This window comes from Lactuca serriola, chromosome 2 (genome assembly GCF_051521515.1).
Source record: "Lactuca serriola cultivar US96UC23 chromosome 2, Lser_US96UC23_V15, whole genome shotgun sequence".
Taxonomy (NCBI): domain Eukaryota; kingdom Viridiplantae; phylum Streptophyta; class Magnoliopsida; order Asterales; family Asteraceae; genus Lactuca; species Lactuca serriola.
This window is the reverse complement of record NC_136409.1, coordinates 57108942-57181030: the sequence shown is the minus strand read 5'-3', so window position 1 is coordinate 57181030 and position 72089 is coordinate 57108942. Positions and strand designations below refer to the sequence as shown.

General features: G+C 35.7%; 3 protein-coding genes, 1 long non-coding RNA gene and 1 pseudogene across 12 annotated transcripts; 2 read left to right on the top strand and 3 right to left on the bottom strand.

Annotated features, from left to right (window-relative positions):
• LOC145089252 (protein FAR1-RELATED SEQUENCE 5-like) overlaps window positions 1-2147 on the top strand; it is a 2909-nt pseudogene extending 762 nt beyond the window's left edge.
• A 22239-nt stretch (window positions 2148-24386) lies between these two features.
• LOC145086266 (disease resistance protein At4g27190-like) lies at window positions 24387-35109 on the top strand. The gene is made up of 7 exons (XM_079024019.1): window positions 24387-24469; window positions 25844-28569; window positions 28740-29279; window positions 29780-30373; window positions 31255-31941; window positions 34110-34868; window positions 34968-35109. Exons 2-7 carry the CDS (start codon window positions 25873-25875, stop codon window positions 34980-34982), a joined length of 5292 nt encoding a protein of 1763 aa, XP_078880145.1. The 5' UTR covers window positions 24387-24469; window positions 25844-25872; the 3' UTR covers window positions 34983-35109.
• A 5066-nt stretch (window positions 35110-40175) lies between these two features.
• LOC145089251 (putative disease resistance protein At1g62630) lies at window positions 40176-41529 on the bottom strand. Its single transcript, XM_079027713.1, has 2 exons — window positions 40890-41529; window positions 40176-40750 (listed from the first exon to the last, which is right to left on the bottom strand). The coding sequence occupies exons 1-2, from the start codon at window positions 41527-41529 to the stop codon at window positions 40176-40178; spliced, it is 1215 nt and encodes a 404-aa protein (XP_078883839.1).
• Window positions 41530-45834: 4305 nt separating this feature from the next.
• LOC145086270 (uncharacterized) lies at window positions 45835-57209 on the bottom strand. 9 transcript variants are annotated; one of them, XR_013700360.1, is made up of 12 exons: window positions 57095-57209; window positions 53419-55678; window positions 52681-53252; window positions 51954-52372; window positions 47559-48648; window positions 47294-47472; window positions 47144-47206; window positions 46855-46951; window positions 46645-46769; window positions 46476-46572; window positions 46097-46179; window positions 45835-46008 (listed from the first exon to the last, which is right to left on the bottom strand). It is a non-coding gene; the product is annotated as an uncharacterized LOC145086270 (long non-coding RNA). The 9 variants fall into 9 exon arrangements; XR_013700364.1 differs by having other exon boundaries at window positions 47559-47811; XR_013700362.1 differs by lacking the exon at window positions 51954-52372 and having other exon boundaries at window positions 47559-47811; window positions 48058-48648.
• Window positions 57210-59488: 2279 nt separating this feature from the next.
• LOC145089250 (uncharacterized) lies at window positions 59489-60043 on the bottom strand. Its single transcript, XM_079027712.1, has one exon. The coding sequence runs from the start codon at window positions 60041-60043 to the stop codon at window positions 59489-59491; it is 555 nt and encodes a 184-aa protein (XP_078883838.1).
• Between the last annotated feature and the right edge of the window lie 12046 nt (window positions 60044-72089).

The following is a 72089-nucleotide window of genomic DNA, read 5'->3' as shown; positions in this document are numbered from 1 at the left end:
CTTATGTCTCAAGATAACATGTTGTTTTCCCGACACCACAGACAGCTTAATTCATGGCAGAAATCGTTCATTATCAGTCTTTCTAATCAGAACGTTGGTGCCACCCAAGCTCACAGGCTATCTACTGCTATTAATGGTGGATACAATATTATTGGAGGCACTGTTGATGATTTTAAAATTTTGATGAGGGATCTTAATTGCTTTATAGGTGGAACTGATGCTCAGATGTTGGTCGATAAGATGACAAACAGAACAAAAAATGTTCCTAATTTTTCATTCGATTTTAGAGTTGAAAATAAGCAACTCAACGCTATGTTTTGGGCTGACGAGACCTCAAAGATAAATTATAAAGAATTTGGTGATGTTGTCTCCTTTGATGCCACATTCCGAACCAACAGGTTATGTATTTTTTATGTTTATGTTTTTTGTTTTAATTTTAAGTCTTTTAAAAATTTCAATGTAAATTTTACCACTCTTTAGGTATGACATGGTATTTGTTCCTTTCACTGGAATCGACAATCACAAAAAGTGTGTTACTTTTGGTGTTGGATTGCTTAGCAAAGAGGATATCGACTCATACACATGGTTGTTGAAATCTTTTCTTAAAGCCTTTGGTAAACAACCAATATTGGTGTTATCTAATGAAGACCCCGCGATGAAAAACGCTATAGCCAATGTTTTCCCATAATCAATTCATAGGTTGTGTATGTGGCACATCACTTCCAAATTACCATTGAAGGTTACAACCTTTTATTTAATAATATCTTGGTCAACATTTTATTCATTTTGAATCACTGTTATTTTAATTTTACATTCTGAAAATAATCAATGATAGTACTTTTGTATCTCTAACATATAGTCTACATTGACTAATGTTCTATAACATTATTGTCGTTTCCTTTTATACATTTTGGATTGATTCAATGATATTGATTTTTAACACCTTCCACATTTTCTTATTGTAAGCTATCGTTGGATATTGTCAATGACGAGGAATTTAAGTTACTGTTCAACTCCTTGATATGGAATTCTAAGCTTGAAGAGAAAGATTTTGAACAGGGATGGCAAGCACTATTGGATGAATATGATCTTAACGATAATACTTGGTTAAGTAGAATGTACAACTTGAGACATTCATGGATTCCTGCATTTTTCAAAAGAGTCCCTATGTCAGGTCTCATGAGAACAACATCTCGTTCTGAGAGTCAGAACTCAGCCTTTCATCAAAACACTCATTATGGATCAACTTTAGTAAACTTTATGAATTCGTTTGAATCTGCCATGGAGAAGCAACGTTATACTCAATCCTCTTTGGACTTCAAAACAAAAGACAAATTCCCTAAAATGAGAACACCATTTCCAATAGAGGAAAACGCTTCTCTATTCTACACACGTAAAGTGTTTAGACAGGTTCAGAACGAAATGTACAGGTCAATGACAACATGTTTTTCCTTAAATCACAACATTGTTGACCATGTTCATGAGTTTCAGATAAAAGAATTTAGGCCACATGGATATTCCATCTCGAATCGACCTGACTCCGATATTTTCAGTGATGATGACAATGATAATTGGGATAAGTTGCTTAAAGACTCTATATATACGGTATTATTTCAAACTCTGGTATCATCTTATTTTTTCCCACACCAAATTTTGCATATATATCTGATTATTTTTCTATACAGGTTAAATGTGACCAGAAAGAAGACACATTCATTTGTAGTTGTATGAAGTTTGAACAATTTGGGGTTCTTTGTTGCCACATTTTTACTGCAATGAAAGCCTTCAACACACAATTCATACCAGCAAAGTATCTTCTAAGGTGGTGGCAGAAGGATATTATTCCACCTGAATTGTTACGAAGATGTTTCCGGTATTCAGATTCTGATGAGAATATACAAAAAATAGCAATTGACATATTTTCAACGGTTGACAACTGTCTCTCTTCTTTGAGCACCAACAAAAAAAGATTGGAAGAGTATTATCAAGCACTTAAGGAATTGGAGAGCAAGTTCATGGATGACGTTACTTTTGAAAATAGACTTGGTGTGTCGATACCCGCAGATGTTCAAATTCAAAACCCCACTGGAATTAGGAACAAAGGGTCTGCGACTAAAAAAAGATTAAAGGTGCTCAAGAAATTGTAGTTGAAAAATCACGTTGTAAATATTGTCGTAAGGGTAACGATCATGACAAGCGGAACTGTCCTACACGAAAGGAAGATGAGAAGAACAACAAATTTAAACATCCTGACAAAAAGCACTAATTTTATTATCGATCTTTTTTATTTCATATTATTTTGTTTGGTTTGTTTACTTTATGGTAAAACACTTTTAACATTATCAGTCAATTGTCATCTTTCAGTATTATGTTTTTATAATTTGTGTACCCTATCCATAATTTATTTTTAAATTTTGTTTATTATTTGTCATTGAAATTGTTTTCAAAGCTTATCCACATATTCCTTGTTTTTTTAACCATCCCAATCCTTACAACATTATTACACGTATACAACAACCAATATATTATAAATCTCGTTATCTTATTAATAAAGTCACAAAACATTACAGTCTTATGTTTTTTTTATATAATTATTCATTCCAGAATTTATAAAACCAAAATTGATTACATGATACTAAATAGACATATAATTAAGTACTACATACAAATTCAATAACGTAAAAACACTATGTTTACGTTATTATTCTGTAATGAACGTCGTATATGTTTATTGTTGAATTAATTTTAATATGAATATTAACGTTCGATTATTCATAGATTCATTAACATGTTATTAATCTATTATACATTTATGCATATGCATTTTCATAGTAAATTATAAAATTAGTCTTGCCTTGTAAATATTCATATATTCATTGTTGAATAATCAAAATAAAGTTGTTGATACAAAATTCATTCCAGAATTATAACATAAAAATAATATTTTTACCTTTTCACACTATTTAATATTTTTATTTGAACTATCCCCATCTACATTATACGTATTTATAAATTTAGTTAACAAAAAAACTTTATTTTCATACATAAAATAATCATCAGATGCACTTAAAAAAAATATGGATTATGAATTATGTATTTGTTGATAACACCGCTTAATACCTACATCCAATAAGAATTATGTTATATATTCATTTCAGAATTTAATAAGTGAATAGTTGTTATATTATTCTAACACCAACTTTTATAGTCATTCTTTTCACAATTCATAATTCAAATTAAGTCTTATAAACTATGTTACTATAATAGGATTTTGATGGGGAAAAAATCTTTAAGTTACTCTGTAACGACCCAAAAATCACAACTAAAAAATTTCTTTAAAAACATTACTAAAATCATATTTATAAAAACTGTATCATAAGTCATAACATAATTTCTCGAGTATTAATTCAAAACATAATATCATTATCAGAGTCAAACATACCCAGGCTAACTGACTATGGTGTGTGCACTGCAATCTTCCCAGATCCTCTATTTTGAAAACTGAGTACCTGAAACCAAAACTGAAAACCGTAAGCACGAAGCTTAGTGAGCTCCCCCAATCTACCACATACCATGCAATAACATATAAAGCACATACTGGGCCTTGCTCACTACATTGGACCGAGGTCCGGACTAACTGGGGCCTTGCCCCCTGCATCGGACTGAAGTCCGGAAGCTGACTGGGACCTTGTCCCTGCATCGGACCAAAGTCCGGAAGCTGACTGGGACCTTGTCCCCTGCATCGGACCGAAGTCCGGACTAACTGGGGCCTTGCCCCCTGCATCGGACCGAAGTCCGGAAGCTGACTGGGGCCTTGCCCCCTGCATCGGACCGAAGTCCGAAAACTGATTGGGGCTTTGTCCCCTGCATCGGACTGAAGTCCGGACTAACTGGACATAACATAACATAAACATATCAACTAGCATGAACACACATATACTGCATACTGCATCGGGCCGTAGCCCGGAACACGTAACACATAAATCATGTCTGAGCCACGAAGGCATCAAACATACTAACTACTGCATCGGACCGAAGTCCGGAAACTATTGCTTGCTACTCGGGCCGGCATTGTGGCCGTAGACTCGTTCCTACTGGAAGGAAACTCACCAGAACTGCTGAGCTCTGCCGATAATCCTCTGGCTGCTACTCGACAATCCACTGAGTCGCAGCTCCTCTAGCTCTCCGAGTTATCAATATCAATATGACACTTAGTCTGACAGTCCTCTGAAAGTCAACTAAGTCAACTCTGGTCAAGGTCAAAATCCTGGTCAAAGTCAACCTTCTAGGTCAACCCTACTCGCCGAGTACACCTACTGACTCGCCGAGTTCATATGCTCAGGGTCCTTCTATTCGCGACTCGACTCGCCGAGTCAGTCCATGACTCGTCGAGTCCAACGATTATCGAGTCCTGTCCTGTCCAACTCGCTGAGTCTCCACCCGACTCACTGATTCGAGTCTCGACTCGAAGGGTTTGGGGTTTCGCGACCTGACTCGCTGAGTCCACAAATAGACTCGCCGAGCCCAAGGCAATCTTCAACAAACTCGTCGAGCTGTTCTTCCAACTCGCCGAGTTCATGCCCAACTTCTTCCGACTCGACAAGTTATTCATCCCACTCGTCGAGTTCCTCCTCATCTTCATGCTACTCGCCGAGTCCACTTGAAGGACTCGCCGAGTCCATTCAGATCTACATACATGCAGAGGACTTTTGAGTCATGTATGGACTCCAAACTGTAGATCCACTCTTCTAAAGTCTATTCCTTACGTAAAGTGGCAAACTTTACGTGTGGCTAAGGAGATCCAGGCTCAAAACACTATAAACTTGGGTTTAAGACAAAAGGGCTTAACAATCAACCCAAAAACTGTTGCTTTATGATTCTATAGGCCAAGATACACTTAGATCTGAAGTAGCAACTTCAGATCTGAGCTTCTAACTCGAAATGGGTCTCAATCAACCATAAAACCCCCAAATCTCATAACAAAATAGATCTAGATGCAAAGAAGGGAAAATGGCAGCTTAATACCTCCAAGAAGAACACAAACTGAAGTAGATCTCGGATCTACACCTCTCCTTTGAAGCAACCTTCTTGATCTTCAAGTTCTTTCCAATATTTCCTTCCTCCAAAGCTATTTCTCTCAAATGATGGAGGCTCCCACGAAATCTAGGGTTTACAGGTTCTCTAGGATGATATGGAGGCTGAGGGAGGGACATAACACCCTTTATATAGGATACAACTCCCAGAATTAGGGTTTTCCTCGCACAGACCAGACTCGCCGAGTCTCCTTGGCCGACTCGCCGAGTCGGTCACTTACTCCCCGACCCGGATCCCGCTCGGACTCGCCGAGTCCCTCCTTGGACTCGCCGAGTCAACCCCTAAACTTAGGGTTTTCTTTCCTTTCTTGGTCTTCAAAACTTTAGGTGTTACAACTCTCCCTTACTTAAACTAAACTTCGTCCTCGAAGTTTGCCATGGCCCACCGCCTGCGATCTGCCTCCAATATCCCACCAATTAATCCAACACTAGCTGCCTACCTTCGCTGGCCTACCGCTCGGTCATTTTGACTATCATCAATCCTTGCAGATAATAGCCTTGGGTCACCCTGACCCTGAACATCCTGGAACACAACTTACTCAACCGACAATCCTTCTGGTACTCACCGAGTACTGCACCAAACCTATAGGGGTTCACCCCTTCTTTTACGCGATTCCCTTGCCTTCTGAAGGAGATGCTCCATAACCAACTATCTCCTCTGTCACTGTGAAGATCCTATCTTCACCACTCCATCACCCCCGCTAATTCCAGTACGGGTCAACACCGCCAGCAACCACTGACACTCCTATCTGACATAACTTGGTGCCGAGCACCCCTCAATTTCGACTAACTGAAATCCACCATAGACTGCTTACCCGCAATACTACTGACCGAAGATTCCTGCTATTCCTCATCTGCCTTCCGGATAAACCGAGACCACCCTGGTCCTTACTGATGTCTCCACTTCTGGGTTACCGGTCTCCTACCGGTTACTACACCCCATCGCAATCTCCTAGTTGCTTTCAGCGACTTCTGAAGATACCTCGACTATTTATAATTGTTCTATCCCCTCTGCCACTCATACTGAAACTATCCGAAACACTGAACTGCCTGCAATACTGAACTGGCTGAGGCACTGAACTGACTGAAACACTGAACTGACTGAATGGCTGCTTCCCACAACATCTCAAGACCTTCCAAGTCTCCAATCATTCATCGGCTATTTGCAATACTGGGTTCCAACTCAACTGTGGAGCCCAAGGACTTCTTACTTAGTCGCTCCCACAACTTCTGAACGAAATCTTTCTCTGGAACTAGTTTCCACCAGTCATCCTGACACTACAACTCTAACAACCTCCCGATCCAACCGACTGGGTCCATACGTCGAATCCTGACATCATCAAATCCAAAGCTAAAGAATGGTGGCTCCCAGACTAACTGTAGCCCTTATCATACACGAACCCAAACGGTCCACTGCTTCCCAAATCTCATAACTGAGGTGATGATCTACTGACAAATCGCCAACTTAACCATAACTAAACCATTTGGGAAATCCGAAATCTAACCCGTGGATTCCCATATCCTCACTACTGCACCCGAACTGGTGGGTACTACTGCTTCCCCCCGCGTCCAATAACGCGCTCATGCTGCCTACCAACCTGATAAAGGCCACGGCTACACCCGTGAACCTACAACTCTCTAGTACTATCTGGCTGCTAGTAAATGCTACGGCTACCCCCGCAGACTTACAACACTCTACTACCATCTGACTGCTAGTGAATGCTACGGCTACCCCCGCAGACTTACAACACTCTACTACTATCTGACTGCTAGTGAATACTACGGCTACCCCCGCAGACTTACAACACTCTACTACTATCTGACTGCTAGTGAATGCTACGGCTACTCCCGCAAACTTACAACACTCTACTACTATCTGACTGCTAGTGAATGCTACGGCTACCCCCGCAGACTTACAACACTCTACTACTATGTGACTGCTAGTGAATGCTATGGCTACCCCCGCAGACTTACAACACTCTACTACTATCCCGAGGACATCCTGACTATCCCTAGTCTTGCTAGTGATTCCTCATCCTGATTTCTCAAAACCAGCCCTCAAACATCGAATGCTACATCAACCTCGACATCTTATATCCTTGATACACTTAGTGCTTCGTCGAGGAACTCTTCGGCTTGGTTCCCAAACCAACCGTCTACTAATCCAGATACAAGAAGCTATTGTTGGGAAGTTTCCAAACTCCCAACTCCTGAATCTACACAATTCTGCATGCTGACTCTGACACTGATGAATAATACGAAAGCATCTCTTGCTAACCGTTCTCAGGATCCTCATCCCGACTCACTTGATCCCTACAGGTGGTCCTCCATTCCTGGATTCCCAACCAGCTTCTAACCATCTTGATTACATGAACTAACTGCTGGGAAGGTCCTCAACTCCCAATTCTGGACTCCTCAAACCATCAATCATTGTGCTACTGTCTTTTCTTCTCAAAGGCCGCGCACTCATTCTGGGTCTATGTGGCTCTTATCCTTGTATACTCAGAGGGTTCTCCCCCACTTGGATTCGACTAGCTCCTCACTGTTCACTGGTCGAAAGGATTCCCAACCTTCCTTCCATTAAAAGGGCGATATGCTGTCCGCCAACGTTTACCTCCATCGGCGCTCCAACTAACTCTTACCAGATTCGCACCCTTCTTACTATCTAATTGAGCACCCTTCGATCCTTAACTGTATTTGCTTTAGGGACTACATCCCGAGAACCTGCGTTTGGGGTGCACATCCCCAACCCACTTCCTTACTGACCGCTAGCTACTCCACTAAAACCTCTGGATTATCACTACTGAAAATATAATTGATCATTACCCGACTAATGCCTTCCGCAAGTAGTAAGGCACTACTGCATCTTACACATACATGCTACAGTTACTGTATCCGAAGTAACCTGATCTAGAGGGGGCGACCTCCAATTCACCATTCAATTCCAAGGTATGCAGATGGCATAAAACTTAATCATAGGCAGGTAATATAATACCCCAACACATATGTTTATTGACATCAATGCGACAACATAACAATAATATCATGAATAACAATTGACAGGGAGGTAAAAGATACATACCTCCATCACTCAGCGCTGCTCAAATCCTTGCTGAAATCAACCGGAAAACTCGGCTCCGAGCCGTGGGCGCCCTTGCCCGACCCTGATGTCCGTTGGTGGCTCTCGAAGTCCCAGGGGCAGGAGCTGGCACCTGCCCTGCTGTATACAAACTCGGACAATGGGCCTTCTTGTGGCCCCTCTGACTGCAATGGAAACATAACGGATCAAGTCCCTGGGCGATGGTAACAACACAGTCTCTGCTAAAATGACCAATCTGACCGCACTTGAAACATCCAGCATCGCCACCACTTCTACGCCTGCACACACCCATGTGCGTCCTTCCGCACTTCCCGCATCGACTACGGCTCTGATAGTCCCTCGTCCTCAAATCCGAACCCTTGGGCCTCTTACCCGAATCTGTGGCTACCTGAGTCTCATCCGTTTTCCTCTTCCTTTCTGATTCCCTGCCCGTTCCTCGCTCCTGCGTTACCTTGTCGACACCGCCCGTCGACTGAACAACAGCTGTCTGATCCTGGAGCTTCGCGATCAACCTATCAGTGATCCTTACGACTATGTCGGGCAGATCCTCACGAATGGCTCGCGAAACCTCCTCAACTATCCAATCATGCAGAGGTCTCTCTTGGAGACAGGATGCCCCACTCACTCCTGTCCCCTGATGGCAAAAACTAGAAATGGGATATCCCTCCCTAATGGATCCCTAAACTCCATAAAAATCGGGATCTAGACGAGCCCCAATCTGTCCTGACACTATCCCGGCCTTAAAGGCCTCAAGATGACTGTCTATACGCTCCACAATGGCCCCTCTAACCGAGCCGAAAATCACAGGAGTCTGATCAATGATGTTGTGCATGATCTCTATGGGAATGAATCCCTCATCTGATCATCAAGCTGCCCGGCTCCAGAGCCCGAGCCAGATCCCTCCCCGATACCTGAACTGCTAACTGGTAACTCGCGCAATGTCACCATGCTGAAAATATAACAATTCCTGATCAATTTACACACTACTGCTGAGGGATCTCTCACACACTCTACTAGTTCCCTGGTTTTTCCTTGGCCCCTCTTGAGTCGAGTATGGATCCTCTGCTTTCAGTAGTACAGGCCCATACTACCTTCCACATCTATCCGTACTTTCCTCAAGAGTTACCTCAACTCCACCAAGTCCTCTTTTCTCTACTACTGATCTCTGCTACTCTCATCCTAGGCTTGCCCTAGGGAACTTCTGACTCCACCCAAACCAGTCCTCAGCTGCTGAAGGCCTCCTTGTAATGCCAATTAGCCACCACCTGAATACCATCACATGTAATGAGGCTCAGATAATCCTTCGAGTAAAGTCTTGTCCCTATAACGGTTAGACTCAAACAAGAGCTGTGCAGTAGGGCCAAATCCAGCACTCTGAGATTATTCAACCCTGATCACATGTGATGTGACGTATTCACCTAATGGCTAACTCCCATCACTCATAGTCCCACAAAGCACAAAGCAAGCAGCATTCGGATAAAGGAAACATACTCAGGCAAAACTATTCTCATGACAAGAAACTGTACTAGCATACAATGCTAAGCTCATACCATCAGGCATAACCTACACAGGCTATCCTACTACTGTCTACTCAATACTAGCATGAAATTCTTATCAAGCTGAAACACATAAGGCAGGCACATAAGGCATCTTCCTAGATCCTTAGTCCTTTACTAGCATGCTGTTCTACTGAAACTGAAACTGAAACTGGAACTAAAACTGAAACTGAAACTAATGATCATAAACTTGTATGGGTAATTTGGGAGTACTTACTTGAGCTCAGCAGATTGCATGCACCACACCCTTTTCTCTTTCCAAAATTCTTTTCGCTTTTTCTAAAACTCTTTTCTTTATACTTTTTCTAAAATTGTTTTCTTTTCTCAAAATTCTTTTGTAACCATGTTTTTTCTCTTGAAAACTTTATACCTCTCCCTTAGTTTGAGTTCAGGCACACTCGGGAGTGCGCCCGAATCCCTCAAACCAAGGCTCTGATACCAACTTGTAACGACCCAAAAATCACAACTAAAAAATTTATTTAAAAACATTACTAAAATCATATTTATAAAAACTGTATCATAAGTCATAACATAATTTCTCGAGTATTAATTCAAAACATAATATCATTATCAGAGTCAAACATTCCCAGGCTAACTGAATATGGTGTGTGCACTGCAATCTTCCCGAGCTCCTCTTTTGAAAACTGAGTACCTGAAACCAAAACTGAAAACCGTAAGCACGAAGCCTAGTGAGCTCCCCCAATCTACCACATACCATGCAATAACATATAAAGCACATATTGGGCCTTGCCCACTGCATCGGACCGAGGTCCGGACTAACTGGGGCCTTGCCCCCTGCATCGGACCAAAGTCCAGAAGCTGACTGGGACCTTGTCCCCTGCATCAGACCGAAGTCCGGAAGCTGATTGGGACCTTGTCCCCTGCATCGGACCGAAGTCCGGACTAACTGGGGCCTTGCCCCCTGCATCGGACCGAAGTCCGGAAACTAACTGGGACCTTGTCCCCTGCATCGGACCGAAGTCCGGACTAACTGGGGCCTTGCCCCCTGCATCGGATCGAAGTCCGGAAGCTGACTGGGGCCTTGCCCCCTGCATCGGACCGAAGTCCGGAAACTGACTGGGGCCTTGTCCCCTGCATCGGACCGAAGTCCGGACTAACTGGACATAACATAACATAAACATATCAACTAGCATGAACACACATATACTGCATACTGCATCGGGCCGTAGCCCGGAACACGTAACACATAAATCATGTCTGAGCCACGAAGGCATCAAACATACTAACTACTGCATCGGACTGAAGTCCGGAAACTATTGCTTGCTACTCGGGCCGGCATTGTGGCCGTAGACTCGTTCCTACTGGAAGGAAACTCACCAGAACTGCTAAGCTCTGCCGATAATCCTCTGGCCGCTACTCGACAATCCACTGAGTCGCAGCTCCTCTAGCTCTCCGAGCTATCAATATCAATATGACACTTAGTCTGACAGTCCTCTGAAATTCAACTAAGTCAACTCTGGTCAAGGTCAAAATCCTGGTCAAAGTCAACCTTCTAGGTCAACCCTACTCGCCGAGTACACCTACTGACTCGCCGAGTTCATATGCTCAGGGTCCTTCTATTCGCGACTCGACTCGCCGAGTCTGTCCATGACTCGCCGAGTCCAACGATTACCGAGTCCTGTCTTGTCCAACTCGCTGAGTCTCCACCCGACTCACTGATTCGAGTCTCGACTCGAAGGGTTTGGGGTTTCGCGACCTGACTCGCCGAGTCCACGAATAGACTCGCCGAGCCCAAGGCAATCTTCAACAAACTCGTCGAGTTGTTCTTCCAACTCGCCAAGTTCATGCCCAACTTCATCCGACTCGACGAGTTGTTCATCCCACTCGTCGAGTTCCTCCTCATCTTCATGCTACTCGCCGAGTCCACTCGAAGGACTCGCCGAGTCCATTCAGATCTACATACATGCAGAGGACTTTTGAGTCATGCATGGACTCCAAACTATAGATCCACTCTTCTAAAGTCTATTCCTTACGTAAAGTGGCAAACTTTACGTGTGGCTAAGGAGATCTAGGCTCAAAACACTATAAACTTGGGTTTAAGACAAAAGGGCTTAACAATCAACCCAAAAACTGATGCTTTATGATTCTCTAGGCCAAGATACACTTAGATCTGAAGTAGCAACTTCAGATCTGAGCTTCTAACTCGAAATGGGTCTCAATCAACCATAAAACCCCCAAATCTCATAACAAAATAGATCTAGATGCAAAGAAGGGAAAATGGCAGCTTAATACCTCCAAGAAGAACACAAACTGAAGTAGATCTCGGATCTACACCTCTCCTTTGAAGCAACCTTCTTGATCTTCAAGTTCCTTCCAAGATTTCCTTCCTCCAAAGCTATTTCTCTCAAATGATGGAGGCTCCCACGAAATCTAGGGTTTACAGGTTCTCTAGGATGATATGGAGGCTGAGGGAGGGACATAACACCCTTTATATAGGATACAACTCCCAGAATTAGGGTTTTCCTCGCACAGACCAGACTCGCCGAGTCTCCTTGGCCGACTCGCCAAGTCGGTCACTTACTCCCCGACCCGGATCCCGCTCGGACTCGTCGAGTCCCTCCTTGGACTCGCCGACTCGACCCCTAAACTTAGGGTTTTCTTTCCTTTCTTGGTCTTCAAAACTTTGGGTGTTACATACTCACAACATGTATTTCATTTTTACATCCATGTATTCAACAAAATACAACCACAAACCCATATATTACATGACTCATATTTAGCTTTAGAAATTACATGACTCATATTTCTTATCAATGTGTGCCCTTTGCAAAGTGTCATATGCCATATATTACGTATGGAATATAAGAAATATCCAGGTTCACAGTTCTAATAACCATTAAATAAACCATCACATAGTTTTACTTAGAATACGTCCAACACATAATAATCCTAACAAACTTACCATAATCCAAAAAACCAACATAACAAAACACTTCAAACTTCATAAACAATCAGGTTTTTCTAATACTAATAAACCTAATTAAAAAACACCATCTTCTTCACAGATCATTCTACTGCAGCACACCTATGATTTCCTTCTTCTTTTCTTCAATCACCTTCATCCTTTCAAACCTATCCATTTTTTTAGCAGCTGCATAATGCTTCAAGAATGTTTTCTTCATAACATTAAAATCCGACATCATCAACTTATCCAGATACTTATACCTTAACCTTCCCAACATCTTTTCTTGAATTTTATTATCAACACATAGACCGCAATCCCATTTATGTGCAACTTCTCCCATGTATGTTTCCATGTGTCGCATAAGGAAAATTCCACAGTCAACACCAACTATATTCCTTTGACACTTCATTTTTATAACCACAACTTCTTTTTTAAGTAACACATTTGCTTTTTTGTGTTCAACACTTTTCAGATAACGACAAAAGAAGCTTTTCTGCATGTCAAATTAAATAATAATTCATATTATAATAAATATATAACAACAATACTCACGATCTATATACGAATTCATTAAGTAAACAACAGATCTAACTAGGATACGTGGTCTATTCCCATATGCAGACTCGATTGTCCCAAACCTCTTGATGTGATCAAATATATAAAATGCAACCCTTTTCAAGCAAAAACACACTAGGTAGTAACTTTCATCAACAACAATTGGTATGAAAACCTACATTTAAACAATATCAACATCAGTTCCACATACATGCGTGATACCAATCATGTCTAAAAACTGTAAAAATTAACAATTCCATACCAGGTCCACCGTTTTCAAATCTGGTTTGTCCGTTATGTCATTAATCATAGCTACAAACATAATTCTGAATTTATTGTACCTTAGCTCCTCATCTACAGCTTCATCAACCATGTAATCTGTCTGTTTTATCATAACAAAATACCGACCACATTACAATTTATAGTGGAATATGAAATACAACACACATCTTATTCATAAAAACTTACAATCGTATCGCATGTGAAGTACATCCTAGAGTAGGAAGCCTCAGACTTCAGTTCTTCAGTTTTATTAAGGAAAGCAGCCCACGCGTCTATTACATTGGTATGCACTTTTTTTCTCATAGCTAACATACGTGCAGCTTCCAAATGCATTCCATGACCATCAACAATTTTCCCATATAAATTCCCTGCCATTTAAACATAATACAATAAAAATTCCACGACAAAAAAAATCCATTTTAATTGAATCACATTAAATATACATTCTTACCCTTTATCTTTCCCCTAAGCTATTATGCTTTGAGCCACAACGTTTTCATCATCTTTAACCGCCTCATCCACATCTGTTATCCGATCTACATATGGTGAACACACCAATTGTCCAAGTTTCCCCTTCCTTTTACCTTTCCCATTTTTCAACTCATCAACATGCACCATTTCTCTTTCCATAATATCGTTTCCAGTTCTTTTTTTCAGTTTGTCTTCCGCTACAGATTTTTTTGTATATCTAATTACTTGCTTGCTTCCTTCTTTAACACCCATACTCTTATCTTCCTCATTCAGTTGTGTTATCCTCAAATCGAACGATGGTATGTCATCTTTGCAAAAATCCTTGTTCTTTCTCATGCTCCGTTCCATAATCTCATCAGACATACTAAAAAAACTAGGAGTCAGAATAACTGAACTATCCAATGATGTATTTCCTTTATATTCCAGAAAGAGCACGGAAGGTGAGTCGCACCCATCCACAATCTTTGTCTTCTCATTATTCCTTCCAGTAGATTGAACATTGCATATGGGACTACTTCCTTTCACAAAATTACTTTGCCCAGTATTGACTGCAACTTTAACGGGCGTTTTCATTGTAACTTCATTTGTGGGAGAGATATTATCTACATGTTCCACATTCTTTTCATTAAAAAGTTTTCGCACCTTTCGTAACCACTCTTTTACCACATCATCATTCGCATCCTCTTCTAACCGCTTCTTAATTGCTTCTTCAATTTTTTCCTTATCATCACAGATCCTACTATATAGCTTTTCAATTGATTCCACATCTACTTGTCATTGTAATAAACACGAGTTACAATATCTTCTTATGTATAATATTATTTATTATAGAAAATACGACATAAATATTAAAATAACTTACCACCTTATCCTCATCACCATTTACATCAATATGATCCACTTCCCCATCTGCACGAAACTCCAAGGTTCCAAATTCTCCATTTCTCAATCCATGCTCCTCCAACATTTCCAAATCCACTGAGTCAATCTGATTTATCAATGGCCTTGATCTACGGAGATTATAGCCATTCAAAACTACTTTGTCCGCATACGTAAGCTGTAACATCAGAATTATTAAGTTATCTTATATTATTTTCATTACAGAATAAAAAAATAAAACAAAAATAAATGCACATACTTACAAATACTTACCAGTAACAGCGTGACTGGACCTGTGTAATAACAGTTTGCGTCATTTGGCCTCCATTTGTATTTTTCCTTCTCCAAACATTCCACTATATACTTGCACCAATCAATTTTTTGAATATCTTCACACCTTGCTAATTTCTCCAGAAAATTAATACGGCTTGCCCCACTCATTTCTGTCTCTGCAAACGTGTTTATGAATAATGTCAAGAAATTAAGCTTGAACATGTCATCCGCCACATCCGATTGTCTAATCCTCTTCACATAGTTTCCATTATTGAACTTTCCTCCTGGATATTGACTTTTCCATGCTTCAATAAGTATATATGTTTTATCGCATTCCGCCAACTCGTTGTAGTCTAAACCTTGACTTGGCAAACCAAACATCTTTTCAACCATTTTCTTTGTAATAAGTATTTCCCCTTTCTTAGTCTTAATCGTGGATGTTTTTGCTCTAAATTTGCCCACCAGATAGTAAGCCAATATAGAAGGTATTGAATCTAACTTTATATCAAGGAATGCACCTATACCCATTCGTCTCACCATTTCTTTCTGGCTGTATGACATTCCCTTCACCGCCATATACATTGATTTTGGGGAAATACGGCAACTTATTTTTTGCAACTCTTGTGTTTTGTCATCCTCAACATCTGCATCTTCATTTCCCACAACATTCTTTCTTTTCGTTTTTCTTTTCTTCATTCCTTTCTTCTTATCATCTTCCTTTGAAACTTCAATTTTTAAGACTTTACTTTTTTTCCTACCACTTCTTCTTACATTAACATCAACATCAGCTTCACTATCTTCATAATGTTCATCTTTCCTTTTCTTTTTCTTACTTACACTAACACTTGATTCGCCTACAACAAACACAAAATAATATACGCATGATCACTATAATACTACACCAATAAGAATCACGCATAATAACTACAAATGTTTACTGCCTTGAATACTAATGTATTATGTATTGACTACTACATCAAACTGACTAATACATAATAATGTATTATGTATTCTGTAATATGTAACGAGGCCTAAAATACATAATGTATTCTGTATTGACTAATACATCAAATTGAAAATTGATTTTATGAAATATTACATACTTTCATCAAATACTGTTAGTCATGTTAAGATTCAATTCATGCTTAGGGATAACACTACACAAATAAGAATCATGCATATTTGTTTTTTATATGTTTTCAAGTCAGAAAATTTACTATAAGTAAAATATGATGTATTGAATGATTACCTAATATGTTCTTTATTGAATACTAACTCGAATTGTGCATTGCACACTGTCGCACATACTGTGCATTTTGTATTGAAGCATTACATAAGTAATTTAATCTGTGTTGAATACTAAAATAAACTATTAATTAGATAATTAATTCTCATATTAATAATTTAATAAATAATCCTTATTTTTATTTTTTTTAAAAATACTTTTACATTGAAATACTACAAAATAACAAAAACCATAACACTAATAATACAACTTCAGTTAAGAATAATTAATATAAGAAATATATGATGTATTGAATTCTTACATAATGTATTCAAAAACCAAATGTTTTCATTACTGAATACATGTGGAAGCATTGCACACTGTCGCACATGTGCATTCTGTATTGAAGCATTACATATGTAATGTAATCTTTATTGAATAATAAATTAAACTACTAAGTACACGATGAATTCTGTTTTGAATAATTTCATACACAATGCTTATTATTATTATTTTTGAGTACTTTTATTTTGAAATAATAAACAATAATACAAACGATAACACTTATAATAAAACTTCAGTTCGGATTATTTAATCTAAGACATATATGATATATTAAATTCTAAAATAATGTTATCAATATCCAAATGTTTTCACTACAGAACACATGTGCAAGCGTTGCATATTTTTACACAAACTGTATACTCAACTAAGAACATTTTAGTACTAATATATACTTTCTATTAAAATATTATAGAATGTGTTCAACATTGAAAACATGTGGCTAATCATTTAATATTACTCAGATAAAATACAAAACAACATCACGCAGTCAAACAAATACAAAGCTAAAACAATATCAGTCACAGAAGAAGTACCTTTTTCAAATCTCGTTTTCACCTTCTTTTTCGCTAATGGTTCCCTGCTAAGCATCACCACACTAGAACCTCTTGCAACATATGACAATGAAAAATGGTTTAAAATTAGACTATTTATTATTTAATATATAAACCCTTGAAAAACTAGTCATCCATCTAATTAGATTCCATGATTCAACCACAACAACAACCTTAACTATGCTACGATTATAATATCATTATCAACAGGACACAAATCTTCAACCACATAACTATAATACTTGTCATCTTCAACAAAACCCTAAAAAAACAACAAAAATTGGGATATCATGAATTGTCTTCTTCAACAAGGAAAACAACTAGAAACATTATCTTTCTACATTTCTAACCATTTCACGCATATTATATTTGTTTTTAAATACACAAAGCAAACAATCGTCGTATTCATAACAGAAACTAATTTAAAGTTGTATTTGAACATCAATGAGCAAAACTTGAATGAATGTTCACTAAATCGTCGTCATCAAGGTTAATGGCTTCTTCAAAGGTGTTGCTGAACTTATTGCCCTTCATTTTTGACTCAGATCGAAGAGTCCTCATTCTGTGATATGTTGAGCAATCAACTCTTTTTATATTCAACTACCGAATCAGCTTCACCAAAATCACATTCAATGTTGAAATCGGCTAATATCTTCAACAAAAATTGGACGATGCGCACGGATTTGGAAGACGGATTCACCGGTGAAAATTACGAACATAGAAGCCTTTTCCTAAATTATTTAACCTAGCTTTTTACCCAAACGCCCTCAAAACCCCGTCATCCGCTAATTCATTGTATTTTCCATTTTTTTTACCTTTTACTAAATAGGAAAATACCTAATTATCCTATCCATCTATTTAATTAATCTAATGGTTGTAAAGTGTCCTCATGTTCTAACAATAATTGGTGTTTTCACAATAACTATCCCATATATATATATATATATATATATATATATATATATATATATATATATATATATATATATATATATATATATATACTATTTAAGTTTTCTTTTACTTTTTTTCTTTAATTTTTATATTTTCAAAAGTATTTTCCAAGACTACGTAACTATACTAGGCAAAACCGTTGAGTTTTAAATAAGTATATAAAATAACTTATTAAAAGGTTTTTATTCTTTTTATATATAAGCATATTTATAATAAAATAAAATAAAGAAATAAAATATGGTATTTTTCTAATTAGTTTTAAATAAATATATAAAAAATAACTTATTAAATAGTTTTAAGTCTTTTTTAGAACGGAAATATTAAATTTCTTTTTTTTTCTTTTTAGAACGGAAATATTAATTTTCTTTTTTTTTTTAAAACAAAATATTAATATGATAAAATGACTAACTTATCATTCTTTTTCTTCTTTTATTTATTTATTTATTATTATTATTATATAACAATTTTTTTTTATTTTAATAGACGATATTAATAATAGTTGTTATGACGGTATAATAGTTGTTTTTTCTTATAATTAAGATTATTCGTTTAAAAAGTAACAATAAAATCTCTTAAAGCTGAATAAAAAAAGTAAAGAATATAAACAAATGATGTAAACGGAAAACACATAAAATAACATTAAAAAGTTATATTTGATGTTTAATAGTTATCCAAAATTCTATTTTAATTTGTTTATTTGAGGAAAAGATAAAAAAAAATAAAAAAAACATTGTATATTGTGACCGAACAAGACGTAAAAAAAATATTAAATCGTGTATTCGATTAAGACGTCAAAAATATTAAAAGATTTTTAAACTACACAAACAAATATGAATAAATAACAATATGATATATGTAATTTATATAATTAATTTTAAAAAAATAAAAATAATTTTATAAAAAATCTATACAAATTCTATTAAAAATATAAAAAATATATGTTATATAATAATAATAATAATAATAATAATAATAATAATAATAATAAATTGTTAAAAGAAAAAAGAAAAAAAAAAGAAATAATAAGTTATTCTTTTATGTGAAACAAAGGACTAAAACCATAATATCTAGAAACTACAGGGTATAACATATTTATTTGTAAATTTAAGAACCAAAACTATAAATCAGATCAAAACTATTTCTGTAACTTATTTAAAAAAAACATGAAAATAGTTTTGAAAACTAGAAGGTATAATCATTACATTTTTAATGGGGTTTTAAAGGCACCGAGTAAAAACCATCTAACTCAAAACCACCTATAGTAAATCCAATTAAAAATATATTAAAAATGTACGGAATGACCATCCACTTCTTTTCAAATTTATTTTAATGTTCTTTTTAGAGTAAATTATAGAAATGGTTTCGATGTTTTTGTATGATTTATAGTTTTGGTCATTAAATTTAAAAAGTAATAGGTTATATCCCTAAGGTTTATATTACAGATTTTATTATTGTTCATATAAAAAACTAATTTATTATTTCTTTTTCTTTTTTACTTTTTTTTAACAATGTAGTATTATTATTATATAAAAAAATTATTTGTTTTTTATTTTAATAGAACTTATATATTTCTTATAAAATTATTTTTATTTTTTAAATATATATATATATATATATATATATATATATATATTGTTATTTATTCTTACATATATTTATTCATATTAGTTTTTGTGGTTTAAAAATACTTTAATATTTTTGATGTCTTAATCGAATATAAGATTTAATATTTTTTTTTATGTTTTGTTCGGTTTTAAAACCCAATTTCTAGTATATATCCTCATTTCCGCCTCTTCCCTCTTCTGTTTTATTCATCGTCGATTTCGTAGACTCTTGCTCTGATCTCGCCATCATCTTACCTCGTGCCGTCATCGTATCTAGACGAAGCCTTTGCAAGAACAAGTTCGTTGATTTCATAGGTGCATATTAATTAATTTCTTTGTTAATCGATCCCAGCTGAATCACGATAAATTCGGATTTTTTCTTTATGAATTTGGTTATGCTTAATTACTTTCACTCTTTTCATCTATTTATCGTAAATGATAAATTTATTGTTTTTTATGAACAAAATAACGAAATCATGTCGATAAAATGATAATTAATTGTGATAGGTGTTTTCTTTTAATTATCAGGCGAATATCATCTAGATCTTATAGTCGGATATGGAGCTATTCCCGTGATTGTACCTCGGGTAGCGGGTGTTCATACGTTGTTGTACAGTTTAGACCTGCCCTCATCCTCACTCTGATCGTCGGTATTCTCCTCTGATGGCGGACCAGTTTTTCTTTTTTTTTTGGAAAGATTCCCCTGAACTCGTCAAACTGGTTTCTTCCTTCTGCTTCTTACTTTGACTGATTTATTGTAAACCAATTAAGTTTAATTTGATTTGATTTCAATATATAGAATGGATGTTTGGGTTGATTGTTTGACAGAAATCAAACAAATTTTGGATGTGTTTAGGTTTATTGTCTAATTCATTCAAGGTGTAATATTTTTGGTAAATTGGGAATTTGTTCCGATTGTCTAATTTTTACAGGAAATTGAAAGTTGTTTTGATGCACACCAAGTGCTCGCTAAAACGCTTCAACTGAATGGTATTTCTTCGTTATATTATTCTATCAGAAAAGAATTTTTTTATGATAATCATGAACATATTCTGTTAGAATGCCCCGAATTAATATAATCATTGGTAACTGCATTTCAATTCTATCAGAATGGAATCACGAATTCCAATTATGTTGGAATGAAATATGGATATTTTCTCACTAATTTATTCATTGGATTTGTTTCCACAGAAGTTGATGCTTGAAGAACGGACTACGAAATTTAAACGACGCCTCTTAGCAACATTTTTCTTTTAGAATGAATTAGTGTATTTGTTAGATTTTAATGTTTTTTTTCCCGATTTGAAAGTTTTTTAGTTTTATTCTTTAACAATAAATGTAATTCTTAGCAATTGTTACATGTATTCTATAAGAATTAATGTAATTTTTGTCTTAATTCTTCAATTGTTGGTTCGAGAATTTGTTATTCCACAAGAATTTTTTAAAGTCATAATCAAGAAATATGTTCAAAAATATTTTTATTATTTTATGGTTCTAGAATATTATTTTTATTTTTGAACATACTCATAAATATTCTATCAGAATGTCCGAATTAAAAAAACTTATAATTCGTACAATCGGATTTTTAAAATAAATTGAATCTATGATCCTTAAAAATATGCAAATTTCCTTTGTTAAATTTATATTAATTGACTAACATACCCTTCTAGTTAAATTAGATGGTATTTTTGATTATATTTAATTCAATAATATGTATTAAGCAATTTCTTAAAATAAGTAAGATGATTACTTTGAATATAATAAGCCTATATAATAACATAATAATTACTTTGAATATAATAAGCTAAGCCTATATATATATATATATATATATATATATATTTGTATTTTATTTTTATTTATTATATTATAATATTTAAATTAAATTTCTTATAATAAAAATTGATTTGTTATAAATTATTTTTTAATTTTATATATAATTTGTAAATAATAAATTAATTAAAATAGTTAATAAGGGCATAATAGTCTTTTTAGGTTATACAAAGAACAAGCGCACAACAAAAAGTTATAATAAAGACCGTTCGAGGTAAGAAAAGAAGTTAGGGACCAAACTCATATAGATTATCCCAAACCCCACACACACTATATATAAAAAAGTTAATTTCAACCCTTATTACTTCAATTTAGCGCACACACACACACACACATATATATATATATATATATATATATATATATATATATATATATATATATATATATAAAAGGGTTGAAACTAACTTTTTTTTAAATAGAAAAGGATATAAACTAAAAATATATTTAAACTGTAAGGGGTAAAAATGTTAAAATTAATTAACGTTTGATAAATTGATCGGTGGATGAGGTGGGAAGAAAACTGTTCAAATAAAGATGCACTAGATAGTCACGGACAATTAGCATGGGGGCTTAGAGGGGGGCCTAATTTTTTTTATTATATATTTTTATTTAAAAAATACAAAATTATAATAAGGATAAAAACCATTTTTTTTGTTCGTCCTGAGCCTTTAAGAATATTTCATTTTTCAAGACCAGCCCTGACAATTAGAAATATTAATTACTATCACAGGTCCCATCAAATTGGGTTATTTTACCCAAAGTCCAAATGGTTTTGACCCATAAATCGGGTGTCAATAGTAACACCCATTTTTAATATTACTTTAATTGAATTTACTGTCAATGGTTTTGTATAGGTTGTTTTGATTGTATAGGTTGTTTTGACTTTTTATCGGGTGTGTTTAAAATCCCCCAACTAAAAATTAGATCAAAACCACTTCTAAAAAGTCAATATCATCGTTCTACTTAAAACGCAAATTGAAATAACATCTAAACAATATTATAATACTAAACTTTATTTTATATATATTATTTGTTTACATAATCTTTTATCATATCACGCTTTCTTTTTTCTTTTGTGTCTCTCTCTCTTTCTCTCTCTCTCTCTCTCTCTCTCTCTCTCTCTATATATATATATATATATATATATATATATATATATATATATATATATATATAATTTATTATCTTTTGAGTATAAAGAAAAGAAATATGATATTTTTTGTAATTAGTTTAAATAAGTATATGAAAAATAATTTATTAAATAATTTTAAATCTTTTTTAGAACAGATCTTCTTCAATACCATCATTGTATTTTTATTTATCTTGTTAGTTTCATCTCAATATTTTGTTTTTATTTTTTATATTGATTAAGCTCGTATTTATATCCGATAACACTTTATGGGATTAGTCGACGTCTTGACCACACCTAATTGATTAATCTCTACATAGACATTTCATAAAGTTATGATATTTGTCATATATCGACAGTGCCTAGTCTTTTTTCTTTTATTATTATTAACATCAAGAAAAAACATATTAAAAAAGCTCAATTACAACTATATGTGTGTCTACTACTGCCTTTTATTATTATTAAAGACAGTTCACAACTGTTTGGAAATGATGACAAATGAAGGTTGTAATGAAAATTGTAGATTAATACGAACTTAATTGACATAATAATTAAAATAAAATATTAATACGATAAAAAGACTAACTTATCCTTCTTTTCTCTTTTCCGTTTTCTTTTATTATTTATTATTATTATTATTATTATTATTATATAACAATTTTATTTGTTCTTTATTTTAATAGCTGGTATTAATAGTAGTTGTTATGACGATATAATAGTTGTTTTTTCTTATATTTAAGATTATTCGTTTAAAAAATAACAATAAAATCTTTTGAAGCTGAATAAAATATATATATATATATATATATATATATATATATATATATATATATATATATATATATATATATATATATATATATATATATACGAATGATGTAAACGAAAAACACATAAAATAACATTAAATAATTATATTTGATTTTGAATAGTTATCCAGGGTTCTATTTTAATTTGTTTATTCGAGCAAAAGATAAATAAAAAAAACATTGTATATTGTGACCGAACAAGACGTAAAAAAAAATATATCAAAATCATATATTCGACTAAGACGTTAAAAATATTATGAGATTTTTAAACTACAAAAACAAATATGAATAAATAAATGTAAGAATAAATAACAATATGATATATGTAATTTATATAATTAATTTAAAAAATAAAAATAATTTTATAAAAAATCCATAAAAATTCTATTAAAATAAAAAACAAATAAAATTATTATATAATAATAATAATAAATTATTAAAAAAAAAGAAATAATAAATTATTTTTTTATATGAAACAATAACTAAAACCGTAATATTTATAAACTACAGGGATATTACATATTAATTTGTAAATTTAGAAATCAAAACTATAAATCAATCGAAACACAAATCAAAACAAAAGGACCATTTCTGTAATGGACTTAAAAAAACATAAAAATGGTTTTCAAAGGAGACATGGTGTCAGTATATACGATCATTATATTTTTAATATTATTTTAATTGAATTTACCGTCAATGGTTTTGTGCAGGTGCTTTTGATTTTTATCGGGTGTGTTTAGAATCTCCCATGAAACGAGGTTATTATTAACGTGTACTGTGTAACTATATAGACGCTTCATTATGGTCTTTGACAGTTCACACTGAATCCTTTCACTAAAAGTCAAAACAAAGCAGCAGCAGCAGCTATAGATCAAAGCCTGGTACGTTTTTCTTAACTTTTTTTTTTCTCTGTGTATACGAATCTATCAAAAGTTTTTGTTGTTTTTCTTTTTAAATCTATGGATCTGGAAATCACGTTTGCTTTGCTGCTGATTGTGGGATTGTTGGTGTATGTTGTTTAGTTAAAATCAACTGAAATGTTGTAATGAATCGACAATACATTTTCATTTTCACTAGTTTGAATATATAACGACGTTACGGAGGAATGATTATCAGCTAGAGATCGATGTTAAAGTCGACCATCAACAATGTTGTTTCACTTTCCTATTTATGTTTTTCCTAGATGCAGGGTAGTCGTATGTTTAGAAAAAGTAAATATTTTGAATCAACTACTCTCACTTGAACACACACACACACACACTTAAAAACAAAGGCATCAGATCACTTGGTTCAAGAAGTTTTGTGGTAGGTCTTAACCAAGATAAATGGGTGTTTTTGGGGACTCTAAACTATGTTGAAGATACTTATATAGATCTGGTTAATTCAGTAAAATTAGGAAGAGGGGTATTTTCGGAACATTTTTTAAACATCAGTTTTGTTTCTGGTATTTGTGTTTGGGTCAAACCTTTTTTTGTTTTAGTATAAATAAGGCTTGTAATTCATTAAGAACTCAGTTTTCTTCCAACAGTATACTTAGGTTCCAAGTAATTGTCAATTCCCCTGTTCGTGTTCTTTCTTATTCCTTTGTTTATACTCTTTTTGTTAAGTTGGTGCACAAAGATCGAGGCGTGAAGCAGTTCCTTTTGATTACATATATTAATATATTACATGTATAGTAATAAAAAATTACATAGTCAAAAGATAGAAAACTTACGGTATGGAATCATATATGATGTATAATTATTGAGGGTATATTGGTCGTTTTGCTGTTTTATGTTCTGGGAGTTAAGAATTGTGTCATGGCTTGTGTTTTTACGTGGAAATGTTATTTTGTTCGTTTTTCTAACTTTATAAATGATTGATGTGTTGAATATGATTACAAAATCTCTTTATTATAGAAATGTCATCTATATACAAAGAAATTTTTGCTGCTATAAATATAATTGGGTAGAGTTTTTAACTTCTTATTACAACATTCTAATTTGAAAAACCGACCCAATTATAGCAATGCTATAATGTGCCAATATAATTGGGTAGAATCCATGGTTATGAGAACTATCTTCGTCTTCTCATACAAGGTATCCACATCTTGCAGGAAAAACTTTGAGTACTATTTACTTATGGCTGGTAGATGATATTTAAAACAAGATAGTTCTGCAAATTATTAATGAAAATATGAACGGACAAAAAAGTAAGCTAATTGACAACCTGTAACAATTTCATCCCCTTTCTAATTTGTTACACATGCTTTGCAGGTGTCACTAAAAAGCTAGAATATTGGAAAATGGAGGTTGTATCTGCAATAATTAGTCCTATTGTTGAATCATTAATGTGTCCTGTAAAAAAACAGCTGGGATATATCTTTTCCTTCACAAAACATGTAAGGAACATGAATACTATAATGAAGCAACTGGATGGTACAATACTTGATGTCAAAAAGCACATGGAAAGAAACAACATTAGTAATCTGGAGATACCTGCTCGTATACCTAGTTGGTTGGAAGAAGTCGAAAAGACCCAAGAAAAAGCTCAAACCATTTCAATTAATGGGAATGGATGTTTTAACTTGAAAATGAGGCATCAAGTAGGAAGGAATGCATTCAAGATCATAGAGGAGATGAAAAGTTTTATTGATGAAAACAATAAGATAACTTGGAGTGATGCTCAAAGACCTCTTGGGAAAGTGAACTCGAAAATCGCATCTAGTTCTGCACCTTTGGATGGTGATGCCCAAAATCATTTCAAATCAAGAGAGAGGACCTTCAAGGATGCGCTCGGGTTTCTTCAACAAGATCACAAGAGCCAAGTGATAGCCCTATGTGGAATGGGAGGTGTGGGGAAAACCACTATGATGGAACAAGTGAAAAAGGCTGCAGAAGATAAGAAAATGTTTGATTATGTTGTGAAGGTGGTTATTGGGCAACAAATTAACATGTTTTCTATTCAGCAAGCTATAGCAGAATATATGGGTCAATCCCTCACTGAAACGAGTAAAACAGCAAGAGCAGATCGTCTTCGTATAACATTTGGGAACCTTCCAGAAGGTAAAAGAAAGGTTTTAGTGATATTTGATGATGTATGGGAGACTATTGAACTCAAAGATATTGGACTGAGTCTTTTGCCCAATGGCTTCAAGTTGTTGCTGACATCACGAAATGAAAATATTTGCAAACAAATTGCAGTAGAAGCTAATTCGGATTCGACACTAGTTCGAGTGGATGTGATGGAGGAGCTTGAAGCACATAATTTCTTTTGGCAAATCATAGGAGTTTCAAAACAACATGATATGGAGCTGAATCAAATAGGAAGTGAAATTGTGAGAAGATGTGGTTTTTTGCCCCTTGCCATTAAACTCATCGCCAAAACCCTTCAATTTCATGAAGTTTTTGCATGGAGAGATACTTTTCAACGGTTGAAGAAGAAGAATCTTGATGAGAATGTGCAAGAAGTTATTAAGATAAGCTATAATTATATAAAAACAGAGGAGGAAAAGGTGATTTTTCTTCTGTGTGGCTTGTTTCCTGATGACTTTAATATTCCAATCGAGGAACTCACAAGATATGCATGGGGCCTACAGTTATTAAGTGAAGTATTTACTTTGGGAGAGGCTAGAGACAGGACAAAAACATGTGTGCAGAATCTTAGAAATGCAAATTTATTGATGGATAGCGATTGCATTGGGTGTGTCAAAATGCATGATCTTGTGCTTGCTTTTGTGTTAAGTAGAGTTTCTAAAGGTGACCAAGCATGGATAATCAACCATGGTGATATTTTAAAGTGGAGTAGAGCTGAAGTGGAAGATTCTTGCAAAAGAGTTTCTATTACTTGCACAGGAATGTCTGAGTTTCCTGGTGACTCTGAGTACCCAAACCTGTCACTTTTGAGACTTATGAATGGAGATAAGTCGCTTAAGTTTTCTCAAGGTTTTTATGAAAGAATGGAAAATCTTGAAGTTGTAGCATATGAAAAAATTCAGTATCCATTGCTTCCCAGATCACTTGAATGCTCCACCAAGCTACGAACACTCATTCTCCATCAGTGCTTATTGATGTTTGATTGCTCTGCTATTGGTGAACTCTTGAATCTGGAAGTGCTTAGTTTTGCTCATTGTGGCATCAAAAAGTTACCATCCACAATCGCAAAGTTGAAGAAGCTAAAGCTTCTGGATTTGACAGGGTGTCTTAATCTTCGTATTGATGACGGTGTCTTGAAGAATTTAGTCGAGCTTGAAGAGCTTTATATGAGAGTTGCGTGTGGAAAGGCTATTTGCTTCACAGACAACAATCGTGCTGAATTAGCAGAGCTTTCAAAGCACCTTTCGGCATTAGAAGTTGAGTTCTTTGACAACAAGGATACGCCCGAGAATATGGTGTTTACTAAACTTAAAAGGTTCAGGATCTGTATGGGATGTGGTTTAGAATACAATACTCGCAAAAATATGCATTCATTTGAAAACACGTTGAGGTTGGTGACTAACAAAAATGAGCTATTGGAATCTGGAATGAATGAGTTGTTTGAGAAAACTGAGGTGCTTTATTTGGAGGTGGATGGTATGAATGATCTTGAAGAAGTTTTAGTGCAATCAGTTCATCTTCCTCGACAGGCATTTAATAATCTAAGAGCCCTTGATGTTATCAAGTGTGCAAACTTAAGATACCTCTTCACAGTCCCTATTGCAAATGGTTTGATGAAGCTTGAGCGCCTCACCGTTTCACAATGCTCTGTTCTGGAAGTACTTGCACATAGTGAGAATGGTGGAGATGGGGTAATCAAGTTTCAGGGGCTAAAGTTTCTATCTTTGAAGAAGCTACCAGAGTTGATAGGTTTTAGCAACATTGATATTGTTATTGAGCTACCACAGCTGCTGGAGTTGAGACTTGAAGGCCTTCCTAATTTCACAAGTATTTATCCTCAGAAAACATCTGCAACATCTTCTATGTCCAGTAATGTCTCTGCAATTCAACCTTTCTTTAACAAACAGGTACCTCTATATTATTTAGGATTTATGTTGACAGTTTCATAGATAGATAGTCTTGTAATCGAAGTCTGTATTGATTGGATTGTGATTTGTGAATTTGTGATCCCCGAAACAAACTATTTTAAATTTGATTTCACTACTGATTATCAACATGTGTCTTAATTTTTGTGCAGATGCTGATTCCTAAGTTAGAGATGTTGCAAATTCATGGTATGGATGAGCTGAAAGAGATATGGGCTTATCAATTTAGTATTAGTGACGAAGTTAATGCCTGCATGTTGACAAAGATTGAAGTGAAGGAATGTGATAATCTTGTGAATTTGTTTCCAACCAATCCCATGTCTTTGCTTGGTCGTCTGGAAGAGCTTCATGTTTCTGAATGTGGAAGCATTGAAGTCTTATTTGACATGGACGTGAGTTGTATTGGTGAAATTGAAGAATTCGGTAGCAAGTTGAAACACATTAAAGTATATAGGTTGGATAAGCTAAGAGAGTTGTGGAGGATGAAAGGGGAAAGTAGCTTTGATATCCTCATTCATACCTTTCAAGCTGTTGAAAATATAGAAATAAGAAGGTGTGAGAGGTTTGTAAATGTATTCACACCTGCTGTCTCCAAATATGATGTGAGAACACTTATGAATGTGAGTATAGATGGTAGGAGACCTTGTGAATCAAGCAGGAGAAACATTCAATTTGCTCAGAAAAGCCAGGAGGTATGTGATTTAATTGAGCTTACTATTTCTATTTTTATTTTCATGTTAGAGCACTTATGTATATGTGTCTTTATATACATATACATATCACACTACAACAAATCAATCCGTTCTACACAATTCTTTGGATGTGTTCACACTTTAAAGTGCAATAAGATTATTTCTAAATCTTTACACTTCAACATGTGATAAAAAAAAAAAAAAAAAGTTAAAACTCCGAATTTAGAAACACGGACAAATTACCTATATCACTACAACACTTTTAAGGTTGGAAAAGTAGGCTATATTTCCCACATTGCTAAGTGTGGATCTGTTTTAACCTTTGTATTATTAATTACATATTTATAAGCAAGTTAATGCGGACCAAAATTTCTAAACAATTTAATGGACCTCAACCCAAAAAAAAAAAACACAGGGACCAATTTTGTAATTCAGTGTGAAAAATATCATTTTTACGTATAGGAGATTTGTAATTATATTTGTTGTTGAGATATCTGCAGCTTAATGTTATATCCAAGGCAGAGGTGAATAATAATATTCGTGACGTTGAATCCGCAATTCATCCCATACCTTTTCTTAGTCACCTTGAAAGACTTAATGTAGAGGGCTGTGAGGATGTTGAAGTGGTGTTTGAGATAGAGAGTTCCAATAACAGCAACAACACAGATTTCACAACAACTCCGCATAAATATAATCATCAACCACCACTACTACTTCCCTCCCTCAAGGTTTTAGATTTACAATATATGGAGAGTATGAGTGATGTGTGGAAGTGCAATTGGAAGAAACTTGTAATTCCTCAAAACCAATCACAATCCTACTCATTCCACAACCTCACACGAATAAACATGGGTTTCTGCAATAGCATAAAGTACTTATTTTCACCTCTCATGGGCAAACTTCTTCCCAACTTAAAGGAGGTCCGCATAATTTTTTGTGATGGTATTGAAGAAGTTGTTTCAAGTAGAGATATTAATGATGAAAATGAAGAAATAATATCTTCTACTCACACAAACACCATCTCCTCCTTCCCTCTTCTTGAGATGTTCGCCCTTGGGGCTCTGCCACGCCTCAAGAGTATCGATCAGTTCCAGGTATATATGATTTCTTTTAAGTGGTTCCTTTACATATTCAGTTATTTGTTTTATTTCTTTTTTTAATATTCTCTTCTCCATTAGTTGCGTGATGTAACTCCATAAGCTAATACTTCTGAAGGTTGAAAGACAAAAATAAATAACGACATGCATAATATTTAATGGTTTTTTTTTTATTTAAATCGATTTATGATAAGACCAGATTGTGAGGGAGTGAAAAAAATTGTTGATGCATGTATAATAAACAAATAAGTCCAAGTCTGTTCATTTTCAAGTTTTAATTTGAATAAATGCTAATTAGTTGTATTAATTAGCACCCTGGCAGTTCTGCTTTTTCTTGTTTCTATTTCCTTTTTTTTTTAGATGTTCATAATCTCCTATAAGCCTATATAAGGCCACTTTTATGATTGATTTAGTGTGCTTTTTCTTTCATCCACAATCTACTTGTTCTTTCTTTCATCCATAATTGGAAATATTCTATGCTGACCACTTTGACCTGATATAGCAGGTTAAAGAAATTTTGTCAAAGTTGAGTGGCTTTAGTGAAATGAAGTGGACTAAACTTTGACAACCTTTTCAATTATGACCCACTTTAACCTGCTATATTAGGTCAAATTTGTCGAAATAGAAAGAAATTTCAAACGTTGGTACGTTTGATGTGCTAAAACTGAAATGGAGTTGTTAAACTGCAAAAAACAAATTGGCCGAAATATTGTGATTTTTCTGTATATTGCCCTTTTGTAGTTCAACTTACATTGTTGACGTTACTGAACATTTCTAGAAACAAATATTGTGTTAAATTGTAGTGTGTATGTGTGTAGCAAACAGCTAAGCTTTGTTAATTGAATCAGTTCCATTGATTTTTGCATGTGTTGTTGTAGTGTTCTCAAGTCGATGTTGCTTCTTGGTTCTTATGCCAATACTCCAAAAAGATTTCTATAAGTTATTGCTATGCCTTGTCAAGAGTGTTTCCATCTTATGTAGTGGGACAATTGAATAAACTTGAAGAGTTGAGAATATCAGAATGTGGGTCAATTGTGGAGATATTTGAAATTGAAGGGGCCAACAGCAATGGTGTTGATAGTATTACTAATGTTGGTGATGGAAGTGATGCAATCACCATCCCCAGGTCGGCAAATATGACTTTTCTTCAATTGCCCAACCTAACAATATTGTATATACATAAATGTGAAGTTTTAGAATATATATTCACAAGTTCGACACTTGAAAGCTTCAAGCAACTCAAAGAATTGACTGTAATAAAATGCAAGGCAATGCAAGTGATTGTGAAGGAAGATGGAGAGCACATAGAAAAATCTAAGTCTATAATAGTCTTCCCACGTCTCAAGTCCCTTAAACTAACAGATTTACCAGATCTCAAGGGTTTCTTCTTGGGGATGAATGAGTTCAGGTGGCCAGTATTGGAAAAGGTTAAGATTTATGGCTGCCCGCAAATGATGAGTTTCACATCTGGTCACTCAAAGGCTTCGAAGCTCAACTACATACATACAGGATTAGGCAAGCATAGTCTTGATCAATGTGGCCTCAACTTCCATTTGACCAATGAGGTATGTTGTTACTTTACTTCAACATTTAACCACATGTCAACATGTAGTTTTATTATGTTTTAAGATATTTGCATACAAATTTAGGAAACACAAAGCAAAACCAAGTGAAGATACATAACCACTTCCCGATTTTTGTATGTATAAAAAGTTACCAAAGTATGCAACATTCCTAAGATATTAACCTGTCTCTTATGTTATGAAAGATGTTATATTCGATCATTCCTTAGTTAACCACTTAATATACAAATCAAGTTAGATGAACTAAAGACAGGCCCAATTGACCCACTAACTGTGAGTGGTTTTTGACCATGTCGAAAGATGAAAAATACAATAACTTAATTATCTTTTTTCCTAATAAAATCGGATGTAAACATTCAGTAGATGAACACAACTAGAAATAAACAAGTACATGGATAATTACTTTTTTGAAGTTTCCAAAATACTTAGGGTGCGTGTTGTTGTGGAAATTTTGGCCGTTTTCAGGAAAAATTTTCCAAGAAAAATGAGAATTTTGAAAACGCGTTTAGTTCGTCTATTTTTCTAAATCTTTCATGGAAAATGAAAATTTTCTGTTTTTTAAAATTACAAACAAGTTGGACATTTTTAGAAAACCAATAACCATTGTTTTTCATATTTTTTTAATTCAATTTTTTTTCTAAAATATAAACATATACCCACCATCACTCCATCCACCTCTACCTACCCACCCCCAAGCCCCCCCCCCCCCCCACACACACACACACAAACACCCCATACACCCACAAACCCCACCCACCTATGCTCAAACCCCCACAAACACACACACACACACACACCCATAAACATACACCCACCCCTACAAACACACATACACCCACACCCACAAACACACTCACACACACACACCCACACACACCCCACCCCACCCCCGCAAACACACACAGACACACCCACCCATCCAATACCACTACCACAATCATCAACCTATAATCACCATCATTAGCACCACTACCCCATCACCAGCACCACCACTATCACAATTGCTTTCGCCATCACCACTGCCATAATTGTTGTCGCCACCACCACCACCGTCGACCTGCTACCGCCACCACCCCCACCCACCACCGCTACCATTTTCTAAAAATCAAAACCGTAAGAAAAATACACATCTAAACACGTTTTCTAATTTTCTAAAACTAAAAATGAAAATGAATAAGTTTTAACTAAACGCACTCACTCCTACCCCACCCACCTACCCCTACATTAACACCCCCAACCGACCACACCCCTACCCACCTACTCCCAAGCCCACCCCACAAACACACACACACACACATCCTCACCCCCATCCATACAAACACACATACACACACAAACACACATCCATCTCCACCTCGACCCCGACCCCCACCCCCATACACACACACACACTCACCCCCACAAACAAACGCGCACACACACCAACCCCCACAAACACACACTCATCCCCACTCCCATCCCCCACAAACACACATATACACACACACCCACCCCCACCCACAAACACACATATACACCCACCCCCACAAATACACCCACCCACAAAACAGACATACACACCCAACACCACTACCACAATCACCAACCTACCATCACCACCACCACTACCCCATCACCAGCAGCACTACCACCGCTGCCACCATCACCACCACTGCCACAATTGCCACCGCCACCACCACCACTGCTGCCACCACCACCACCATCACCGTCGTCATCATCGACTGCACCACTGCCCCTCGCCGTCGTCCCCACCAGTGCTGCCGCCCCACCCCCACCCTACCACCACTACCGTTCTCTAAAAATGAAAACGGATAGAAAAATACAAATCTAAACACGTTTTCTAATTTTCTAAAACGGAAAATGAAAAATGAATAAGTTTTAACTAACCGCGTTTTCTAAATTTTCCAATGAAAACCGAAAACGGAAAACGAAAACTGAAAAGGGAAAACGAAAAAAAGAAAAGGAAAACTGTTTTTTCGTAACTAAACGCAACCTATCTTTTACATTTTATTTCTTTTCTATTTAAAATGACTCGACACATTGAATAATAATAGAACTTGCAACCCTTTAATATGTTTGTATACTAAATGTATTTTTTTGTTTATAATTGTCAGTGTTTGTGATGATCTATGTTTCTAATTTCTTATCAGACTCAACTCTCAATGTGCTCTACTCCAGCTATGATAAAGCTAGTTCAGTTCCCTTGGTCCTTTTCAAATTTAGTTGAAGTAGATGCACAAAAGAGTGACATATTGTTGAAAAGCAGCATAGTTTTTCCATGTAAGGAGTTGCTTAATTTGAAGAATCTTGAAAAGCTTTCTATTACCAATGCCTATCAATCTGTAGTAGAGGAGGTATTTGAAGTAACAAACGATGATGTGAATATTGGAACACAATCTGTTGTGGCATTTCAGAAGCTAAAAGAGGTGACTTTGGGTGGAATAAGTAATTTGAAGCATATGTGGAAGAGCCATAGGTGGATAGTGTTGAACTTTCCAAACCTTACAAAGGTGTCGATTGTAGATTGTAATCTTCTTGGACACGTTTTCAGTAGTTGCATGGTTGGCAGTCTATTGCAGCTCCAAGAGCTAATTATAAGTGAGTGCAAGAGTATGGATGTGATTGTCAAGCAAGTTGAAGATTCTGAAACTAGACCGACCGAGGTTGTGTTCCCTTGTCTAAAAACCATCACACTTCATGAGCTTCCAAATCTCAAGGGATTTTGCTTGGGGAAGGAGGCTTTTCAATGGCCATCGTTAGATACTTTGAAAATCAAAGATTGTCCGGAAATAATAGTTTTCACAAATGGTCAATCAACTACTCCGGAGCTGAAGTTAATAGATACAACTTTTGGATTGTGTCATACAACGGAAGACCCAAACTCCTTTATAAAGACCTATCAACAAGAGGTATGTGGTGTCTCCTTTGGTTATTATTGATAGATTAATGTTTTCTCCAACAAAAAACTTTACATTACTCTCCAATTTACAAGTTGTAATCTCCTACAGGGATGGCAGTTCTAGAGAAACATCAAATTCACACGTGCAGTTTGGTGTATTTTCAAGTTTGCTATATAACACTTAGTTTCCTTTGTCCTAATCATGTACATGTTTCTCTACCTTATTATCTGATTGAATCGACTTCTTGTCAGAGTTTCTTATGCTTAATATTTCAATTCAAATTATCGAACTTCTAGTATCATGTAATCTCATGTATTTGATTAATCTGTGACCAACGTAGCTATATTTATGCAAGTTTTTCTTGATTGGTTTGTACATATTCCACTATTTTAAATAGTGCATAAAATTTTGGGGGATGAAGGTGCATTGAATAATAATCCATTGATGAAACTTTCTTAGCTCATACTGGGCAAGAAACAAAAGAAAAGGAGCGAACCTAATTTGCTATAACATAAAACTTCCAGTAATTCAACACATCTGTGCTCTTAATTTTTATTAACACCAAGTGTTTGATAAAATTCTTCCATGAAAAAAGATCCCTAAAGTTTTGGCTCCTCTTTTAAGTTGAGTGTATTAAACTATTAATGTTTGTTTTGTATATGAGCACTTCATTCTTGAAGAAGCGAGTCCATTTCTCTCTTGTAAGTTGAGTGTGTCACCCAAGGATGTTTTCTTTGCAAAGATCATAGGCAATGTATAACATCATCATAACATTATCCAAACTCTGAAATAAAAACAATAAAATTTGGTTACAGATCTTTTGTTCGATGCAGGCTTTCATCGCCCTATTCAATCAATCTAAATTACAATGATGCTACTCTTGAATCCCTCTCTGAATCATCCATAATCAACTCGAAGCTTCACACTAATTCCTTTTCTTCCCCTTGAAAACTAGTATATGACATCTTGTTGCACATATGGGAAAGAAGTGGAGATCAAGAAATATGGAGTACAAAAGCTATTTGCGTATTTAGTACGACTTTCTGCCATTTCTGTAAGACTATGCGGAGTGGGTGCAGTTTCCACTGTGGTTTGTGACCGTGTCAATGGAGAACACCGCCCCTAGCATGCAGTTTAAACCGCACTCCCTTCCCCCACGGCTGTTTATTACCACATTCTTTTCTCTCTCTCTCTTCTTATTTTTAGTTTGGGTTGTTTTAAAATTCCTAAATGGACTATGCATGGGCTACAAAAACACACACATACAATTGAAACAAATCCAGGGAGTATTTCTATTTTCTTGTGCTTTGTTTTTTTATTTATTTTTTTTGTTAATTTAAATTATTCTAGTATATTGAACATGACAAGTATTGAGGTTATGCTTTTTATTAAAAATAAATTGTTTTATAAAATTAAAAAAATATATGTTTGCCATTGTTCCCACTGGCACTTTAATTAATAAAGTTTTTTTTTTCCTTTGTAAGTTATTTTATTTGAGTTTATTTTATAAGTTATTTTAATCGTTTCATGTGTGTGTGTTTTTTTTAAGTTTGCAGTATTTTTTTTTAAATTTCATTTTTTTTTAAATTTTATTTTAAGCAATGCAATGCAATATTTTTTTATTTTGAAGTAATTAAATTTTATGTTTTTTTTTTTAATTAAAAATGAAGTCATATCTAATTTAAATCCTTAAAAAAATATGGCACCACTCCTTAGGTGTGACAAGGAACCATACTTTTGTGGTAAAAGCTGACATGGTGCTTACGTGGCAATGAAGGGAGTGCGGTTTCTGTGGCACCACTCCCTCCAGGCTAATGACTGATTCGTCCAATATAAAGTTTAAAAACAAGATATTATCAATTGAAAACTAAGTATATAACATCTTGTCGCACATTTGATGTATTGACTATTGAGGATATATTGGTCTTTTGCTGGTGATGAGAATTGAGAACTGTTAATTCAACACGCACCTACTCCAAGGGCATTATTGGTATATTCTAGAAGTTCAAAAGGTGGGGGACCAAAGGATATTCGGTTAGAGGAGAGAGAATGGAGAATAAAAGGGGAATCAGACGTTAGCTGACGTAGGGAGAGTTTCACTTTCATTCATAGTGTGTAAGGCTCATTGCACTGTTTCATTCATCATGCTTTCAAAACTTCCAATTTTTTTTTTTCCTATTTGGAAATTATACTTTGGAAATCCTCCCCAGTTGTAGCAGTGAAAATTGTTTTTGGTTTTGATGACATTCCTGAAATCAGGAGAAAAGAAAGTAGAAATTACAAAGCTATTTGGGACCAAAATTGATATGAAACCTTAAAATAACAACCAAAACTGGAAAAGTTTTTTTTTTACCTGTTTTCAGTAATATAGATGACATAGCTCTTGAGGCTGGTAGTATAGAAGCTGGATAATCTGTGTCTAAGTGATCGAGTTATACAAGCTGGTGAAGTAGAGATTTATCAGCCCTTAAGTGAAATGAAGTTACTACTCTTTATATTAATAATATTTTTAGCTGTTTTCTATAACAGGGCATTATTATAAAATTTATTCCTAAAATGGGTGATATCTCAACATATTGGACTCCCTATCATGGTTAATTTTCCAAGCAGATGAGCGATGTCGTCAAGAATTTTTTTTTTTTTTTTTTTTTTTAACAAATATTCCAAAGTGGATAAGGAAATCCAATAGACAATATGAAAACTTTGACATGTCATTGGATGGATTAAAGTCGTTTTTCAATGACATAAAGGTTCTTTCTCTGACGTTTACCTTTTCACATTCACATTTTGGGTCGAATGCAAGAAATAGTAAAATAATTTTATTTATTTATTATAGCATTTTACTTTCAATTATTCCCATTACAACATTGTACTTTGAGTGCTCCACAAAATTGTAGCAATTCAAGATACGAAACAATTTTCACTGCTATAATAAGTAGTTTTTTCAAAATACAATGTCTTAATAAGAAAAAGATTTGACAATAAAATTCCTTGAAAGTACAATGTTGTAATACAAAGAAAAGAAACAAGGATGCGATAATAAGCAAATAAATGAAAGTACGTTGCTATATTTAGCCCTACAATGTATCCAACAACTTGTCTTCATGCTAGCTAGGATTTTCATCACTAACAAAGTTGTTGCTTCTTTTGTGAAATAATAACAAATAAAATAAAAAGGTTTCAAGTTAAAGCTAAAAAGTTTCATTTTGCCCATCTCCCCAAACAGAATCTAGAACTCAGGGAGAAAGGGGCAGTGAAAAATAGTGACAACAATACTGGTGGAATTGAATTTACATCAACTCCAAAGGTGATTCGGAGACACAAAATAGGTATTTTAAACTCTTTATTTTATCTAGGCGTCGTGTTTTTTAATTCTTTGAAATAAAGAGTTAGTTACAATAATGGTCCCTGTGTTACACCCAAAGTTGCATATTCAGTACAACTTTTTTTTTTCAAATCAGCCCCTAACATTGTTTTTTGTTTCAGATTTGTCACTGGTCAATGTAAAATCACATGTAAAATAGCAAGTTAAAAAGTAAATTACATCTCTAGTCCCTGTTATTTAATCAAAGTTTCAATTTCAGTTTAATTTTTGAAATCTTCCTGATGTCGTCCTTATTGCATTTCGTTGTGGATTTAGTCCTAGGGATGAGTTGTAAAACTGGAAAACGGGACCGGAACCGGTATAACCGGAAAATGCTTAAACGGTCCGGGTATTGGGTTCCAAAATTAGTCTTATCCGGGTAACCCGGGTAAAAAAACCGGAACTGGTTTTTGGAACCGGATAAGTAAAAAAACCGGAACCTGGTTTAATGGACCGGAACCGGTTTTTATACGTTTTATAAAGTTTTTATATAGGAAATATAAATAAATTTCTCTTAGACTATCTTTAATCCTACATCATTTTCTATACCAAAAATATATTCCCTAGTATATTTATTTTTTAAAAATTATATAGATTATGATAAAATACCCATCAACTTATTAGCTCTTTTTACAAAGGGATTTTCTAATATGTGCCTTAAGGGCACATATAAAAAGTATTAATTAATCATAATTATTACCATAATTAAATATGAAATGCATTAATTATGGAAATTATTAATGAAATTTTATATTTAATTATGGTAATATTTCTTATAATTAATGTGTTTAACATTTTAATTATGGTAATAATTGTGATTAATTAATACTTCTTATATATGCCTTAGGGCACATATTAGAAAATCCCATAGTTCTAAATATATGTATGTTTATAATAATCTCAATTTACATATCAGCTCTCATAATAAAAAGAGAGAAAACATTGAAGTAATGGAAAACTCACGATATGAAGTATGGCATTCACCTAACCAAACCCCGGCCTACCTCCCATTCTCCTCTCTCTAAGAACTTTATTTGTGAGAACCATAATTTATATTGTGATATAAATATTAGATAAATGGTTATAAGTTTGGTTTTATATGTTAAAGAATGGTTTAATTAAAAAGGGTGATTTCGTCATTTGTAGGAAATTTTGAAAATTTGGTCTCATAATTCATCAATTCCGGGTTCCGGGTTTTCCGGGTCCGAGTAAACCAATCCGGTTTTTGAACCACTTTCATCTTTAGTTCTCATATCATATTTGGAGACAGTAAGTGTGAATATGTTTACAAACCTCTCACACCTTATTTCTATACTTCCAACAACTTGAAAGCTACGAATAAGGATATTAGAGCTACTTTCCCCTTTCATCCTCCACAACTCTCTTAGCTTATCCAACCTATATACCTTAATGTGTTTCAACTTGCTACTGAATTCTTCAATTTCACCAATACAACTCACGTCCATGTCAGATAAGACTTCAATGCTTCCACATTCAGAAACATGAAGCTCCTCCAGACGACCTAGCAAAGACATGGGATTGGTTGGAAACAAATTCACAAGATTATCACATTCCTTCACTTCAATCTTTCCGATTGTGGATGGTAACTTTGCGATGCCACAATGAGCAAAACTGAGCACTTCCAGATTCAAGAGTTCACCAATAGCAGAGCAATCAAACATCAATAGGCACTGATGGAGAATGAGTGTTCGTAGCTTGGTGGAGCATTCAAGTGATCTGAGAAGCAATAGATACTGAATTTTTTCATATACTACAACTTCAAGATTTTCCATTCTTTCATCAAAACCTTGAGAAAACTTAAGCGACTTATCTCCATTCATAAGTCTCAAAAGTGATAAGTTTGGGTACTTAGAGTCACCAACATTCCTGCGCAGGTAATAGAAACTCTTTTGCAAGAATCTTCCACTTCAACTCTACTCCACTTTGAAATATCACCATGGTTCATGGTCACCTTTCGAAACTCTACTTAACACAAAAGCAAGCACAAGATCATGCATTTTGACACACCCAATGTAATCTCTATCCATCAATAAATTTGCATTTTTAAGATTCTGCACACATGTTTTTGTCTTGTCTCTAGCCTCTCCCAAAGTAGATACTTCACTTAATACCCGTAGGCCCCATGCATATCTTGTGAGTTCCTGGATTGGAATATTAAAGTCATCAGGAAACAAGCCACACAGAAGAAAAATCACCTTTTCCTCCTCTGTTTTTATATAATTATAGCTTATCTTAATAACTTCTTGCACATTCTCATCAAGATTCTTCTTCTTCAACCGTTGAAAAGTATCTCTCCATGCAAAAACTTCATGAAATTGAAGGGTTTTGGCGATGAGTTTAATGGCAAGGGGCAAAAAAACACATCTTCTCACAATTTCACTTCCTATTTGATTCAGCTCCATATCATGTTGTTTTGAAACTCCTGTGATTTGCCAAAAGAAATTATGTGCTTCAAGCTCCTCCATCACATCCACTCGAACTAGTTTCGAATCCGAATTAGCTTCTACTGCAATTTGTTTGCAAATATTTTCATTTCGTGATGTCAGCAACAACTTGAAGCCATTGGGCAAAGGACTCAGTCCAATATCTTTGAGTTCAATAGTCTCCCATACATCATCAAATATCACTAAAACCTTTCTTTTTACCTTCTGGAAGGTTCCCAAATGTTATACGAAGACGATCTGCTCTTGCTGTTTGACTCGTTTCAGTAAGGGATTGACCCATATATTCTGCTACAGTTTGCTGAATAGAAAACATGTTAATTTGTTGCCCAATAACCACCTTCACAACATAATCAAACATTTTCTTATCTTTTGCAGTCTTTTCCACTTGAACATAGTGGTTTTCCCCACACCTCCCATTCCACATAGGACTATCACTTGGCTCTTGGTGATCTTGTTGAAGAAACCCGAGCACATCCTTGAAAGTCCTCTCTCTTGATTTGAAGTGATTTTGGGCATCACCATCCAAAGGTGCAAAACTGGATGCGATTTCCGAGTTCACTTTCCCAAGACATCTTTGAGCATCACTCCAAGTTATCTTATTGTTTTCATCAATAAAACTTTCCATCTCCTCTGTGATCTTGAATGCATTCCTTCCTACTTGTTGCCTCATTTTCAAGTTAAAACATCCATTCCTAGTACTTGAAATGTTTTGAGCTTTTTCTTTGGTCTTTTCGACTTCTTCCAACCAACCAGGTATACGAGAAGGTATCTCCATATTACTAACTTTGTTTCTTTCCATGTGCTTTTTGACATCAAGGATTGTACCATCCAGTTGCTTCATTATAGTATTCATGTTCCTTACATATTTTGTGAAGGAAAAGATATATCCTAGTTGTAAGATTCTTGCAAAAGAGTTTCTATTACTTGCACAGGAATGCCTGAGTTTCCTGGTGACTCTGAGTACCCAAACTTGTCACTTATGAGACTTATGGATGGAGATAAGTCGTTTAAGTTTTCTCAAGGTTGTTATGAAAGAATGGAAAATCTTGAAGTTGTAGCATATGAAAAAATTCAGTATCCATTGCTTCCCAAATCACTTGAATGCTCCACCAAGCTACAAACACTCATTCTCCATCGGTGTCTATTGATGTTTGATTGCTCTGTTATTGGTGAACTATTGAATCTAGAAGTGCTTAGTTTTGCTCATTGTGGCATCAGAAAGTTACCATCCACAATCGAAAAATTGAAGATACAACCTCCATTTTTCAATATTCTAGCTTTTTAGTGACACCTGCAAAGCATGTGTAACAAATTAGAAAGGGGATGAAATTGTTAAAAGTTGTCAATTAGCTTAGTTTTTTGTCTGCTCATATTTTCATTAATAATTTGCAGAACTATCTTGTTTTAAATGTCATTTACAAGCCATAAGTAAATAGTAATCAAAGTTTTTCCTGCAAGATGTAGATACCTTGTATGAGAAGACAAAAATAGTTCTAATAACCATGGATTCTACCCAATTATATTGGCACATTATAGCATTGCTATAATCGAGTCGGTTTTTCAAATTAGAATGTTGTAATAAGAAGTTAAAAACTCTACCCTATTATATTTATAGCAGCAAAAATTGCTTTGTATATAGATGACATTTCTATAATAACGAGATTTTGTCATCATATTCAACACATCAATCATTTATAAAGTTATAAAAACAAACAAAAAGAAAAAACATTTCCAAGTAAAAACACAAGCCATGACACAATTCCCAACTCCTAGAGCATAAAACAGCAAAATGACCAATATACCCTCAATACTTATACATCATATATATATGAATCCATACTGTAAGTTTTCTCTCTTTTGATTATGTAATTTTTTATTACTGTACATGTAATATATTAATATATGTAATCAAAAGGATCTGCTTCACGCCTTGATCTTTGTGCACCAACTTAACAAAAAGAGTATAAACAGAGGAATAAGAAAGAACACGAACAGGGGAATTGACAATTACTTGGAGCCTAAGTATACTGTTGGAAGAGAAGAAAACTGAGTTCTTAATGAATTACAAGCCTTATTTATACTAAGACCAAAAGGGGTTTGACTCAAACACAAATACCTGAAAGAAAACTGATGTTTAAAAAATATTCCGAAAATACCCCTCTTCCTAATTTTACTGAATTAACCAGCAAGATCTATCTAAGTATCTTCAATATAGTTTAGAGTCCCCAAAAACACCCATTTATCTTGGTTGAGACCTACCACAAAACTTCTTGTCCCTTGATCTAGGTCAAGTTGATATGCAGCACATCATAGCATGTGAAATACCCCTTATTTGATTTTACCGAATTACCCTTACAATTAAAAAATAAAATATTAATTTACCAACCGATTACCGACGGAATTTCAGATTTGTTGATTTCCGTCGGTAAACCGTCGGAAGTTGTAATGGATTACAAACCGATTTTATTGTGTTGCCAAACTGTCGCAAAATGCGTTGCTAATATCCTAATAAATATTCTGTCGGAAATCCGTCGAAAACCCGTCATTTTTCCGACGGATTTTGCCATCACTAAAATTCTGTCGCTATTGCTCTGTTTTGTTTTTTGGTAGTGATAGAATACGATTGTAGAACCGTAATGTATATATCTATTAATAAAAAAAACAAATATCAAATATTTTCGAAACCGATTATACCGGTCTTCCGCTTGATACATGGATATACGTGTTTATAAGTTCATAAATTTAGTCATGTGAAATCATAAAATTGACAACTACAATAAATAATAGTTAAAAATAAAGTACTAAAACACAATCATGCTAGACTCAAACATCAAATGAGAAAGTACCATTGTTTTCATTGTAAACCTATGACACCTAAAAAAAAGTAAAAAACAAAGAAACTCCTTGTCTTTTTGCAGCTTTCCGATTACTATGGCTGTAATATTCAAAGTGGACTCGAACCAACCATCGCAATGAGAAGCTAATCAAGAACCAAAAGCAAAGATGAGTCAAGATTTTATATTTTTATGTGTAAAAACAAAAAGCATATGATACATGACTTTATTTAAACCGTAGAAGGTTAAAAATCAAACAAAATAAATAAGAACATAATGTAAAAAACATAAACAAACTTATTCATCTGCTCTGCAAAGTTTAGACACCAATAAAAGTTATTACAAAAATATTATAATAAAAATAAACCCATTAATAACAAGTGTAGAAAACAGAACTAACCATTAAACACAGGCTTCATTTCATATATTTACTTTGAAAAATAGTCATCAACGCGTTGACCACATCGTCCAACAACTTTTCTAGAATTGGGTTTCTATCATTCCAAAAGTTCTATATGCAGAATAAAACAAAAAAATGTTATTGAACAAAAGAGACGGTTTAGTGTAATAGACAAAATGAAAAAAACAATATTACAAAAGTTACTTACATTTGGGAATACATATTGCCGATACATAACAAATTCAAGCATCCATTTCAACACCTAATAGCCACATTCCCAATCAGACGATTAGGGGTTGTTTTATTTGTATTGCAATAAGCGAAGGCAGCAGGTGCTATGTCAATTGTTTTTTTCGGATTCAATTTTGCTAAGAATGGCATGCCCCTAAAAAGGTTCGATCGCTGGTGTTTCTCTTTTAGCATGTAATCAAGAGATTGAAGGTAGATGATGTAACTGTTGAAATTAGTACTACTAGACAAACATGTACCCTAATTTACTGATCAAAAATAGTCTTGACACTTTATTGAAAGATATTGCTATATGTATTGAGCTGAACAAAAGCTAAAAAAACGCGTACCAGTAAAATATAATGTTATTCCTCCCTTTCCGAAAGACTTATTCAATAACTAGTAATGAAACGTGAATCGATCAAAGCTGATATATCTATAACAGTAACAAGGGGATTAAAGAGGGTGCTACATGAAGGGTTGATCGTTGAAGCCGAAAGAAAACAGAGCTGATAGAGGCTAATAACACTTGGAAAATTATGGATCTTCCCAAAGGCAATAAACCCATTAGTTGTAAATGGTTTTATAAAGTAAAATATAAAGCCAATGGGGATGTAGAAAGATGCAAAGGAATATTTGTTATTAAAGGGTTTACTCAAAAGGAAGGCATTGATTATACTGAAACTTTTTCTCCTGTTGCCAAAATGACAACAATTCGAGCTCTTTTTGGTATAGCTGTCAAGAAATCATGGCCAATGTTTCAACTAGATGTCCACAATGATTTTTCTAAATGGTGACTTGGACGAAGAAATTTACATGAAGCCACCTCTAGGACTTCAATTATCCAACCCACATCAAGTGTGCAAACTTCAAAAATCATTGTATGGATTGAAACAAGCATCTTGACAATGGTATGCAAAATTATATTTTGCCTTGAATGAAAGAGGTTATCAACACTCCAAAAATGATTACTCTCTTTTTCACAAAACAATTGGTTCATTTAAAAAATTTACGGCAGTCTATGTTGATGATTTAATGATCACAGGAAACAAAGAAGAAGAAATATCAAATCTCAAACAATTTCTTGTCCTCAATCTAGAAGAAGTGTTAGTGGTTTTGTTGTTCTTCTTGGAAACAGCCCAACTGCATGGAAGTCAAAGAAACAAATAATTGTTTCTTTATCATCCGCTGAAGCAGAATATAGAAGTATGCAAAGACTCACAGCTGAACTTGCTTGATTAACTCGATTACTTCATGAAATTGGAGTTCCTAATGTCACTCTTGTTCGAGTTCGTTGTGACACTACAAGAAAGGAGACCTATAGAGACGACATCGTCTCTATAGGTTATATAAAGTCGTCTCTATTGGTGGTTGTCATGACAAGTCATCCCTATAGCCTTCGTCGCTATAGTCACGTCGCAATAGATAGCTTGGGTCGTCGCTATAGATATCGTCGTCATAGATACTTTTTAGAGACGACATCGTTTTTGTTGGTTTGTGGTTGTCATCCCCATTGCTTGACCTATAGAGACGACACGTCGCCCCCATATCTATACCTATAGAGACGACATGGCGTCCCCATAGCTAGACCTATAGCAACGAAATATCGTCTCTATAGATATTGTATAGAATTTACATTCAACTTCTATTTTTTGTTTACTTTTTCAATTTTCTCAAATACAAAAGCGCAAAAACACTAAATTTAACTACAAAAACATTAAATCATACAATATCAAAACATTTGAATATCTTATACAATTTTTTACCAAAACATTTGAAATTGTTTAAAAGTTTCATACAATATCAAGAAAACTGATTGTGTAGCCATGTTTACTTGTTTGCATCACCATCTTCAGACCTGAAAACATACAATTGGGAGAAGCTCATGACTTAGAGAAACTTTTGCAAGTAAGATGAAACCAAGATGGTTTGAAAGGCCTGCTCACATGTGAATCCACACAAAAAATAAATTGACCTTGCTGTCCACAACTATTTTATCTGTTAATCTTCATGTGCTAAAATTGAATACCTATGACAATAATTATATAAAAAAAAAATGAGACTTTAAAATGTACAAAATAAAAAAAAATTGACAAAAAGAAAAGAATTGATGATGAGACAACTTTTATTTGTGTCATTTTTAGAATGTACAACAGTAACTGTGTATATAGTAATGTTCTTTTAAACAACCAACTATTGAAGTGTCTACTTTAGTCCCTCTTTTAGGCTTTCTGTTTATTTGTGTGATTTTTTTTATTATAAATGTTAATAACAGAGAAAAAACAAAATTAGAAAAGCTACATCAGCAAGTGAAGTTTTTATTACCGTTTTTGGATTATCTGTTTTCGCTTCTGTTGTCACAAAGGCAATGAACTTTCCCTTCGGCGCTACATTGTGAGAATATGAATAGCAAAACAAATACCTAAAAAAACTTAAGAGTCATTTGAAAATTTGTAAATATGTTATTATTGAGGGGTAAGAAAGTAATTATTACATGTCAAATTTGCGGCCTAGTTGTCATTGGGGTAGGATGACTTGGGTCGAATGAGCATCATTAATGTGTGGGATCGGGTGACTCATGATGCAAATAGCACGTGCTACTTTTCCAACTGCTTTTACCTGTTTCAACAAATGAGATTTTTTTTAATTTTAATTCCTAGTGAAAAAGGTAAGATTAAAAGTTGATTAAAATTAAATTTTATACCTTATCGGAAATATGAGGGATCACATACTACTTTTTTGCATTTTGCAGTTTCTCCTTCTAATGTAACACCAATTGCTTTCCCATCTTCAAACTCTGCCTATTTTTTGAAAGTAATGGAATTGGAATATGACAAAGGGTATTTTGGTCTTTTTGTAAAAAAAATGAAGAATGGAATGGAATGAAATTGAATTCCCTTCACTCATGAAACATGGGATTTGAAGGAATCTAACAAAATTGAATTCCATCCTTGGAATGGAATAGAATCCGGAATTCCAGTTATGTGGATTACCTTGCATTCTGGTTTGTTGAGCATGTAGGAACCACCATAGACTGCGCTCAAACGAGCAAATGCCTGAAAATATTTATCAGATAAAGTCAAAATATTTTCAAATAGCAAATTAAATAATTAAATAAACGAATCTTTTGTTATTGATTATACCTGAGGTAATTCTCCTAGTCTGTAGAGAGGGTAGATATATGGAGAACCTCCTGCAAACCTAGCTAATGACTCTGCATATAGCTATTCAGGAAATATAAAATACTATCACACAATGAGAAAAAATAACATCACTGCCCTTTCGGAATATCCGAATAAATGGATAACCTTGTATGTGGTTCCTGAAAACCAAATAGACCAATCAATATGATATATCTTTAAAGCATTTTATTCATCAAAATTAGGGTTAAGGTTTAGGGTTTCTTACCTTCTACACTGGTCAACTTCTTCAGTGCAGTCAACCCTCCCCATAATGATATGGCCATCTATTTCTGGATCATGTCTAGGAACACAAAGGTGACTCATCAAGTAATAACCATTTAGTGAACATCAAGTAAAAATGGCAATCACATGGTTCCAGGACTACTCAGGTGGCTAGGTGACTGCAACTTCATTCGATTCTCCAGCCTGGTAAAAAAATTGCGATAAACCACATAGCCTTTTCCATTGCATCTCCAATCCTACACACACCACAATTATGCAATTCAAAAGCATAATAAACAACTAAGCATACAGGAATTTCATAAAAACCAAGTACACACACAAGAATCGCATAAAAGAAAGATGATAGTCAAAGTTATAGGTTTTAGAAGATTACCAAGTTGTATATACAACAGATTGACATGATTTCATCTAACTTTGTTTACATCACAAAGTTATCGAGATTTGTAAAAACAAAGATGAGGTTCAACAATAATATAACTTACCTTGAACATACAATAACCTTGCTGCAGCCAAAGAAACCGTACAGAGCAAAATTGAAAACAAATCTCTATCGAATTTGAGTTTGTCGTCGTCATCATTGTTCACTTATATCCCAATTCCAGTTTAAATTACATAATTGCTAACATATACCTCAATTATACGTTCAAACAGAGAATTACTAACCTGGTAGCCGGTATAGGGTTTGTATTCAAAAGTAATCGTAATTGGATGTGAAAAGGAAGCCGATAGTCTGAATCGGCAGCATTGAAACTAATCGACATTGTTGAGCCTAATGGTGGTGTTCGACAACTAGCATGAGAATCCATGGAGAGAGGAAAAAGATGCACGTAAAGTGGGAGGTGAGGAAGTCGCTAGATGAGAAGATAATGGTCGAAATTAGGGAAGGGAGAATCTCCGATCGAGAGTGAGAGAGAGATAGAGACTAATGATTGAGTGTGCGTGAACGAAACAAAGGAGATTGTTCTATTTTAATCCGTAGAAAGATATGGGAATTAGAATTCGTCCCTATAGCCATCCCCAAAACGCGCCTGATTCAGTTTCCTTCCCGCTTTAATACGGTGAGACGGTTGTAGCTGCAAAAGTCAAAAAAAAAGTTGTCAACTATATGGACGACATGTCGTCCCTATAGGGTGTCTATAGAGACGATATATGTCGTCCCTGTAGACCTCGTCTCTATAGATGCTTATTGTTGTAGTGTGACAGTCAAGTAGCAATATATATTGCCAAAAACCCCGTAATTCATGAAAGAACCAAACATGTGGAGTTAGACCACATGTTGCAATATACATTGCCAAAAATTACAAGATGGGCTTATATCTCTGCAACATGTTCCTACACAAGACCATATACCTGATTTGTTCACAAAGAACCTTCCAAGCAAGCAACAATACACTTTATTAAACAAATTGGGATTTACTCACCCTCCACTTGAGAGCGGGGTGTTAGTTATATTTAGTTAGTTAGCTTGAGTTAGTTGCTTGTTAGTTAGATCGCATGTCTCTCATGTAATTGTTGTTAGTCGGTTATATTAGTTAGAGGCTTCTCTTTCTTCTTTCTTCTGTATATATTTTGTAACAGTTCCATAGTTGTAGTTAACCGATCCAATACAGAAATGAAGATCAAAGCATTTCTCTCATTTTCTTTGCTCAATTCTTCACTTGCAATCAATATGCCTATGGAACCGAAATGTGAGGAGTTCAACCTGGTACATACGGAATTCCTTCACTGGACCAATGCTAAGTGGGCCATACAAAACTGTTATGGGGTATTTACATATCTTTACCACTATTTTTGCAGGTTTCTAAAAACCCTAAACTAGCCTGATACTTTCATTGGTCCCTTGTCGCCCAATACCCAAACACCTCTGATGTGTGTGTCTTGCAATGAACCCAACTCATCGTCCCGCTTTTGATTCAGAAAGAAGAAGAGATTAGTTCTATTTTTTCACATGGTTGTTTTGTCTTATTCCTATTTCATAATCAAGATGATGAAGAAAATTTTCAATAATCAGGGTATCTTCTAAGCTGATCAGTTGCCTTCTCATCGTTGTTCCTTATAAGAATTATCAAGATGCTCAAATCTGATCTATTTTCAGGTGGATGAAGTCACACGAGTAACGAGTTTTTGCAACATTGTTAGTTCAAAGCAAAATCAAACATGTTACCATCATTTTTTTTGTGGTTATTACCCTAACTTGCACTATATAGTATATATAGATACCCTATATTTCCATAACCACATGCCATGTATCTGATCTCTTATGATACCGAGAAGAAGCATCAATGAGCACAATATTCTCACCAATCTTCATAGAAGTATCAAACACAAGCAAGTATGAATCTGATAAATGATTCAAAAAGGTAGGACATACCACCAACAATCTCCATGGAAACAAAAATCACTAGGAAGCGTATCAAAAACATTCATTGGGGTCTCCAATTGATCCCCTATTTTCTTTTCTTCTAATCTTCTTCTCAAAGACACCAAATATCCTCCATTCTTTGTCCTTATCTTGTCATTGGTGGCATGCAAACCCTCTTCTCTTTCTCCTCCTACTTTGGAGGTCTTTTTTCATTGAAGAATTTTATCAAACACTTGGTGTTCATAAAAATTAAGAGCATAGATGTGTTGAATTACGGGAAGCTTTATGTTATCGCAAATTAGGTTCACCCCTTTTCTTTTGTTTCTTGCCCAGTATGAGCTAAAGAAAGTTTCATCAATGGATTATTATTCAATGCACCTTCATCCTCTATTAGGTTCACCCCTTTTCTTTTCTTTTGGGAAAACGACCCATTTTTCCACAATTAAATGCACCCTAAGTGTTTTGGAAACTTCAAAAAAAGTAATTCTCCATGTTATTGTTTAGTTCAGGGTGTTCATCTTATCATCTTTTGAATATTTACATCCGATTTTATTAGGAAAATAGATAATTGAGTTATGGTATTTTTCATCTTTCGACATGGTCAAAAACCACTCACAGTTAGTGGGTCAATTGGGCTTGTCTTTAGTTCATCTAACTTGATTTGTATATTAAGTGGTTAACTAACGAATGATCGAATATAACATCTTTCATAACATAAGAGACAAGTTAATATCTTAGTAATGTTGCATACTTTGGTAACTTTTTATACATACAAAAATTGGGAAGTGGTTATGTATCTTCACTTGGTTTTGCTTTGTGTTTCCTAAATTTGTATGCAAATAATATCTTAAAACATAATAAAACTACATGTTGACATGTGGTTAAATGTTGAAGTAAAGTAACAACATACCTCATTGGTGAAATGTAAGTTGGACTACAAAAGGGCAATATAAAGAAAAATCACAATATTTCGGCCATTTATTTTTGCTGTTTAACAATTCTATTTCAGTTTTAGCTCATCAAACCTACCAAGGTTTGAAATTTCTTTCTATACCAACAAATTTGACCTACTATAGCAGGTTAAAGTGGGTCATAATTGAAAAGATTGTCAAAGTTTAGTCCACTTAATTTCACTAAAGCCACTCAACTTTGACAAAATTTTCTTTAACCTGCTATAGCAAGTCAAAGTGGTCAGCATAGAATATTTCCAATTATGGATGAAAGAAAGAACAAGTAGATTGTGGATGAAAGAAAAAGCACACTAAATCAATCATAAAAGTGGCCTTATATAGGCTTATAGGAGATTATGAACATCTAAAAAAGGAAATAGAAACAAGAGAAAACAAAACTACCAGGGTGCTAATTAATACAACTAATTAGCATTTATTAAAATTAAAACTTGAAAATGAACAAACTTGGATGTACTTTGACCAGCAATTAATCAACATATATATATATATATATATATATATATATATATATATATATATATATATATATATATATATATATTTCATGCATGTCTACAGGAACACGTGTAATGTATGAACACATACAAACATGATATAAACCATAAAATATACAAATATTGTGACTATGAACTTTACTTGTCTGTAATGAAGAAGGGCTAAATGCAAGAAATAGCAACGCATTTCCAATTATTCGTTTATTATATAGCATCCTACTTTCATTTCTTTCTACTACAGCAACGGAAATCCTTTGTATTTAGATGACACTGCTATAATTGGGTTGGCTTCTTAAGAGAAAAAAGTGACTTATATACATCCATCAATCAATTTTTTTCACTCCCTCACAATCTTGTCTTATCATAAATCAATTTAAATGAAAAACCCATTAAATATTATGCATGTAGTTATTTATTTTTGTCTTTCATGCTTGAGAAGTATTAGCTTATGGAGTTACATCACACAACTAATGGATAAGAGAATATTAAAAAAAGAAATAAAACAAATAACTGAATATGTAAAGGATCCGGTTAAAAGAAATCATATATACCTTGAACTGGAACTGATTGATACTCTTGAGGCGTGGCAGAGCCCCAAGGGCGAGTATCTCAAGAAGAGGGAAGGAGGAGATGGTGTTTGTGTGATTAGATATTATTTCTTCATTTTCATCATTAATATCTCTATTTGAAACAACTTCCTCAATACCATCACAACTATATATCTCCACCTTCTTTAAGTTGGGAAGAAGTTTGCCCATGAGAGGTGAATATAAGTACTTTATGCTATTGCAATTCCATATTTGTATGGTTGTGAGGTTGTGGAATGAGTAGGATTGTGATTGGTTTTGAGGAATTACAAGTTTCTTCCAATTGCACTTCCACACATCACTCATCGTCTCCATATATTGTAAATCTAAAACCTTGAGGCAGGGAAGTAGTAGTCGTCCATTAAATTAGACCCTGTGTTTATCTGTTTTTTTTTGGTTGAGGTCCATTAAATTGTTTAGAAATGTTGGTCCCAATTAACTTGCTTATAAATATGTAATTAATAATACAAAGGTTAGAGTGTGAAGATTTAGAAATAATTTGTCATGACACATTTCTTCACGCAAGTTAATAATCTTATTCTTATTGCACTTTAAAGTGTGAGCACATCCAAAGAATTGTGTAGAATTTATTGTTGTAGTGTGATATGTATATGTGTATAAAGACACATATACATAAGTGCTTTAACATCAAAATAAAAATAGAAATAGAAAGCTCAATGAAATCACATACCTCCTGGCTTTCCGGAGCAAATTCAATGTTTCTCCTGCTTGCTTCACAAGGTCTCCTACCATCTATACTCACATTCATAAATGTTCTCACATCATATTCGGAGACAGTAGGTGTGAATACGTTTACAAACCTCTCACACCTTTTTATTTCTATACTTTCAACATTTTGAAAGCTACGAATGAGGATATCAGAGCTACTTTCCCCTTTCATCCTCCACAACTCCCTTAGCTTATCTAACCTTATATACTTTAATGTGCTTCAACTTGCTACTGAATTCTTCAATTTCATCAATACAACTCACGTCCATGTCAGATAAGACATCAATGCTTCCACATTCAGAAACATGAAGCTCTTCCAGACGACCAAGCAAAGACATGGGATTGGTTGGAAACAAATTCACAAGATTATCACATTCTTTCACTTCAATCTTTGTCAACATGTAGGCATTAACTTCGTCACTACTACTAAATTGATAAGGCCATATCTCTTTCAACTTATCTATACTATGAATTTGCAATATCTCTAACTTTTTTTTTGAAAGAGTGCAATATCTCTAACTTAGGAATCAGCATCTGCACAAAAATTATGACACATGTTGATAATCAGTAGTGAAATCAAATTTAAAATAGTTTGTTTGGGGGATCACAAATTCACAAATCACAATCCAATCAATACAGACTTTCGTTACAAAACTATCTATCTATGAAACTGTCAACATAAATCCTAATATAAAGGTACCTGTTTGTAAAAGAAAGGTTGAACTGCAGAGACATTACGATGTTACAGATGTTTTCTGAGGATAAATACTTGTGAAATTAGGAAGGCCTTTAAGTCTCAACTCCAGCAGCTGTGGTAGCTCAATTACACTATCATTGTTGCTAAAACCTATCAACTCTGATAGCTTCTTCAAAGATAGAAACTTTAGTCCCTGAAATTTGATTACACATATATTCTGCAATAGCTTGCTCAATTACAATATCATGATTGTTGTCTCTGAAGCAAATATCCTTTCCATAAGCAACTCTCATATAAAGCTCTTCAAGCTCAGACAAATTTATCAAGACACCATCATCAATACGAAGATTAAGACACCCTGTAAAATCCAGTAGCTTTAGCTTCTTCAACTTTCCAATTGTGGATGGTAACTTTCTAATGCCACAATGAGGAAAACTGAGCACTTCCAGATTCAAGAATTTACCAATAGCAGAGCAATCAAACATCAATAGGCACGGATGGAGAATGAGTGTTCGTAGCTTGGTGGAGCATTCAAATGATCTGGGAAACAATGGATACTGAATTTTTTTCATATGCTACAACTTCAAGATTTTCCATTCTTTCATAAAAACCTTGAGAAAACTTAAGCAACTTATCTCCATCTATAAGTCTCAAAAGTGACGAGTTTGGGTACTCAGGAAACTCAGACATTCCTGTGCAAGTTATAAAAACTCTTTTCCAAGAAGCCAAGAATCTTCCACTTCAGCTCTACTCCACTTTGAAATATCACCATGGTTGATTATCCATGCATGGTCACCATTAGAAACTCTACTCAACACAAAAGCAAGCACAAGATCATGCATTTTGACACACCTAATGTAATCGCTATTCGTCAATAAAGTTGCATTTCTAAGATTCTGCACACATGTTTTTGTCATGTCTCTAGGCTCTCCCAAAGTAGATACTTCACTTAATAACTGTAGGCCCCATGCATATCTTGTGAGTTCCTTGATTGAAATATTAAAGTCATCAGGCCCCATGCATATCTTGTGAGTTCCTTGATTGAAATATTAAAGTCATCAGGAAACAAGCCACATAGAAGAAAAATCACCTTTTCCTCCTCTAGTTTTATATAGTTATAGCTTATCTTAATAACTTCTTGCACATTCTCATCAAGATTCTTCTTCTTCAACCGTTGAAAAGTATATTTCCATGCAAAAACTTATTGAAATTGAAGGGTTTTGGCGATGAGTTTAATGAAAAGGGGCAAAAAAACACATCTTCTCACAATTTCACTTCCTATTTGATTGATCTCCATATCATGTTGTTTTGAAACTCCTGTGATTTGCCAAAAGAAATTATGTGCTTTAAACCCCTCCATCACATCCACTCGAACTAGTGTCGAATCCAAATTAGCTTCTATTGCAATTTGTTTGCAAATATTTTCATTTCGTGATGTCAGCAACAACTTGAAGCCGTTGGGCAAACGACTCGGTTCAATATCTTTGAGTTCAATCGTCTCCCATACATCATCGAATACCTTTTATCTTTTGAGTTCACTTTCCCAAGAGGTCTTTGAGCATCACTCCAAGTTATCTTATTGTTTTCATCAATAAATTTTTTCATCTCCTTTGTGATCTTGAATGCATTCCTTCCTGCTTGATGCCTCATTTTCAAGTTAAAACATCCATTCCCAATACTTGAAATGCTTTTAGCTTTTTCTTTGGTCTTTTCGACTTCTTCCAACCAACCACGAGCAGGTATCTCCAAATTACTAATTTTGTTTCTTTCCATTTGCTTTTTGACATCAAGGATTGTACCATCCAGTTGCTTCATTATAGTATTCATGTTCCTTGCATATTTTGTGCAGGAAAAGATATATCTCAGTTGTAAGATTCTTGCAAAAGAGTTTCTATTACTTGCACAGGAATGTGAGTTTCCTGGTGACTCTAAGTACCCAAACTTGTCACTTTTGAGACTTATGGATGGAGATAAGTCGTCTAAGTTTTCTCAAGGTTTTTATGAAAAAATGGAAAATCTTGAAGTTGTAGCATATGAAAAAATTCAATATTCATTGCTTCCCAGATCACTTGAATGCTCCACCAAGCTACAAACAATCATTCTCCATCGGTGCCTATTGATGTTTGATTGTTCTGCTATTGGTGAACTCTTGAATCTGAAAGTGCTCAGTTTTGCTCATTGTGGCATCAAAAAGTTATCATCTACAATCGGAAAGTTGCAGATACAACCTCCATTTTTCAATATTCTAGCTTTTTAGTGACACCTGCAAAGCATGTGTAACAAATTAGAAAGGGTATGAAATTATTAAAAGTTGTCAATTAGCTTAATTTTTTGTCCGTTCATATTTTCATTAATAATTTGCAGTACTATCTTGTTTTAAATATCATCTACAAGCCATAAGTAAATAGTACTCAAAGTTTTTCCTGCAAGATGTAGATACCTTGTATGAAAAGACGAAGATAGTTCTAATAACCATGGATTCTACCCAATTATATTGGCACATTATAGCATTGCTATAATTGGGTCGGTTTTTCAAAGTAGAATGTTGTAATAAGAAGTTAAAAACTTTACCCAATTATATTTATAGTAGCAAAAATTGCTTTGTATATAGATGACATTTCTATAATAAAGAGATTTTGTAATCATATTCAACACATCATTCATTTATAAAGTTATAAAAACAAACAAAAAGAAAAAACATTTCCATGTAAAAACACAAGCCATGACACAATTCCCAATTCCCAGAACATAAAACAGCAAAATGACCAATATACCCTCGATACTTATACATCATATATGAATCCATACCTTAAGTTTTCTATCTTTTGACTATGTAATTTTTTATTACTATACGTGTAATATATTAATATATGTAATCAAAAGGATCTGCTTCACGCCTTGATCTTTGTGCACCAACTTAACATAAAGAGTATAAACAGAGGAATAAGAAAGAACACGAACAGGGGAATTGACAATTACTTGGAACCTAAGTATACTGTTGGAAGAAAACTGAGTTCTTAATGAATTACAAGCCTTATTTATACTAAAACAAAAAAGGGTTTGACCCAAACACAAATACCAGAAACAAAACTGATGTTTAAAAAATATTCCGAAAATACCCCTCTTTCTAATTTTACTGAATTAACCAGATCTATATAAGTATCTTCAATATAGTTTAGAGTCCCCAAAAACACCCATTTATCTTGGTTGAGACCTACCACAAAACTTCTTGAACCAAGTGATCTGATGCCCTTGTTTTTAAGTGTGTGTGTGTGTGTGTTCAAGTGAGAGTAGTTGATTCAAAATATTTACTTTTTCTAAACATACGACTACGCTGCATCTAGGAAAAACATAAATAGGAAAGTGAAACAACATTTGTGATGGTCGACTTTAACATCGATCGGTAGCTGATCTATTAGGGCTTGAATTGATTTCCATTTGGATTAGATAATCATTACTCCGTAACGTTGTTATCTATTCAAAGCAATTAAAATCAAAATGTATTGTCGATTCCTTACAACATTTCAGTTGATTTTAACTAAAAAATATACACCAACAATCCCACAATCAATAGCAAAGCAAACGTGATTTCCAGATCCATAGATTTAAAAAGAAAAACAACAAAAACTTTTGATAGATTCGTATACACAGAGAAGAAAAAAAGTTAAGAAAAACGTACCAGGCGTTGCTCTATAGCTCAAAGGATTCAGTTTTAGTCATAGAAGTGGTGCCACAGAGAAGTGAAGAAGCGGTCACCGCCGATCCACTGCATATTGGAAATAACGAGGAGTGCGGCACCCCAATCCACTAGACATTAAAAATAATTACCAAAACATAATATTCTTTTTTTTATTCTTTATTTTTCATGATTAAATTAAATAAAAAACAAAATTTAAAACATAATAAAATATTTTAAATTACTTCAATTTTAAACCTATATTAATAAAAAAAACATAAAAGTTTAAACCTAAATTATTTAAAAAACATAGATGATGATGATAATAATAATAATAATAATAATAATAATAATAATAATAATAATAAAATCAAGGATGGAAGTTGTAAATTTTAAAAAGAGTAAATTACACGAATGGTCCCTATGGTTTAGGGTAATTTGCATGTTTGGTCCCTGATTTATTTTTTAAACTTGAAAGGTCCCTACTATTTGTATTTGTTACGCGTTTGGTCCCTATATTATCCAAAAAAACTATTGTGCCATTGATTTTTTAATTTATTTAAATAAACATAACCCCAAATACGCAAATTACCCTAAACCATAGGGACCATTCATGTAATTTACTCTTTTAAAAACCTATTTGAGAAAGAAATTAGAGACGGGGTTTGTTCTGCTTTTAACCCAAATTTATGGGGCCATAGTTTGACAATTGTTGAGAAATGTGTTGTCTTCTTCACGAGTTACTAGTTCTGCAGACGACTTTCATCTTCATCACTTGAAGAGTTGTTATTTCGCATCAAGAAATGGTTTTTTTTTCTTTTTTTTTTAATTGTTTCTATGGGGTCCAAATGGTCAAAAAAAATAGGCGAAATAGGAGGCTCCATCTTCGTCCGTCTTCCGATTCACATCACCCAGAACACCGGCCCTTGGGGCGGTGTTCACACATCTTCGGTCACGTCACCTCAGCATCGCGCGTCTTCAAGGACGCCCACTCCGGATAGCCTAATGACGCGTCCATATACTTACACAGTACACATGTATAATAACTTTTTTTCATTTACATTAAAAAAAATCTATTTCTATCTTTCCTTAACTTTCATTTTATATCTTTAACAATATGATATTTTTCAGTTCTATCTATTATTTAAATAATAACTTTGATTTAGATTTATAGCATTATTATCATAAACCATATTAATTTGATTTATAAATTGAAATCATCAAAAATATGTAAACATATGCTATTATTAATAATATTGCTAAAAATATAATCTAACCTATATTTAGGTTATAAGGTTTTTTTTGCATAAAAATGTATTTTTTAATCAATATAAATTTATTTCCTAAACAACAAACAAAGTAGGTGGAAAACACAAAAAAAATATATAAATAATTTTGGTTTTTAAAACAAAAGAAATTAGTAAGTCATTGGAAAAAAGAAAAAAAAATTTAAAAACATATTTATATTTATTGATTTATATGATAAGTTGTAGTTGCATTTTATATTTTAATTTTTTATAATATTTTCATCTTCAAATCTATAAAATATAAACTTTGAGGTATTATCTTAAGTTCCTAGATTGTTTTTGTATGACATCAATTCTAAACTAACTTTATACTTGTATGTTTAATTGAGGTCATTGTCTCGATAAAAAAATAATCTCAAAAACCACTAGATAGCTAGGGTAAGTGAGGGTTGAATCCACGAGAAGTTTGTGGTCAACCTTTTTGTTATAGTAGTCAATGAAAAATAATTAATACTTTAAACGGCCACGAATATATTTAACCTGTGAATTACATAAAAAAAATGTAGAAACTTTATATTGTAAATGATTACCAATGAGAAAAACAAGATTACTTATGGTTCAGTGTGGGATGACCTGTTTATTTTCCTTTAAATTCTAATTTAATTATGAGAACATAATCAATGTCAATTAACAAGCAATAAATAACGATGGGAAAATAGTATGTTATTCTGATTAATTGTCTTACTGCTTATGTTTAATTGGATTAGGAACAATGAGTGGTTTGTCTTACTCCCTATGACTAATTGTCGGATGTTTTTAGTTGTGGGACCCTTTGTGGTCCCTTAAGTACAAGAATCCTTGAATGCTCGTCTATTTAGGATCCTAGGGAGTCAGGATCCTTAAACATCAGGATTCTTACATATTTTGATCCTTGAGTGTTAGGATCTTCGTTTCTCTGCCTACAACAATGTTAGCTAGGGGTGGGTGTTAGCCTGGCTAACGCCCCTCCGATGCTTAAGTTAGTAATGATATTTGAAGAAAATGAATAATGAAAAGCGAAGGATAAAGGATAAATAGCATGCGTACATTGAGTGTATCAAGAAATGACTAACCTTACCTACATAAAATAAGCTTTGAGATGTATCGCGTTTCAGGATCTTCGTAAGACATCTCCATCTAAGGTGGATAACCAATATGCCCCTTTACTTGCTTTAGCGTCTATAAGGTATGATCCTTCCCATTTGGGAGCTAGTTTACCTGCACTAGGATCCTTGTCATTTTGGAAAGTTTCTCTTAGTACCAAGTCTCCTACTTGGAATCTCCTGATCCTTATGTTTTTATTATATGCCTTGGTGATCCTTTGTTGATGAGCAGCAATACGGATCTTGGCAAGATCCTTAAGTTCATTTATGGTGTCGAGATCTTGGTCTAAGATCATGTTGTTGTTCTCTTGGTTTTGGAGTAGATATCTTGTTGTGGGGATCACCAACTTGGTGGGGATAATTCCTTCTGTTCCAAACAGTAATGAGTAAGGAATTTGGCCCGTAGCTATCTTGGAAGTGGTTTTATTTGCCCATAATACGAAAAGAAGCTCCTCTGCCCATCTTCCATTCACATCATTCAACCTCTTTTTCAAGTTGTTCATTATAATTTTGTTACTGGATTCTGCTTGGCCATTGGCTTGAGGATGGACAAGAGTAGACATCACCGTTTTGATTCCCCAACTTGTGCAAAAGTCTCTTGTTTTTTTTATTATGAATTGGGATCCATTGTTGCATATAATTTCAGCAGGGATCCCGAACCTGGTCAGGATGTTACGTTTGATGAATGTACTACCTCTTTGTCTCTTACTTGTACGTAGGCTTCAGCTTCAATCCCGTTTGAGAAGTAGTTAATCATCACTAGCATAAAGACTTTTCCTCCAGGGGCTACTGGTAGTTTCCCTACTATATCCATTCCCCCATTTCATGAATGGCCAAGGGGAAACTATAGGATGTAGAGGTTCTGTAGGTTGGTGTAGGATGTTGTTATGTCTTTGACAAGCGTCACATTTATGTGCATGGAGAAACGAGTCCTTCTTCATCGTTGGCTAGTTGTGACACTGATGTGTGTAAAACCAACTAGTTTTAAACCTACTTTTAATTATAAAATAAACACACAAAGGCAGTGGACCTATCAATTGTGATAAAGCTAAATAAGTAGGGTATCGAACACAGGGAAGGGTAAATTAAAACTAAAACTAATTTTATCTAAAATTAAGTAATAAAAAGGGGTTTTCTCTAGTTTTACAAGACTAGAAACTTATCAACTAAACTAATTAACCAAAAACTAGACAAGCAAAGATTCAACTAAATTCAATAACGAAGGGAACTTCTGTTTAGTTCAACTCAATTGATCATATGGTTGATATTATGGTAATAGTGCAATGGATTAATTCTTCTATTGGCTACCGATTCAAGTGATTAGATTTGCGTTCGCTGCACTAATCCTTAGAGAACAAACTAACTCAAACAGTGGCAAGTTGTCTAATTTAATTCAATTCACTAGGTTATTTATTCGGGTTAATTTAGACTTGTAATAGTTAACTAATTTGGTCCTTTAGTTAACCTCTTGTTGATGATCATCACACAAGCTCACACATGAATTTACCTATTTTTCTTATTAATTCTAGTTCCATGTTCATTAATCCTAGACATATGATAAAGTGGTCACATAAACATATGAGGTTAACAACTAAGAGATGTTCATGCAGCTTAATTATCTTCCTATTAACAGAAAAATAGTTATCATTCACACATAAGGTTCTTTAACAAGCTAGAATCAACAAAATCACCAATATTAAATTAATCCTACCATAAATCAAACCATAGTATCAATATTGTCTCCCCAAACAGAAGTTTAAAGATTTTAGCTCATGATTGAGGTAATTAACAACACAAAAACGAAATCTAAAAGTCTAAGCATGATGAAAAACAATAGATTAAAGTAAGAATGATGTAAATTTGCCTCAAATCTCCTTCGGGATTGGTTTTAGGGTTGTATCTTCGTTCTCCAGATCTCTCTTAACTTTAATTCGCAGCTTGCCTCTCCCCAAGGGTTATAGAATTACTTGTGTCGATTTGAGAAGTTATTTTTATAGATTCGACCCGACTCGCTGAGTCCATGACCGATTTGCCGAGTCCACCCCTTAATTCCCGTACACGGTAAGTCATGGAGTCTTTATCTTCTCGAATCTTCAATGAGACTCACCGAGTAGTCGACCCTACTCGCCGAGTACCTTGCATTTTTGGCGTTTTTTTCTTCTTTGTTCAACTCCCGAGCTCCCAACCGCTTCTTCTGCTTCCTTTTACTCCCGAGCTTCACTTTTGAACTGAAAACACAATTCAAACACTTTTAAGTATCTTTTGTCCATGATATGCAATAAATTAGCTAATAAATGATAAAAATCTATGCTTATTATAAGGCTAAGTATGCAAATATCAAAATACCCCACACTTGACTTTTGCTTGCCCCCAAGAAAAATTGAATTTTAGCACATTAGAATCACATAGGACAACTCCAATCTAACCCAACCATTACGCCAAAACCGAAACGCGTGCATTTGTGTCTAAATTTTTCCTAACCCCCCCCCCCCCCCCCCAATATTCCAAATACTTACAATCCTCATAAACATTCACCCACTTATCCCGAACAATGCTCATTGTATGCATCCCTCCGAATCCATCTGCAAAAAACCTCCTATCCTCAAGGTATTTTTGGTTGAGCAACCCAAGCATACATAATATAGAATTACAATTTATGATACCACTATGGAGCTCTTTTGAATTCTTCACTTTCTTGATAATTTGATCTTTGATTTCTTTGAATTCACCACCTTGTTGTTTGATTTTTGGTATCTTCAACTCTTGAACTTTTGGAATTTTGATCTTTTGATCTTCACTTTAGTTGCTTTAAAATTGTTAGGTCCGGATATGGATCTTTTACTAGTAATCAAACAATCACAAGTCGAGAATAACAATAAGATGAATAAGAATTGAGCTTGCACACGTTTATATCAAATAACCGTCTGGTACAACTCAAACACTAGCCGTAAACTGATTGACATCAAAAAACCATACAAATGACCAACTCCTAGCCCTTATATACTCCACTGGACCGCAAACGGAGTTTGCGGCCGTAAACGTGTTTACGGTCGTGAACATGACAAAACAGTAAACGACTCTAAATAAGTCTAAAGTACTATTACAGACTCATAACCAAACAAATCACATAGAAATCCTAGCCCAAACCATTTATCAAACCCTTCAATATCCCCCTTGGTTTGGTGCTAGCATGAACTCAATCCTTGTCGACGACCAACACATCAGATCTCCCCATTGCTCCATTCCATATCCTCTTGTCAACAATCGTAGCCACCATCCGTGTGTATTCTTTTGCGGCAGGCTCAAACAACTCATCAGCAACTATAATCTGATGAGTTGCAAGTTGATGAATGTCCCGCTCGCCAAACTGAAGTAAATCCCTTTTGTCATCCAAGCGGATGCAATCTTCTTTGATCTTGATAACAACAGCATCTGATGCATCATCATACACCCAATATTGCATAGAATGTAGAGATCCATCAGGACAGTTTTGAGGAACCAGGATATGTTTGACTTGAGCAGTAGCATGCCACATTACTACTTAAATAGGCTCAATGGTTTTGGGATCAAAAACACATTTATGGACTGCAACAAAAGACTCAACAGTTTTCATAGATGGGAAACCCTTAGCCAATTGATCTTCCAGAAAAAAAATTGAATTGACTAGCTTTTGGATTTTCTGATGGATTTGAGAAGGGAGCCTTGGATAGCTCAATAAGGTCAACCTTAGTGAAAGAGTGAAAATCATGAGCATCCATGTAAAATTCTTTGTTCCCGCTCTTCCTTCTCACCAAGAACATATTCTGGATGTCATGAAACCCCCATAAAACAATTCCTGATCTATCTCCATAGGTATCCCTGAAAGTTTGAGTGTTAAGATCGATAAGAGTAATTCATGGCTGATCCAAGGGTGCCCTATGATCTACGCTTCTTTTGAAAAGCCATTTGACTTTGTTATCCTTGGTAACAACCTTCTTCTTCTTCTTGGAACTCTTTGAAGCACCTGCCCTTGGAGCTTGTTTAGGCTCCTTTTCAAAGCGATCCACAATGGTGGTAGATCTGAACGGTTGAGAAGTAGTAGGAGCATCAACACTAGGAGCGTCTTGAATGGGAGGATCGACGAGAGGTTCTTCAACAGTTGACTTAAATTCATCACCGAATTTGTCTTCAAGTTTCTTTTGTAACTCTAGGAAGTTTGCAGCCAAGTGACCATATTGTGTCTGAAGGTAAGCAATTTGCTTAGTCTTCAGAGCATTGTCTTCGCGAAGCTCGGCCACTTGGATACTAAGCTCTATATTTTCAGATTGAAGGTCTGCGACCTTGATGACTAGCTCTATATTCCTTTGATCAAGTTCAACATTCTTTCAATTAAGAACGTCAATCTGACTTTGGAGTCCATGGAGTGAAGGGGTGTCTTCTCTAGAGTCATCACCTCCAGTGAAAATTCCTTTTCCACGAGATGGTGGCGTAGAGAATTGTTCTTCTGCCAATAGCCTGACTAGCTTAGCCGAGGCATCATCGTGATCTGGCCTGGGAGGAGAGGATTCTGGTTGAAATGAGGAACCACCAGTCTCAAACACAGAGTTGGGACCATCATTTATAGGTTCAGTAGAGACTATAACATGCATGATTGTCGGTAGAGCTGTAGCACTTTGAGTCGTCGTACTCTGAGTTGCTAGTCTCAGAACGAGTCTGTGTCGCTTGTTTGGAGGAGTGGCTTGTGTGGCGGTGAGATCATCATCCATTGGAGTTGTTATATCCGCCTTTGGATTGGAAACAGGAGGTGCAGCTACGAAAACGTCTTCTTCTTCCCTTGTCTCAATTGTCACATGAACAACTTCATTGACATTGTCGAGCAAGTTGTCGAGGTTTACTCCAGTCAGAAAATCATCATTGCTACCAAAATTCAATGGGATATCATCCTTATCGAATCCCGTGAGGTCAACATCCTCAAACCCTTTATCATCATTTCCCGTTCCCTCATTGTAATTACTCTGTACTTGAACAGATTGTAATTCGTGTTCGCCATCGACTTGAGCTTTTGGATCTGGAGTCTCATTATCTTCGTGATCTGAGACAGTGATGATGAATTCAGAAGACACTCTTTCAGATGAAGTTGGCTCAGATAGAGTTTTCTCAGAAGTTCCATGAGATTCAGAAGACTCATTAATCTCTGCAAACGGTCCAAACTTCACCAGAGGATGCAGACCTTGAAACACGACCTTGCCCTTTCGATTTTGTTTGATGAAGCCAACAGTGTGAGGGGAATTGATCATCAATGAAAACTTGAATAAATCTGGGATACATCAAAAACGCATCTCTATTTCCCCAAGTCATGGCGCCAATGTTCACCAGGAATTCATCAAAGACATACTTCGAGAAATTGAATTTGTTGCCAGCGGCCAAGGAAACGATTGCTCCTATATTCCTAATAGAGATCTCATATGCTCCTGATCTGCTTCCTGACATGCAGCTGATGATCACATGAGCCAAGAAACGCCAGTAGGGAGGCAGAAGCTTCTTCACAGTTGGAGGATAAGAACCCCTGTATCCCATCCTGTCAAGGATTCATGGTATTTCTTCAGCTTCAGTGGGATAATCAGGTTCATCAAGGATTAACAAGGTGTCTCCGATATACTGCTCTGAAATTCTGATCTTGCAATTTTGCACCACTACTTCAATAATCAGCTCTTTATTCATCTCTGTCGCCTTGGCTGATCTCTAGAATTCTTGAATAAGATTCTCATAGATAACAGGATTCACCGTGATAGTGTGAGCCAGGCAGCATTCTCGTAGTCGGTACATCATTGACATAAATTCTCTATGGGCCACCGGTGGATCATCCAATATGATGGCAAGGTTATGCATCTCAGCAACTTTAAGATACGCCATTTATCTGCATTAAACGAGCCAAGTAAGAAAACAAAGTATTTAAAAATAAAAAGCTCAAGGTTTTCTTAATTTTGCAAATTGATATTGGCTAAATAAGAGCACTAATAATAAATCAGCAAGAGTTTACGGTAAAACAGGGTCAAAAATAGTTTACGGCCAAACTTGGTCAACCGACCGTAAACAGGGTTTACGGCCGTAAGGCCAAACCGAGTTTACGGTCGTAAGGCCAAAAGCCGTTTACGGTCGCAAGGACACAAAGGGAGTTTACGGTCCATGAATATCCTGAAACCGTAAACTCCGATGAACTTTAAAGCTCAAATTACTCCTTCGATTTGCAGTCGATTCGAACAACAAAATACATTTTCAGGGTCGGATTTGACTTACCTTCAACGTGGACTAACTGATTTCAAGAAAAATAATATGCGATTTTCGAAGATTTGAGAGAGGGGAGGCAGTATACGGTTTCTGAAGAGAGGAGGCGGTAAAAGAGTTTACAGGAGTAAACTCTTCCTTATATACCACTTGACTTTTCGACTTCCCTTAAGCAGTACGATTATCAGTCCAATTCTGTAACATCCGGATATCCAGATATGGGAATTTGAGTATTTTATATTGGGGAATGAGGAGACTCGGCGAGTTGACGCCTCAACTCGTCGAGTAGGATCGCGTTTTGGGGACCAGTTTAATGAAGGGACTCGACGAGTCGGGTATTTGGACTCGCCGAGTCGGCGCTGTCAAGGAAAACCCTAATTGTCCGGGTTTGGGACCTATTTAAAGGCCCTTATGGCCTTCAGTGGCGGCCACCTACACCTTTGAGAGACTCCTATCGAACCAGAGAGTTGAGAGAGTGAAGAAGAGCCATTTTGGAGCATTCTTGAGGTGGTTGTGCAATGGAGTAGTCATTTCCAGCAAAGGGAGGTCAAGAGGGTGTCGATTCAGAGCTTCTGAGCTTGCATCTTCACCATTGAGGTATCAAATCGTTCTCCCTTTTCTGTTTTGGGTAAGATTGGTGATTTTAGGGTTTTCTAGCTTCTTTTATGGCTTGATTTGTGGAGTATAGTGTCCCATTGAGTGTGAAGCCATAGATCTGGACCCAAAGAGGTCCAGAGAGTCCCTTCCATCCTGCTTTATGCATTATATTTGGAGTTTTGAGCTAGGGTTGTTATGTAATGGAGGGTTTCACCCAAATGAGCTTATAGAACCTTGCATGAGTGCCCAAGGTTCGACCTTTTCGTGGTTATTGTCTTTGAGGGAGTTAGATCTATGGTTTGGTGAAGCAGATCTGACCTCAGAAGGTCAGATGAGGGTTGTCATGGGAGCAACTCACCGAGTCCATAGGCAAACTCGACGAGTCGAGTCGGGGTTGCCCCGCGTTTCGTTGCCGAGTAACTCGACGAGTGGAGAGGGAACTCGTCGTGTCTAAGAGGTTTAAAAAGGATTTAGAGAACCCGCATGGACTCGCCGAGTCACTCTAGTGTACTGGCCGAGTCTGGTTAGTGTTGACCGTTGACTTGAGTTGTCTTATGTTGACTTTGGGAGTTTTGGTCAACAGAGGTAATAGAGGTCAGGGAGGGGTAAAATGGTCTTTTACCCATTACCTGACTAGAGATGGAAAGAGTAATTGCCGGTTAATTAGAGTTGGGACTTCGAGTACTAATTAGAGATATTTGCCTTATGTGTTAGGCGGTGGCAAGTCAGAGGTTCGCATGTGCAGATAATTGCTTTTCTGATTTCCAGGTGAGTCTTCTCACTATACTTTGCCTTGAGTAGGTAACCAAAGTTATGTGATAGAGTATTTGTATGTTGTGTATGTTACGTGTTGTACTGCATTATTTCTATGTGATTTATGTTGTGCATGTTTACAGAGTTAGAACCAGAAGGTTCCCAGAGTTAGAACCGGAAGGTTCACAGAGTTAGAACCGGAAGGTTCACAGAGTAGGGTCCACGGACCCACAGAGTTATAGCCTCAAGTGGCTAATATGTGTAATGTGTGGTATTTTGGGGAACTAACTAAGCTTCTTGCTTACAATGTTTTGTGTTATGTGTTTCAGGTTTCTCTCAGGATCACGGGACGGCACCGGCTCGATTGTACACACCAGAGAAAGAGTCATGTTTTGAGGATCCTGGTTTGTTATGCAAGTGAAAATGGAATTATGTTTTGTAATTCGATTATGAATGAGATTTTAAGCAAAGTGTTTTTAAGAATTAAACGATTATTTTTAAATGAAAAATTGTTTTGAAATTTTCGGTGTTACAAGTTGGTATCAGAGCCTTGGTTTAAGGGATTCGGATGTGCCTTCGGGTAAATCTGGACTCAAACTGAGGAAGTAAGAAACGTTTTCAAAGAAATAATTTTCTAAAGCGAATAAGAGTTCAAAGAGAAAGCGAGAAAGAGCAGTGTGTACAATCAGCCAGAGCCCGAACAGTGATTTCCCAAAATACCCTTACTTTTGTGTTATGAGATATTTATGATGCACTTTATGAGATATTATTGCATGCTAGAGACAGGCTAGGTTATCCATATCTTAGGACTAGAGTGGCCTGATTTGTGATGCCTTAGCCTAGGAATTGCTGTTATATGCGATGTGCTTTTGAGTATGTGATGAGTGAGAATATTTAGTTGGGATCCTTTAGGGGATTTGAGTAGAGGAGTAATCTAGGGGAGATACCTAGATAAGTACCGTGGTACTTAGAGAAAGAATAGTTAGAACCCACAAGGGGAAGAGTTGCAGAGTTCGGTGGTACTTTCGAGGATGAGCAGAGCAAGCGGAGTTATCACCCAGAGTGAGTCATATATATTCTTCGATGCTCGAATGCTGCTTACTTCGTGCTTTGTGGAACTCTTGATGATGGGAGTCAGCTACCAAGCGAATATGACGATATTCAGGAGGTAGATGGCTGGCATCATTAGGAGCTCTTCAGCAGCTGATGGCAAAGAAGTGTGGGAATCTAGGAAGAGCCTACGGAGTGACCTTAGCCAGATGAGTGCGCTGGCAGAGTAGAGAATTTCGCTGGGAAGCGAGCGCGCGACGGAATTGGTGAATGAGAAGGTCGAGCAGCTACTTAGGAGCTCCGGGATAGTCCGTGTGGAAAGTATGGGTAGATGTGGCAGGTAGTATGGGCCCGTACTACTGAAAGCAGAGGACCCATACTTGATACAGGGAGTATTCTGAAGGTTCTAATGAGCGGATGGAGGAGTGATGTTAGGGTTCGAGTACCATACATCGTAGCGTATTGAGGAGTGATGTTATGGTTCGAGTACCATACATCAAAGCGTATTGAGGAGTGATGTTATGGTTCGAGTACCATACATCGGAGCAGATTGAGGAGTGATGTTATGGTTCGAGTACCATACATCGAAGCGTATTGAGGAGTGATGTTATGGTTCGAGTACCATACATCGGAGTAGATTGAGGAGTGATGTTATGGTTCGAGTACCATACATCGGAGTGGATTGAGGAGTGATGTTATGGTTCGAGTACCATACATCGGAGCAGATTGAGGAGTGATGTTATGGTTCGAGTACCATACATCGGAGCAGATTGAGGAGTGATGTTATGGTTCGAGTACCATACATTGGAGCGGATTGAGAAGTGATGTTATGGTTCGAGTACCATACATCGGAGCAGATTGAGGAGTGATGTTATGGTTCGAGTACCATACATTGGAGCGGATTGAGAAGTGATGTTATGGTTCGAGTACCATACATCAGAGTGGATCGAGGAGTGAAGTTATGGTTCGAGTACCATAAATCGGAGCGGATGAAGGAATGATGTTATGGTTCGAGTACCATACATCGGAGTAGATGGAGGAGTGATGCTATGGTTCGGGTACCATACATCGGAGCATATTGAGAAGAGATGTCATGGGATGAGTACCATGGTTCGTAGTGAATGATGCTTGCGGTTCTCCGGTTATCCGGTCACGATTGATGAGGTAGAGATTGGACGCTATGGGTTTTAGGCATGTGGGCCATGATTGAGTTCGAAGAGGCGTCCCTTGAGAGGGAGGTCGAGAGCCTTTCAGAGTATTTTGGTAAGGAGTCAGAAGGAGGGGAGAATTTCGGTCTGAGTTGAGCAATCAGTCGATAGAGGAGATGTCACCTTCTATGACCTGGGTGGTGATATTTATGTTCGTGTGCAGAACATGAGAGGCATGATGTTTAAGTTTTGGGTTTGGGGGTAAACCCTACAGGTTGTCATTGATGATGATTTTCCATCAGAGTATCAGGTAGCATGTGTGCCACGAGGCAGTGATTTACCATGAGCAGATAGTTAGTTGGGACTAAGATAGTCGAGGACCACGTTACACGTATTTGAGTATAGTAGGGCGTATTGTAGAGGTATCAGTGGGGAGTCCAGTCGAGTTAATCAGTGCAATGGTTTTTCTATCTATGTTGGGTATTGAATATAGGAGTGGGTCCCTGTTCTTGGGATGATCCATGTGTTGGAACGTCGGTTGATGAGTCGAGGTGGGGGAGTATGATGATTTCGTGGTCCAGTCTATGAGTCAGTGATGTTATTGGACAGTTGAGTTGTTTGGTATTGGATTGGTATGAGACTTGGAACGACTAGAGGCAGTCGTGACGAGAAGTTCTTGAGGATTTCATCTGAGGTTCAGAGTTATGAGATCGATTGATTTCCTTAAAGGGGATTATCGGGCGTTGCGTAGCACTTTCCAGGGGCAGGTGCGTTATTGCTGGTGAAAATAGTTCGTGAGGTTGTTGATGTGTCAGATAGTGATGGTTCGAACCCTAAGTGGGGGAGAACTGGGTGGTTTATTGAGAGAACCAGAGATTTGTGCAAGAGCGGTTAGGGGTTGGATACAGAAACCTGCGGCTTGAATTCATGAGATCAGGGTCATTGGTGATCAAGGAAAGGTGCAGGGCGAGATAATGCATGTGGTATATGTATGAGAGAAGGATGGGTGTCCCCACGGTGGGTGGTCAATGGTCAGGAATCTGGTGGTGGTCGGAGTCGTTTCAAGTGGAAGACTCGTAATGATGGTATGGGCAGTTATGAACTTCTGGGTTGAAATATGGGTAGAAGATTGTCGAGTAGCCAACTCCCGGGCTGGGATGTGTATTCTTGCTTGGATTTTGAGTAGTAGTGGAAAGGGTTTCGGAGGATCATCAGTGTGTTCTGAAGGGTTAGCGCCTTCCTTGTATTCCAATTGAGTGTTTGGATGCACTGAAGTTGCGCATTGAGTGAAATAGGAAATTATTATGGGATTCAGAGGAAATGTATTGTTGTATGTGTATGGTGCTGGGAGTTAGGGAATCAGTGGTAGAGGCAAGACATTGTGATGCTCTGTTAGGGTGTTCCGTGGTTTCCGCGTATAGCGTCCCGATTTCAGAGTTATTTAGAGTCTTGGGTTTAAGATGACTAGTGATGTATCATGTATCCACGGTTCCAGTGTGAGCCCTTCGTGTATTGTCATCAAGAGGGATTATTTAAGGAAGTGGATCTCCGCAGAGGTAAGTTATGTGTTATGGCGGTTGCCACCAGAGTCTGTAATGCATATAAGGGCAAGTGTGTGTGTAACTATCTATGATAGTCTTTGGTGCATGAGTTAGTGAACATAATGTGGCATTGTAATGAGAATGAGAGTATAGGGTGAAGCTACGAGGAGCCGTAGTATTCACCAGTCAGAGGGTGTTGTGATGCTATGGGGAGCCGTAGTACTCACAAGTCAGAGTGAGAGAGAGAGAGAGAGAGAGAGTCGTGATGCTATGGGGAGCTGTAGTATTCACCAGTCAGAGGGTGTTGTGATGCTACGGGGAGCCGTAGTACTCACAAGTCAGAGAGAGAGAGAGTCGTGATGCTACGGGGAGCCGTAGTATTTGCCAGTCAGAGGGTGTTGTGATGCTACGGGGAACCATAGTACTCACAAGTCAGAGGGAGGGAGTCGTGGTACTACGGGGAGTCGTAGTACTCACTAGTTAGTTAGCGTTGTGATACTACGGGGAGCCGTAGTACTCACTAGTCAGAGGTTGTCGTAATGTTGTGGAAAGCCATAGTACCCACTAGACGACAAGAGAGTGTGATGATGGAGTGTTCTCCGATAAGTGCATGATGCAGAAGAGTTTTAGGCTTGAGTAGCCCTAGTGTTGAGTTTTTGGAGCCTAGTGGTTAAACCGGGGCGAGACTGGGGTCTCCGTCTCTGTCGGGAGGGTCAGCGAGGCGCGCGAGAGAATATGCGCAGCAGACGCCAAAGGTTAGAGCTGAGTCGATCTTCGATTGGATTGTTTTTTTATGAGGAAAAAGGGAATTTCGTGACTTGCGTGTCACTGGGCCGTGATAGTGGTCACGGGGAGGAAGTTAGTGAGATGTTTTGGATCATGTTATGTGTGACCTTTTGGGGTTCAGCTGTGGGGCCAAAAGCTGACCTGGTGCTCGGTATCGAAGATGAATATGAGAAATGAGCTAGAGTTTACCATGGTGATGTCTGCGGACACTTCAGTGCGAGCGAACGATTCAGATGCTCGAGGATATGTTTCGGGCATGTGTATTAGATTTCGAGGGGGAATTATGGCCCGTATTTGCCCTTGGTAGAGTTTTCCTACAACAACAGCCATCATTAGTGCATCAATATGCCACCCTTTGAGCTGTTGTAGGGAAGGGAGTATCGGACCCCATTTACGGGGGAGAGGTAGAGCAACGTGTGATGGGAAGTACAAAGATCGTGCTTCAGACGTCAGAGCAGATACAATAGGTC

What these genes read in the sequence shown, in the direction of transcription:
- LOC145089250 (XM_079027712.1), bottom strand. Translation starts at nt 60,043, where the DNA reads ATGTCTACTCTTGTCCATCCTCAAGCCAATGGCCAAGCAGAATCCAGT.
- LOC145089251 (XM_079027713.1), bottom strand. Translation starts at nt 41,529, where the DNA reads ATGAAGCAACTGGATGGTACAATCCTTGATGTCAAAAAGCACATGGAA. An exon ending in ATTTGGGAACCTTCCAGAAG is followed by an intron (nt 40,751 to 40,889) that starts GTAAAAAGAAAG and finishes AACAAATTGCAG; the next exon opens with TAGAAGCTAATTCGGATTCG.
- LOC145086266 (XM_079024019.1), top strand. Translation starts at nt 25,873, where the DNA reads ATGGAGGTTGTATCTGCAATAATTAGTCCTATTGTTGAATCATTAATG. An exon ending in AACCTTTCTTTAACAAACAG is followed by an intron (nt 28,570 to 28,739) that starts GTACCTCTATAT and finishes ATTTTTGTGCAG; the next exon opens with ATGCTGATTCCTAAGTTAGA. An exon ending in ACTTCCATTTGACCAATGAG is followed by an intron (nt 31,942 to 34,109) that starts GTATGTTGTTAC and finishes ATTTCTTATCAG; the next exon opens with ACTCAACTCTCAATGTGCTC.